The sequence below is a fragment of the Mobula birostris genome, chromosome 11, assembly GCF_030028105.1.
Source record: "Mobula birostris isolate sMobBir1 chromosome 11, sMobBir1.hap1, whole genome shotgun sequence".
NCBI lineage: Eukaryota > Metazoa > Chordata > Chondrichthyes > Myliobatiformes > Myliobatidae > Mobula > Mobula birostris.
Window position 1 is genome coordinate 74,086,316 of NC_092380.1, and position 72,089 is coordinate 74,158,404.

Sequence of the window (72,089 nt, forward strand, 5' to 3'; positions counted from 1 at the left end):
GTGGAAAGATAGAATTCCATTCGTTCCTGGAACTCAGTGCTTAGCGTATCTTCTGAACAAGGTATATACCAAAAACTCTGTAGAATTATATGGCATCATGAAGTTAAGACAAAGCAGAAGCAAATAAAGCATAACTGTTTACAGTTTTATTTGTAATGGGCTCCTTTAACTTTCATTTGTACAACCAACAGCATTTATCATTACCGACAACAGTTTTTTTTAAATCAGCAGCAATAAGCCTTAGAAGCCTGGAAGATGGAGAGGAAAAAATAATCTGCTGGAAGAACACAATGGGCCAAGCTGCATCTATGAAAGCAAAGTGTTGGTTGACATTTTGAGTTGAAACCCTGCATCAGGGTAAGATTGGGCAATGTCACCGCTCACTGCCCCCAACTTAGTCTCATCCTCCAGTTACCATAGCTACCTCCAAAAGACCACAAGGGTATCCATACAGAAAATTGAGTGGAGGGAGGAGAAGATGGCGGCACGACGCAGCACACGCGGCCGTTCCGAATGAATATCGTATGTGTTAACTAGGGGGCCGTGCACAATCCGGATTTGATGGAGATAGCCGTGAGAAGCACGGAGGAACACCTGGAGGAACTTCTGAAATGCCCGCTTCGCTGCCGCTGCTACTGTGCAATCGAGAATCTCCAGAGGGGAAGGCCCCAAATCCTCGGTGTTCCCTATTGCCTGTTGCCGGGGCCGGGGTCAAAGCGCTCGGCAGAGATGGTGCTCGGTGCTCAGTATCAGAGAGCTGATCGGAGGCTCAGAACTTTCGGACGGACTCGGAGTCAGACTGTGGTCGGATGTTTCCAGTATGCTGCATCGGCAAGTTTGCAGTGCTGGAGGTTTACCGTCTGCGTGAGATGATGGGCCTGTCGAGAGACTTTGAGACTTTTAACGTGCCATGGTCTGCTCTTATCAAATTATGGTATTGCTTTGCACTGTTGTAACCGTATGTTATAATTATGTGGTTTTTGTTAGTTCTTAAGTCAGTTTGTCATGTGTTTCTGTGATATCATTCTGGAAAAACATTGTATCATTTCTTAATGCATGCATTACTAAATGACAATAAAAGAGGACTGCGTGTCCTCATAATCTAATCTAATCTAGTATGTTAACAAAAACAGAAGATAATTCTGTTGAGAATTAACCCAACAAGTAGCTAGAAACTATTTGGCATATCATTGTGTACTTCAGAATTATATGATACAAAGTCAATGTAACTTGTGATGACTTGTCATCACCTTGAGATCACTGGACATCTCTACTGAGATGTAATGGAAACGACTGGAGATTCTTTCTTGACAAAACTGCAAAATGTCTGTTCAGCTTTGATCTGTCCTATTGAGTGTGGGTTCTAATAAAGATTTCAGATGGACATCAGGCTTGTCTTGCTAACCAGTTCAAATGGATTTACCAAGATATTCTCTTGTGCAAGTGAAGAATAATTCAGAAAATGTGCCTAATTATTGGCCTTTGTCTTGTTCATATTTGAGGGGAGACTAATGGAACTAAATAGTGTGTCCACTGTCACTTTGGTATCATGGCCAAGTTCAATGCAAATGCTAGTGAAATTATTAGTACGAGCTTCTTCAGTAGTTGCTCTGTTTGAACAGTAAGTTCGTGAACGGGCACTACAAATGTAGTATTTGGATAGCACATGCTATTATCATAACATCATCTAAAATCTACATTGGGTCAAGGTATACACAAACATACTTCACCCTGAATTGACAGGATCTCAAATGTGGATTTTCGGTATCAATTTAGGCCATGCCACGGTATTGGGTGCAATCCCTTTCGGGAACAATTGAATTGTACGTTCAAAGGGTAAATTAAATTCTGTCATTCTCGGCAGGATAAGGTCCTCAAGTAGGAATGCTACTGTTGATTCACATAAATTACTCCTCTCCTCTCTCAAAATAGACAGCTAATCATTCTGAGAAGTTAGATTTTAGTTTGCAGCTTTAATGACAGAACTTATTACAAGTGCAAAAACTGACAGATATCACTGGAGCTGATAACTTTTCCACTGGTGATAGTATATTACATGGTTAAAGAACTCAACTGATGCAACCAGATTAATTTATTGTTATATACACCAGTGGGCAATGACATTCCTTGCTTGCATGAAGTACACAGATTAAATACTATACATTAGATTCTGGTTAATTGAGACATTTTGACCCAATTAGGCAGCTACCCCAATTAGCTAAAGCTTCATGGAAATAGTTCAAAAAGAGAAACTGAGTAACTAATTATGTATTTAAATGAAATACAGAACAAATTAGAACACTACCAATACTACTACGATACTATAAAATTATGTATTAATTCCTAATACTTACAGATGGAGGAATTCCTCCGCGTCATATTCTTTTGACTGTGAATGAAGAAAATTAGTACAGACACCTAGTGCAGATAATGGACTGCCTTCATGCAATGCTTTTGACAATTGCATCCTCCAACTCTTCATTTTCATTATAACATTCAAGGTGATTGTCAATACCTTCAAATTCTTTGTAATCCCTGACCTGTTGAAGGAGTGAAATTGTTTCATTTTCACTCCTAGCCTTTTCTGGCATCTCTGAACCCGACTGCTTGAAACTGCAGTGAGCAACACAGTTCAGAATTTTCTTACTGCTTATTTCTCACTAAATATCAGTGACCACATTCACTGCTATTTGAAGATAAACAAATGAAACTGATGCTGTTTAGATATTGTTCACACGAAGCATGGTGTGGTGCCTAATGGCCACACATTGCATGTGACTGATGCTAATTAGAAACTGTTCAGCTACAGTCTCCTGCCCAATTAAGTGGCATTGAGTCCCAAATAAATGAAGGGGATCCTGGCTATTTTCTCGATTAGTTCTTGTTCTTTAAAAGTTGTCCCAAATAAATGGCTGCCTTGATTAACTGATGACCCAATTAACCGGAATCCACTGTATATGGTAACAATAAATACACCGATGAGTACAAAACAAAACAACGGTGCAAACTGAGGTAGTGTAAAAGGAAGTACTGAAGAGACAAGAACAGAAGAGGTACACAAAAGGTTTAAGAAGGTGGCAGTACCACCAGGAAATAGGTAGGTGTAAGAGTGGTAGTTATTTCAGAAGAAAGAAACTGTGCTTGAGTTTGATCATCTGGTTTTTAAGCGTTTGTATCGTGTCCTAAAATGCAGAAGGGATAAAAGGGAACGGCCAATGCGGCAGGAATCCGTAAGACCAAAAGATATAGGAGCAGAAGTAGGCCATTTGGCCCATTGTGCCTGCTCCGTCATTCAATCATGGGCTGATCCAATTCTTCCAGTCATCCCCACTCCCCTGCCTTCTCCCCATACCTCTTGATGCCCTGGCTAATCAAGAATCTATCTCTGCCTTAAAAGCACAGAGAAATTTGGCCTCCACAGCTGCTTGTGGCAACAAATTCCACAGATCCACCACCCTCTGACTAAAGTAATTTCTCCACATCTCTGTTCTAATCAATCCTGAAGTCGTGCCCTCTTGTCCTAGAGTCCCCTACCATGGTGCACCTAGACTGCACCCGACAGCTCCACTAGATTTGTTGCATTGAAAATTCTCTAGAGACCCCATGCTCTAAGACTTAAACAATTGAAATCAACAGATTTCTCCCATTGTATCCACCTTTGATGAGTTGTGACAACCAGGACATTGAACAGTAAGTTGTGACAGTGTTCCTAATTGCTCATATGTCACAGGTTAAGGGCTACCATCAGATATAACATTTCATGTGCCTACATTGGATGTTAGTTTATGCTAACAGAGGTTAAAAAGTACACACAACCGTTAGAATCCTTTGGTCAGGATGGGATATGGTCTTTTACAGGTTTTGTTTCTCACTGCCCTCATATGCATGCCTGTTATGAAAGAGGTCATGGGTCTACCAAATTCAACCAACCACAAAGGGTTATACAGTGTCTGGCATCCTTTCTTCCTTATAGGCAGTAATAATAGACAGCTCCACGTTGATACTTTCATCAAGCAGTGTCTGTAGATCTATGTCTCTGTTTCTAATGCAGCACAGACAGAAAGCATGGGTTCAACTTGCCCTTACTATGATTCTGGACAACAGTGCTCAGGTCATCCATAGGAATTATGTTATATCTTGATTGATATTAATGGTAGCAGTTTAAGAGATGTGAGCACTCTGGCACGGCATGGAAAGGGAGTGGCTGTTGATAGCGAAAAGATTGAAGGATGGCGCTTCCTTGAAAAAAATTAGCATCCTTACTGACTCTTGGGAATTCCTGGCTATTACTAGAGAAGGGGGATTTGGGACAGCATTGAGAACCTTTGGTCTATGCAGGGCACACAGAAGCCCTCTATAAATGGCAGAAAGGGTGCTCCAACCGTTTACACCGCCAACCACCTCTGCTCCATCTGTAGTAGTCTTCCGTTCCCACTTTCGGCTCATTAGTCACCTCGGACAGAAGTGGGCATCGTGCTTGACTGCTGAGAAGGAGGAAGACTCTGACAAACGGTCAACAGTCCTGGACTGCCCCACTGACTCCCAGGGCCACGCGGACCAAACTCCCGCAGAAAGCTCCCCGATGAGGAGAATCCAAATGAAAACCAACACACCGGCGAGGTGGATTGACAACAATTGTCGATCAATCAGAAAGACGCAGCCTTTGGGAATTTATCCAATGAAGGCGCGGAGGCGGGACTAGCGACAGATGAAGAGCGAAAGCAACATCTGTCTGGAGACGAGTTGCCTGCGGAACGCGCTTGAGTGATGTCGGCTCTGTGGCCGGGCTGCGCGCCCTCTTTTTCGGACGTCTGTTCCGTCCTGGGTACCTTGCTCTTGCTGCTGCTGAGTCTGTTGTTGATGCGCCATCTGCTGAAGCAGAAGAGACCCCAGGGTTTCCCGCCTGGACCCGCCGCCCTACCTCTTATAGGAAGCGTCTTCTCCCTCATCACCGAGCCGCATGTCTTCATGAAAAAACAGAGTGAAGTTCATGGGCAGGTACTGAAACAAATGAACTGTTTTGCAGGTGTGCTCGGTCACTGTAGGTTAATCATTCTAATTCATTTCTCGTTCCAAAATTGTTACCTTATTACTGCCGATTTCATCCTCTGTTGAGAACCGGTCCCATTGGTCCGATCGCAAGAGCGAACTTCGGAGAAAAATCTGGAAGGACCTTTGTACTTTATTTATCTTGCTGCCAAGTGATGATCAAGTCCATGGCATCCGTGTGATGTCGAGTCTCGTGTATTTTAGGGCCTTTAATGGGGAAAAAAAAGTCGTAGTTGAAACTTAAGTCACTGGTATAGGTTGGGTAGAGTTTTTAAAGGGGAATGGCGAAGAAAGGAAGGAAATTAGGTAGGGCAGAATAATCAGCAATGGAAGACCTGGAGGATTAAAGGTCCTCCTGAAAATTCAAGGCCTTGGAAGTGGAACACAAAAGAGATAAAGGCAACAAGAGTAGAATCTTTTAAAACACTTTGCAATGGAATGAATATGTTCTAGCCCAGGATACTTTTAAGTTTGCAATCTTTCATCAAAACTGCAAAGAGTGTGTCTGGAAATGTAGAGGAGGCTTGTCCCAAACGCAAAGTATTAGAGACAATTTGGCAGTAAATGATATTTTACTAATAAACTACAAAATAACAAGCCACAGAACAAGAGAGGACAGATACATAACACATCAAGGTAACTGAAAGCTAGGAGCAACTTATTGAGGTTGACTGATTCAATGGGTGAGAGCTGGGTTTAAATAGACTGCAGGTGATTCCTTTCAGCTGGGTGGAGACTGAGAGGTGACATAGAGCTGTGAATTAGTTTTTAGTAGGAGTGATGATAGTGAGAGATGCAGGGAACAAAGGGGCTATATGTGTAGCCTAGCAGCTTGAAATGTGTGGGATAAGAAAAACAGAGCCAATATAATACAAAATCATAAAATGAAAATAAAACTGGTAAAACTGAACAGGTCAGTTAGCATCTGTGGAAAGACAAACAGTTTAAGTTTCAGATGAGAGACTCTTATCAGACCTGAGAAGGAGAAACAAGTTGACGTCGTGATGAAATATGGCACAACCAAAGGAATTTCTCTGATTAACTTGGGCAGTTGGGACACTGTACCATGGTTAAGCAACGTGTTGGTGATGGAGTTCAGGCACACTGGGATGTGTTCAGAAGGTCAGGCTAGGCACGGAGTGCATAATAAAAACAAGTGGTAGGTGGTAAAAGTTTTTATATATAAGGAAGGACATGTTAACTAAAGTTATAATTCAATATTATCTGAAAGGCTGCAAAACAGTCTTTCAGTTGCCTGCCATTTTAATTCATCATCCAACTCCTATTCTGATCTCTCTGCCTGTAGCCTCCTGCTCTATTACATCAAGACTCAATGTAAGTTTAAGGAACAACAGAGAGTTGTCTGACAGACTGATCATGCAGTAGTCACACAAAATCATAATTTTCTACAACATCCAAAATTTTTTCCATGTCCATCTTTTCTGACAGGGAGTGGGAAGAGTGTGGATGTAAAGGGCACAGGCCCACCAGAGATATTGATACAGTAATATACATCAGAGAGAGATTGGATGTGGGAGCCCTCAATAGTTACTGAAACAATTAGGTCACAGTCCAACATGGAAACTTCACATGAATTACCATTTACTTCCTTCCCTGAAATGTTAGTTCAGTACTTCACCCTGCTGAACAACACCTTAAAGAAGCTTTAAGAGTAACAATGGAATTAAATGTCTGTCACTAAGAATGGTTTGTAACACAACCTTTGACAGAGTTGCCCAATCCCTAATGGTTATTACTGTCATGTAACAGGACCAAATCTGGTTCAGTGTGAAAGGGCTCAGCCGGAATAATAATATTGTACCTGAAAGCTAAGTGTTATTCTCCAGGATCTCCAATACATAACCATATAAAAGTTCAAAGCAGTATGCTATGGATGAAGTAATAATCACAATTAATGGATGAAATCAAGCTTTGTTGACCTAAACCAACTTGGATAATTAAATGGGTATCAGACTGAAAAGGTTGCTGTGAACATCACCTTCCACTGTAAGGCTGCAGCCTAGCATGTGTGTGCAAAATGCAAATTTTGAATATCTGACAGGCATCTTTAATCAATTTGGCCTCTTTTTTTTCCCAAACGAGAAACCTATCCAGCCAATTCAATTCACATCATGACTTTGAAATGAAGAAAGCAAATGGCAGTGCAAAGTCTTGAAGATTTGTGTTCCAAGCCTGGTTATTCTCCTCACAAAGTGATTCAGTTACACATACATGGAGCATTCTTTCCATGAAACTGTGACATTTCTGCACGTATGTAATTTGCTGCAAAAAATGTCAAAGTTGCTCTCATTTGGATTCTGTTCTTCTCCACATACTATGCATTTTGTAGCCTCCTCCAGCACAAATAAAGGAAATTACATGAATTGACTTGAACTCAAACTACTATGATTGCCATCTAGACTTGCTTTGAAAAATTGAAACCCTGTGCTTTGTAACATAAGAATAATGGAATTAGGAGCTGGAGTAGGTCATCTGGTCCATTGAACCTCCTCTGCCAGTCAATAAAGTCATGGCTGATCTGGCCATGGATTCATCTGCAGCTACCAACCTTTTCCCCATAACCTTTAATTCCCTACTATGCAAAAATCTATCCAACTATTAGGTTCAAATGAGTTTCTAAAGTTGCACAAAGCTATAATTCATGCTTAGCAAAATATATGGTCCTGAAAAAAATCAGTGTATTGTAATTTCTTAACATGATTGCTTCAGAAAATGAAGGATTCTGTGTAAAAACAAATAACACTTTGAGTAGAACTTGCTGCCAATACTACACATAGCACAACTTACTCTTTGCAAATCTGCAACTGTTAACTGGCAGAAGCAAACCTGTATAAATATCAAGTTACCGCCAGATCAAGCCTTGCACATCAATTTGCTCAACAGCTGGCTTTGTCATGCCTAGATAAACCAACCAAATGTTTCAGAATGTTCTGACATTGAAAAACCTTTTAAATAGAATCAAAACAAAAATATCTTCAAAATTATTGAACATATATAAAAATTAAAAGGTTAAATAACACCTCAAAGCATTTAAAAACTTTTAAGCAATGTGAAGAACTTTGCACTTCTTGCCTGCAGCCACAGCTGGTGTAAATCCTTTGAATGAGTTACCCACCATAAGTGTCTGCTGAGGAATTGCAACAAGTTCATGCTCTATTGCTCAACATTAGAGCATAGCCCAGAAATTATTAACAAAAGCTGGGCCAGCAAGTTCAGGACTGGCACCTGAACGTGGAAGTCCCAAACTTCCTTGCTTGTGAACAAGAAACTATCAAGTACTTTTTTCTCTCCCAAGCAACACACACAAAATGCTGGAGGAACTCAGCTGGCCAGGCAGCATCTAAACAGTTGATGTTTTGGATTGAGACTCTTCGTCAGGAATGGGGGAAAAAAAGATGAGAATTTAGAGCGGGGAGGTGGGGGGAGGAGAGGAAGAAGTACAAGGTGGTAGGTGATAGGTGAAACCGGGAGAGGGGAAGGGGTAGAGTAAAGAGCTGTGAAGTTGATTGGTGAAAGAGATAAGAGGCTGGAGAAGGGGGAACCTGATGGGCTCTACAATGGGTTGTCAAAACTGTCCAATGCTTCAGCGGCACCAGCCTACCCACCATCAAGAATGTGTATACTGAAAGGTGCCAGAAAGAAGGCCAGCTACATCCTAAAGGATCCCACCCAGCCTGCTCATAAACTCTTTATCCCACTCCTGTCAGGGAGGAGGCTACATAGCATCCACACTAGGACCACTAGCCTCAAGAACTGTTACATTCCCCAAGCAGTAAAACTGACCAACACTTCCACCCACTAACTCTCTCCACCACCACTACTTTATTATTTCCTGTCAGAGTCACCTTCTGTACAGACACTCCTGTGCCTAGTGTCACTTTATGGACATACCATCAATCTTATATAAGCTATCTGGTGTATTTATATTTATTGTGTTTTTATTATAGTGTTCTTTATTGAGTTTTCTGTGCTGCATCAAATCGAAAATAATAATTATTTAATTCTCCTTTACACTTGTGTACTGGAAATGACATTAAACAATCTTGAATCTTTTCTTTTATTCTTTCATTGCTGCTTCCAGATTCAGAGCCAATGGAGTCTAGTCCTGATGGCAGTCAAGCCATTTACAAAGGAGAGGTTGTGGTTGTTGAAGGTCAAACCTTTTGGCCTACCCAAAGTACCCTAGTGTAGTCCAACTGTCTTTAGTTGTTTCGTTAATGACTTTTGTTCCATCACAGTTTCAGTAAATGTGCTTAGATTCTGATTCACGGGTTGTACGACATGGAGACAGGCCCAGTGACCTAACTCATCCACGCTGGCCGTGTTGTCTTCCTGAGCTCATCTCCTTTGCTGCATTTGGCCTGTATTCCTCTGAACATTCCCTGTCCAAGTATCTTTTAAACATTGTAACTGCAGCTATATCTGCCACTTCCTCTGGTAGCTCAATACATGTTTAATTACATCTGCATCTGTTTATAAAAGGCAGTTGCTCAAGGCTTAATGCAGCAAGAAATAAACAATCTGAACTGAAGTGTGTGAATAAATGTGTGCAACCTAAGTGCAAAGCAGTGGCCTTCACCAAAGAGGAAGATTCTCACCTTTTTCTCATGACATTTAAATTCCATTACCAGTACAATTCTCTAGTATCTTTGTAGGATAATGTAATTAGAGGAATCGTACATAATTTTTAACCACCAACATTGAGATGGGGTTCACTTTAAGAGACTGGTCTGACATGATGACGTATTGCATGAAGTTCTGTTACTGTACTGTTGGTGTTCAGTATTTGGAGTACAATAAATGAGTTAACAGTTTTTCTTAAACATAAAATGCCTCATGTCATTTTATTTGTGAAATCCTACATCATATCCTGTGGACCAACATTAATCTGGTGTAACCGGATCAGATGTATAAACCCTATTGTTATGACAGAATGGGTATTCCTTGACACAGTACAGTAAAGCCTTTTGACTCTCCACAAGTATGATCACTGTACAGGGTAATGTGCCCTATGACCCTTTACTCCAAACATTGGCTATAAGATGTATTTTGTGGTGCCGTATGATACTACTTTCTTCAAAAGTCTATGGGCAGAATTTTCTGAACTGTTTACACAATAAATCAATCGGGTACAATTACTTGTATAAGTGAATGAAGAGTAAACACGAAATAATCCGCAGATGGTGTGATTAAAGCAACACTTTCAGTATGCTGGATGAAGTCAGCAGGTCGGGCAGCATCAGTTAGAAACGATGAGTCGACGTTTCGTCAGGGCTGAATGAATGAACAAACAACAGTATAACATACTGATACATTTATTTATTCTATTTTACACATGAAATAAAGATATTACACATTTTCTGATGTAAATGAAGATTTTAACTCTTCATGATTATTGTGATAAGAGCTGAGAGAAGCAGTTAAACTGAAATAGCCCAGTTTTCTGCTGATTCTCGATTTTTATTGAGGGAAAAGTTTTGTGTTAAGAATCCTGGGAGGCTTACTGTTTGAAAAGATAGATCAGATTTTCATAGTATACCCATTCATAAGCCCAGTAAAGGACCATCCAAAAACATTCTTCAGGGGCTTAGAGAGAGCGTGAGACCTCTGCCAGGCAAGGAGAGGAAATTCTGAGCTTTTGTGTCCCTGACACCACCACAAACACGACTCACAAATCCTCAACCTCCTCCCAATATTTGCACTCTTGAAATATGCTTCCTGCTTTATTATTCCACTCTGTCTGGATTATACATTTATGTAGCAACATCTGTTAGCTGCAAATATTGAAGATAGAGGCATATCTCACATTAGAAATTGATTCTGTTATATCAAGTCTTTGATCATAAATGGCTCCCTCATAGAGGGTAAGAGGCAATCAATTAGCATGCCTGCTATTCATTTAGAGATCTGAGCCACTCAGCAACCCCCTACCCTAATCATGGGACAAGTTACAATGACCAATTAACCTACTAATCAGAATGTCCTTGAACTGTGGAAGGAAACCGGAGTACCCAGAGAAAATGCGTGCATTCCACGGGAAGAACGTATAAACTTTACAGATCGTTGTAGATGACACTGGGATTGAACTCTGAACTCTGACGCCCCAAGCTGTAATAACGTCATATTAACTGCTACACCACCATGGCTATAGTTACGCAAAAGACGTACTGTATTATTCAAAATCATCATCTAGGCTTAAACATATTCTTTGATCTGGTGGCTCAGAAGGAGACACTCAAGCTATCTTGAATATCTTAAAAAAGGATACTGCTTCTCTCGTAATTAGATGATACAACGGTTCATAAATGGAAGACATAAGCAATGATGTCAAGGAAAGTAATGTTTTAATGCAATGTAATTATGCTAGATCGATTTATCAATTAATACATTAGAACACCACCCGTAGAATATTAGAGCACTGAGGAATATAATCGAGTACATATTGCTGCTTTTGTAGAGCTGTTCAATTAATTAATTAATTTCACTTCTCTGATACCCAACTAATTGCCTTTATCTGGAGAATTTGTATCATTGTTGAATCTGCTTCAGCCTGCCTTCCAGGTAGTGTATTTCAGTTCACAACCATTTATATCCTTTACCTTCCCTCTTACTCATTTTCTAATTATATTACAACTGTATCCTTTGATTAATGTAGAATATAGGATAGCACAGAAATGCCCAGCAACCTGCAATGTCTGTACAGACCATGCTAATTTTAACTAATCCCACCTACCTGCATATGACCGACTATATATCCATCCATTACCCATCTATTTAAATATCTCTTAAATGTTACTGTCCTAACTGCTTTCACTACCTCCCCAGGCAGCGTGTTCCAGGCACTACCATTCTCTATATATATATAAAAAGAACTTGCCTTTTACCCCTCTTAACTCAAAGTTATGCTTCTTATTTGATACTTCCCTCCTACTGGAAAAAATACTCTGAATATTTATTCTGTCTGTACCTCTCGTAATTTTACAAATTTCTGTCATGTCACTCCTTAGCCCCCAGTACTACAGAGAAAACAATCCAAATTGTCCTTTCAATTAATGCTCTCTAATCTAAGCTACATCCTGGTGCAAGTTTTTGTGCATCCTTTCCAAAGCTTCCACATCCAGCCTGTAATACAGCGACCAGAACTGCAAGCAATACTCCAAATGTGTCCCAACCAAAGTTTCCTACAACTGCAACATGACTTCTTGATTCATACTCAGCACCTTTACCAAAGAAGGCAAGTATGCTGTATGTCACCTTTATCACCCCAGCTGTTTGTGTTGCCACTTTGAGAGAGCTATAGAATTTCACCTAAGATCCTTCTGCATTTCAGTACCCAAAGGATAATTTCATTTACTCTACAATTTCTTCTTGCATTTGATCTCCTAAAGTCCAACACCTCATACAGGTCCAGATTAAACTCCATCTACCATTCTCTGAGCATACTTCCAACTGATCTATATCCTTTCCACATTATCCATATTTACAGTTTCATCCAAATTACTTGCATATCAAACAACAGAAGTCCCAGCATGGATCATTTTGAAACAACGCAAACACGAGGAATTCTGCAGATGCTGGAAATTCAAGCAACACACATCAAAGTTGCAGGTGAACACAGCAGGCCAGGCAGCATCTCTAGGAAGAGGTACAGTCGATGTTTCGGGCCGAGACCCTTCATCAGGACTAACTAAAAGAAGAGCTAGTAAAGAGATTTGAAAGTGGAAGGGGGAGGGGGACAGCCAAAATGATAGGAGAAGACAGGAGGGGGAGGGATGGAGCCAAGAGCTGGACAGGTGATTGGCAAAAGGGATATGAGAGGATCATGGGACAGGAGGCCCAGGGAGAAGGAAAAGGGGGAGGGGGGAAAAACCCAGAGGATGGGCAAGGGGTATAGTGAGAGGGACAGAGGGAGAAAAAGGAGAGAGAGAGAGAGAGAAAGAATGTGTGTATATAAATAAATAATGGATGGGGTACGAGGGGGAGGTGGGGCATTAGTGGAAGTTTGAGAAGTCAATGTTCATGCCATCAGGTTGGAGGCTACCCAGACGGAATATAAGGTGTTGTTCCTTCAACCTGAGTGTGGCTTTATCTTTACAGTAGAGGAGGCCGTGGATAGACATACCAGAATGGGAATGGGATGTGGAATTAAAATGTGTGGCCACTGGGAGATCCTGCTTTCTCTGGCGGACAGAGCGTAGGTGTTTAACAAAACGATCTCCCAGTCTGCGTCGGGTCTCGCCAATATATAGAAGGTCACATCGGGAGCACCGGACGCAGTATATCACCCCAGCCGACTCACAGGTGAAGTGTCGCCTCACTAGGAAGGACTGGCTGGTGCTCTGAATGCTGGTAAGGGAGGAAGTGTAAGGGCATGTGTAGCACTTGTTCTGCTTACAAGGATAAGTGCCAGGAGGGAGATCGGTGGGTGGGGAGATCAGTGTTGTTTTGAAACAACACTGGTTACAGACCTCCAGTCAGAATAACAATCCTCCATTACCCACTGTTTTCTATGGCCCAAACCAGTTTTGAATCCAATGTACCATTCTCCATGGATGCCACATGCTTTAAAATTCTGTATCAGCCCACTATAAGTGATCTTGTGAGACATTTAACTAAAGTCCATGTATACATTTGTTTGCTGGCATTTCTGCCTTGGGAAAGAGCTTTCTTACATACTACATATGACTTGGAAAAAACTGTATCAAATTGTTTCTTAAGGAAAATCCTGGAAATTCTCAGCACATCTGGCAGCATCTCTGGGAAGCTATGTTAGTATTTCTAGATGAAGACACTTTATTGGTAAACAAATTAGTTCTAAATTGCAGAGGATTTTGGAGAGGAAAGGGTCATACAGTATGAATATAGCAAAATTTAGTGGGAAGCTAGAGAATTGGGATGCTTCTTAAAAACCAACAGAAGGCAATGAAAACAATAAGGAGAGAAAAGTTATGAAGGTAAGCTAACCAATAATATCAAAGAGGATACCACAATTTTTTTCAGATATTATGAGTAAAGGAAGGGCAAGAATGGACAGTGGACCGTTGGAAAATGATGCTGGAGAGGTAGTAATGGGGGACAAACAAATGGCAGACATTCAATGAGTATTTTGCTCAGTTTTCACTATGGAAGACACTAGCTGTATGCCAGAAGTTTGAGAGTGTCAAGGGGCAGAAGTGAGTGTAGTTGCAATTACTAAGGAGAAGGTGCTTGGGAAGCTGAAAGGTCTGAAGATAGGTAAATCACCTGGACAAGATGGACTACGCCCCAGGGTTCTGAAAGAGGTTGCTGAAGAAATTGTGGAGGATTGGTGGTTACCTTTCAAGAATCATTAGATTCTGGTATGGTTCCAGATGAATGGAAAATTGCAAATGTCCCTCCATTCTTTTAAGAAGGGAGGGAGGCAAAAGACAGGAAACTATAGGCCAGTTAGCTTGACTTCAGTGGTTGGCAAGGGGTTAGAGTCCATTATTAAGGATGAGGATTTGGGGTACCTGGAGGCACACGATAAAATAGGCAAAGTCAGCATGATTTCCTTAATGGGAAATCTTGCCTGACAAATACTGTTGTAATTTTCTGAGGAAATTGCAGGCAGGATAGACAAGGGAGTCAGTGGATGTTGTTTACTTGGATATTCAGAAGGCCTTAGACAAGGTGCTGCACATTAAGCTGCTAAATAATATAAGAGCCTATGGTATTACAGGAACAATACTAGCATCGACATAGGATTGACTGACTGGCAGGAGGCAAAGTGTGAGACTAAAGGGACTGTCTTCTGGCTGTCTGCCAGTGAATACCGGTACTCTGCAGGGGTCTATGTTGGGACCACTTCTTTTCACATTATATTGTTCCTCCTTTACGTTCTTTTTTTATGATTGCAAGGCATTGCTGGATATTTATAACATCACATACTGCAGGTCTACCCCACTAGCGAGTTGCTTGATAGCGGTGGAGCTGGATTTGTGACGTACCATGTTGCTGCCTACTACAGCCAGCCAAGGAAGAAGGTGTCAGTGCTGATGCACGGTCCAATAAATAGTGTAAATGATTGCCTAGGACGTTTTTCTTATGATCGCAAGACCCTATTGGACATTGGTAATGTAGAATACTCAAGTCCAATTCACTAGTTCATTGGTAAGACCAACAGCGGGGGAGCTGCATGTCTTCAGTTGTTGCACAGACCATGCTGTCATCTCACGGCGTTACCTGTTGCATCTGCCCAAGAAAGGTCATGCCAGAGGTAGTGTGGCAGAGAGAGCAGAGGCGTCGCTGGATTCTGTGTGAGGTGGGGGCCGACCCCTGCTGTCAGTGAAGACAAGCTGGATTACATTCATCTACAGTTGCCCTAGCATGTGATCAGTACTGCTGTGGGCTTGGTCATTGAGAAACATGGCTCCAGGACAACATCCAATGCACCTTCAATCTACAGGCCATGACACTCGGGGACTTGGGCTATATTTTTTGGGGCTGTATGTTTTTCCACTATCATAATTATATGTGCTGTGTGTGACTGTTGGTACTGTTTTGCATCTTGGCTCTGGAGGAATGTTTTTTTTTTACTGTGTTCATGCGTATAGCTGAATGACAATGAAACTTGAACTATATTGTAAATGATTTGGATGATGGAATTGATAGATTTGAGGTGAAGTGTGCAGATATTACAAAGGTAGGTGAGGAAGCAGGGAGGCTGCAGAAGGATGGATTAGAAGAATGTGCAAAGAAGTGGCAGATGGAATACAGTGCAAGAAAGTGTATGGTCATTCAGTTTGACAGAAGGAATTAAGGCATAGACTATTTTCTAAGAAGGATTGAATTCAGAAATCAGGGATGCAAATGAACTTGGAAGACCTATTGCAGGATGCTGTAATGGTTAATTTGCAGGTTAAATTGGTATTAAGGAAGACAAATGCAATGTTAGCATTCATTTTGAGAGGACTCGAATATAAAAGCAAGGATGTAATGCTGAGGCTTCATTAGGCATTGGTCATACCACACTTGGAGTATTTTAGTATTTTAGGCTCCTTATCTTTGAAAGGTTGTGTTGGCAATGGAGAGGCTCCAGAGCAGTTTCATGAGAATTATCCTGGGAATGAAAAGGATTGATGTATAAGGACTGTCTGGTGGTTCTGGGCCTGTACTCACTGGAGTTTACCCATTAAAACCTTTTGACTATTGAAAGGTCTGGATATAGTGGATGTAGAGGGAATGTTTCCAATAGTGGGAGAGTCTAGGACCAGGTGACACAGACTCAGAGTACAAGGATGTCCCATTTGAACAGAGATGAGGAATTTCTTTAGTCAGAGTGTGATGAATCTGTGGAATTCGTTGCCGCAGTTGACTATGGAGGTCAAGTCGTTAGGTATACTTAAAGCAGAGGTTGACAGGTTCTTGACTAGCAAGGGCATCGAAGGTTACAGAGAGAAGGCAGGAGAACGGGATTGAGAGGGATAATAAATCAGGCATGATTGAAAGGGTGGAGCTAACTCGATGGTCTGAATAGCCTAATTCTGCTCCTATTTCTTATGGTCTTATAGATATATGGATTGGAAATATCTTATAGGGTGAGACCAGAGTTGTCATTATGCAAAACTGTTGTTCTAGTAATCTGGTTGATAGATAATGAGGGGAGAATGAGAACAAAAACCAAGATGAGAGCTGTGAATTGCAGGGACTTTGGAATTACCCAACAAGACAGTCCAGGTTAATGAAGAGAAGAAAAACTGATACAAAATGGCCAGTTATGATTTAAACAGTAAAATTGAGTTCCCTGAAGCTTTTGAATCCAATATTTGGTCCTAGGTTCTTTGGTATCCCCACAGAGAAGATGAAATGCTGATCCCCAAGCTTAAGTCCTTTTTACTGATTTGTGCAGAGATAGTCCTTATTTCATCCAAACTCACTCTGCCCTCTCAGTAACTTAAAACTAAGGTGTTCACTCTTTCCTAGTTCTGATGACTAGTCTTCAAAATGAAATGTTAAGTATGTTTCAATTTCATTAGATGATGCCTGACCTGTTGTCTATTTACAGCATATTCAGGTCTTGTTTTGAATTTCTTGCATCTTTTTAACCTGCTTTGTTCAAAGTACACCGACACCAGTATTTCAGTCTCTCCATATATTTCCAGTTCAACAGCCATGGTAGCATTTGAGTAGATCCCTTCTGCATCTCCTTAATTCTTCCAGCAGAGCACAGAATAAATACAATGACCCAGAACTTGCAGTCAGCTATAAATTGCCTTGCTGATTGGCAAACATACTACCTTGTCTATTCTGTCATTTCGTTGAATTTTTAAGTTTAGAAATTTTAAAGCAGGGTTGTATGTAGAAATTTGAAGTTGCCTTCATCCTTTACATTATGAGTCCAATGCATGCAGGTGTGTCCATCCTTTTTATGTTCAGATGGTGATTTTGCCGGAGTGGGGTGAGAAGGGTCATAGGTGCCAAAAATCTTTCTGGACTAAACTTATACATGTCTCCACCATATACATAAAGTAGGTTAATAAATATCAAAAGAAGGTCTTAATAAGACCTTGGTGAGGGGTCACTCCCTCCAACAAGGAATCAAGTCCTTGTCAAATGCAGCAGAAGAAAGCAGCAGTTGGATTTGGATTAAAAGGAAAGACAACAACTGGGCTGCAAGATGAAGACAAGAGGGTATGGAACTGAGGGGGGTGTATCTGGGACGCCAGGTAGCACCATTGAGCCCTCTGGAGATGTCATGGGGTTATCAACGAAACGTCAAAGAAGGAGAGTGCCCACCTGATGACCCTGATGACGTACCTACTCTCCCTCCTTGTCACCACTCCAAGCCCATTGCCAACATTGAAAGTGCCGACTTACCATAGGGATTGAAACATCAAGACCTAGTAGCTCTACTATGCACTGTGCATTGAACTTTCAGTCTGAAATGTAATCATTCATCACTACTGCTTCCATTGTTTAGTCAATTTTCTATCCACAATATCACTGTTTAATTCTATGAGATTTCATTTTGCTAATAAGTTTATTATGTGGAGTATTGTCAAGGGCCCTTTAAACTTGATTATCATATCAATCATTACAATGCTTTGCATAACTACTTTCCACCCCCATCAGTCTGCATCAAATCTCACAATCAAACCTGTCAGACAAGACTTGTATTTACTGAATTTGTACTAAACAATGACTATATTAGCTAATGTTTTTTCAAAGCCAGATTTTGTAGTGGGTTTCAGAACTTGCACCAGCAGGCAAGTGGGAGATAATGTAAAAAAAAGTGACATCAACTTGGTCGCTAATTAAACACATTACCTGATTTTTTTAATCTCCAGTGTGTCTACGTCCTCTCCAAAGGGTTGCTAAAAAATAGAAAGTGATTCACAATGAACTATTAATTTATACAGCTTAATATATTTGTGAAGACTTGAAACATCAAGGATGAATCCACATATTTATCCTTGATGTAGAAACCTACTGTTTCTAATTGTCATCAATTATTTAACCATGTGATTAGTGGTGGTAGTAGTAGTGCAATCACTGAAGTTCAGTATGATGTTCTTTGAAGGGGTTGTCATTTGGTGGCTGTACACACTCTGACACAGTGTGGGCAGGAGTACATGGTGCTGTAGTCAATGGTTAGGTCTTTTGGTTGTTCAGTCCTTCCATTCATAGCTGCCACTTGTTCTCTGCAGCACAGCAGATGTTGTTTGCATGTGATGGAGATTCCTCTTGAACAGATTTCCTCTAGGTGTATCTATTGTGTGCAAAGTCTTTCCAGTTTTTAGATGTCAACTTGAATTTCTTCAGGCTGATTTTTGATTTTATCTTTGAGGTGTTTCCTTTGCCTGCCAGGGGCTTGCTGACCCTCCTTCAACTTGGAGTAAACAGTCTGTTTGGAGAGATGTGATTTAGTCATCCAGATTACATGACCTATCCATTAGAGTTGGTGTTGCTTTATCATGGTGGAAATGCTGTTCATGTTGGTGTCAGTGTATCTGTCCTTCCAGCTGACCCTCAAAATCTTTCGTAAAGATCTTTGGTAGTTATTTTCCGGGGACTTCAGTGCTTATTGTAGGTGGTCCATGTACTGTAATGTTGGAAGGGCGACAGCTCTATAGACCTGAAGTTTTAGACCTGTAGGTCATGGTCTTCAAAGACTCTCTTCCTTAATCTTGCATAGGCTCCACTGGTACTACTCAGGCAGCGGATGATCTCTGAGTCGATGTCTGCTTTTAAGGAGAGGGTGCTGCCGAGGTAGGGAAGTGGTCTACATTTTCAAGGGTGATATTGTCAACTTTTATGGGGGGGTTGGATAAATGGCAGGTTGGGCAATGGGTGATAAAGGACCTTATTCCTAACACTGTCCAATTAATACCAAGTAACTGCAACTTGCCAAATAATCCTGAATATTTGTATTAATCTTATTTTCTACACCTTATCAATTCTCCAGTTTGATAAGAACAATACCATAAATCTATACTAATTATTCCCGATGCACTTTTGATTCCCCTAGTATTATTCCATCCTGTTTCACAATCTGTTAGTTTATCAACGGGAGAAATAAAATTTCTAGCCTTTCTTTGAAGGAGATTATGTTTAATATAATTCTAGACCCCGTGGCATTTTATGAAATTATGTACAGAGTTCTTGATGCTTTTCCCTTGGATTCACTCATCATCTCAAATATAAATCGTCAAGTCTTTTTTGATTCATATTTACATATTTAGTTTCTTTGTCATTGGAATCAGAGTTGTATCGAACAGGGCTGGATCGGACCTTCACTCCAAATACCTGCCTTTCCTGTAAAAACTATGAAGCATAACTTGAGGATTACAGTGCTTAGAACAAAGCATTCATTACTCAAATGTCAGATCCCTTGCCTTGATAACTATATCCTGTGCCAAATTACAATAAAAGTAAGCAAAAAGGACAAAGGTATGTGTTGCATCATTTTAATTTGTAAATGGGTCAACGCAGTGTCTTTGGTTTAAAGTATAGAATAATAAACCTTCCATTGTTGAGTGAAATTAAGAAATAAGTGATCAACTTGTGGAGAAATTCTAATTGCATTGAATGTAAATAAAAAGTAATATCAATTTCTCGCGGCCGCTCCGAAATGATATCGTATTAGTAAGTAGGTACCATGCACAATCCTGATTTGATGGAGACAGACGTGAGAAGCATGGAGGAACATCTGGAGAAACTTCTGAAATGCCCGCTTCGCTGCCGCTGCTACTGTACAATCGAGAATCTTCAGAGGGGAAGGCCCCAAATCCTCAGCTTTGCCTATTGCCTGTTGCCGGGGCCGGGGTCGAAGCACTCGGCAGGGATGGTGTTCGGTGCTTGGTGTCAGAGGGCTGGTCAGAGGCTCGAAGTTTTCGGACGGACTCAAGAGTTGGCTGTGGTCAGGTGCCTCCAGGGTGCTGCATCGGCAAGTTTGCAGCGCTGGAGGTTCACGGCAGGGAGAGTTTTCCTTCCTTCTACCGTCTGCGTGAGATGATGGGACTTTCGAGAGACTTTGAGACTTTTTTTTACCGTGCCCATGGTCTGTTCTTATCAAATTACGGTATTGCTTTGCACTGTTGTAGCTATATGTTATAATTATGTGATTTTTGTCAGTTTTTCAGTCTTTTTTGTCTTGTGTTTCTGTGAGATCATTCTGGAGGAACATTGCATCCATTAAGAAATGATACATTACCAAATGACAATAAAAGAGGACTGCGTGTCCTCATAATCTAATCTAATCTAAAATAATCTGCCTGTATATTTAAAATGGCAAGTGGTACCTTTCAGCATTATTTTGTGACTGAATGCTTAACTGATAACTTAATTTTAAAATGTCACTTTCTTGTTTAACAGATTTTCAGTCTTGACCTTGGTGGTATATCAACTGTTATCATCAATGGGTATGATGCAATCAAGGAATGCCTTGTTCATCAGAGTGATAATTTTGCAGATAGGCCATCTCTGCCTCTCTTCAAAAAATTGACAAACATGGGAGGTAAGCAGATGTAACAAATACCATTTGCCATTAATGTATAATTACTTGTAGTCTATCTTTATCTCATAGCTTATAAATCTAGCATTAAATTAGAGATGTATTTAAAAACAGTTTAGAAATGCAGATAAAAATAAGAACACAAAAGCTTGCAATGGTGGCAAATTAGTACTTTAAAATCTAGTCCAGCATACTGACTACAAGAAAAGAAGTTCGCATACTTTAGGAACTAAATTTGTTTTCAGACAATGCACTAGCTTCTGCATCTGAAATTCGGCCTTAAACAACCTTTCCCATTTTTTTTTATTTTGCACATTACTTGAAATGTATGAGTGTGAATGAGAACACAGCGGTGCAAAAAGAGTAGATGGAAAGTTGAGTAAAATGGGACTGAATAGTTTCCATGTTTGTTTTTCTTTGTTCTGAGACCACTTTAAGCTTTAAGATGCTGTTCATGCCTGTGCACATAATTCTGACTCAACATGACAAGAGAGCAAATTGGTAAATGAACAATTATCGACACACCTAACATCCACCAGAAATGTGCAAATCAGGAAGATTATAAAACAAGATAATCTGCAGATGCTGTAAAAGATCAAAGCAACACTTTCAGTACGCTGGATGAACTCAGCAGGTCGGGGAGTATCAGTCAGAAATGATGAGTCGACATTTCGGGCCGGAGCCCTTCGTCAGGACTGAAGAATGAAAGATGGGGAAGGATTTGAAGAATGCTTGTAGCGTCAGTTGAAAGACCAGTAATTTGAAAGACAAAGGGGTGGGGGAGGGGAAGCATTGACATCATAGCCCTGAAAACAATGGGTAGCAGAAGAAGGAGGCGGAACCATGAGGGGGCTGGGGGAGGGGGTAGAGTGAAATCGGGATAGAGGAAGGGAGGGGGAGGGAATTACCGAGGGTTGGAGAATTCTATGTTCATACCAAGGGGCTGGAGACAACCTAGATGGTATATGAGGTGTTGCTCCTCCAACCTGAGTTTAGCCTCATCATGGCACTAGAGGAGGCCATGTATGGACATATCTGAATGGGAATGGGAAGCAGAGTTGAAGTGGGTGGCTACCGGGAGATCCTGTCTGTTGTGGTGGACAGAGTGGAGGTGCTCAACGAAGCAGAGTTCCCCTTGTCCTTACCTACCACCCCACCAGCCTCCGGATCCAGCACATTATCCTCCGCAACTTCCGCCACCTTCAACAGGACCCCACCACTAAGCACATCTTTCCCTCTCCTCCCCTCTCTGCTTTCCGCAGGGATCGGTCCCTGCGCGACTCCCTTATCCACATGTCCATCCCCACTGATTTCCCACCTGGCACTTATCCCTGTAAGCGTAAGTGCTACACCTGCCCCTACACCTCCTCTCTTGCCACCATTCAGGGCCCCAAACAGTCCTTCCAAGTGAGGCAACACTTCACTTGTGAGTCTGTTGGGGTCATCTATTGCAGCTGGTGCTCCCGGTGCGGCCTCCTCTACATCGGTGAAACCCGACGCAGATTGGGGGACCACTTCGTCGAGCACCTCCACTCTGTCCGCCACAACAGACAGGATCTCCCGGTAGCCACCCACTTCAATTCTGCTTCCCATTCCCATTCCGATATGTCCATACATGGCCTCCTCTACTGCCATGATGAGGCTAAACTCAGGTTGGAGGAGCAACACCTCATATACCGTCTAGGTAGTCTCCAGCCCCTTGGTATGAACACAGAATTCTCCAACTTCCAGTAATTCTCTCCCCCTCCCTTCCTCTATCCCTGTTTCACTCTACCCCCTCCCCCAGCTCCCTCATGGTTCCGCCTCCTTCTTCTACCACCCATTGTTTTCAGGGCTATAACATCAATGCTTCCCCTCCCCCACCCCTTTATCTTTCAAATTACTGGTCTTTCAACTGACGCTACAAGCATTCTTCAAATCCTTCCCCATCTTTCATTCTTCAGTCCTGACAAAGGGTTCCGGCCCGAAACGTCAACTCATCGTTTCTGACTGATGCTGCCCGACCTGCTGAGTTCATCCAGCGTACTGAAAGATTATAAGACAGTCAAGTACTGATTTAACATTAAAATTTTTATTAAGGTGTTCCATCACCACATCTACCCTCTCGCGTTATTGATCATGTGCTCTACAGCATCAAGAACTGTGCCCCACCACCCTATCAGCAGAACCGACACAAATCTTGAGCTGCTTTCAGGGTTGTCACAGAATTACTTCTGGCTGTCATTGCAAATACTGGATTCGTAGACTGACAGCACAGGTGATGATTTCAAATTTGATTGGTTGAGCTTCCCCTCTGTGTGGTTGGTGACAATTTCCTCCACTGAACAATCTTCCTGGCAATTGAGGAATTTGGATATACTGTATATACTTATTAGCATTCTCCTGGAGCTTAGCCCCCTAAAGTCATCACTGTAGTGCTCTGCTGCTCCCTGCAGCATGCCCTCCCTCTCACATCCTCCTATCCCCATTATCCCTTCCATTCGATCCGTCCCATCCTGGCTGTAGTCCATTTGTCTTTGGTGTCTCAACTCATGGAAATCTCTTCTGTATTCTCGTGTCTGAAATGATGGTCATGCCTGTCCTTTCAGTTGTGTGTTGTCACTTCTATTCCAATCTTGCTCATCCTTTGCTGACTGGGCATGTGACAGATCTTGGGTATCTAAAATGAATTGTGGAAAGAATAGGTAATGACGTGCATAAGGGGGAAAGTAAGAAATATAAACTTCAGTCTATGTGATTAAAGGAGCGGAATAGGGGAATCTGGATATGCTCAAGGTTAGTGGCTGATGCTGATGGCTGTGTTTTTGGCAATGACTTTCTATGATCATCTGTACTGAAAAAAAATCTAGACACACCTACCCAGTTCCTGTTGCCTCCATTTGTGCTCGACTTTCTCCTTGAAAAAAGAGGGAAGACTGTCAGTAGAATGTTTTCTTTTGGAAGGTCAAGAGCAGATGTGGTGAATTAAGCAGTGTAGAGGCTTCCTAGTACAGTTAATTGAAAATATTCTCTAGCCTTAACTACTCGTGTAAGATGTTTAAATTTCTTCTGGTCCCTGAGATTGCATTGTCACTTAGTGTGAACCTCTGTATTTACCTGTTTCACCATCTACCAAAAAGGCAGGACAGCTCAGTAACTTAAAGGTGAAGGAGTCGGAGTATCCGTTATGATTAACTCATCATGGTGATTCTGTCTCAGCTCTATCCACCCGACCTGGAACATCTAGCATACAATTCTGATTGTCAAGTGTTGTCCATTTTATCTGTCAAGGAAGTGTATCATCATCGTCCTGGTAGCGGTATACACTCCACCCCTGACCAACATTGGGCAAGAACTGGAATTGCTGAGCACCATATCAGCAGGCACGAAACAGTCTTCCCTATCATTGTGGGGGATTTCAATCAGGCCAGCTTGAAGAAGTTTCTGAACAGCTACCTCCAACATATCAGCAGTGGAACCAGAGGAGCCAACTCATTTGACCACTGTTAAACAAACATGAAGAATACTTAACGTGTGATCCCATGCCTGCACTTCGGAAAGTCCGGTCACCTGGCTGTACTTCTATGCCCAGCGTAGAGGCAGAGACTAAAGGGCACAGCACCAGTGGTAAGGACCAAGGAGGTATGGTCAAGGGAGGTGAAGGAGTGGTTACGGGGCAGCTTTGAGTTGGTGGAGTGGACTATATTCAGGTAGTCACCTTTGAATCTGAACAAATATGCCACAATTGTCATTGACTTCATCCAGACATGTGGATGGGTGTGTTTTGTCTAAAACCAAAAGCCATGGATGAACCAGGAGTTTTGTAGTCTGCTGAGAGTTCGACTGATGGCATTCAAGACCAGAATTATACAAGAAGTCCAGGTACAACCTATGGAAGGCTATTTTAAGAGCAAAAAAAAAATTCTGTTTGGAACTAGAAAAAAAATAGACGTATGTCAGCTGTGGCACGGTGTGCAGGTCACAACTTACGACAAGGAAAAACATAACATTCTAAATATTGGTAGTAAAGATGTGGTCTACAATGGGAGTTAGAAAATGCATGCCAAAAGGGCAATGTTACAATAGTCATGGGGGATTTCAGTATGCAAATAGATTGGGAAAATCTGGTTGATGCTGGATTCCAAGAGGGGAAATTTCTAGAATGCCTATGAGATGGCTTTTTCGAGCAGCTCCTGATTGAGCTGACTAGGGGATCTGCTATTCTGGATTGGGTGTTGTGCAACGAACTAGAATTGATGAGAGAGCTTAAGGTAAAAGAACCCTTGGGGGAAAGTGATTACAATATGATAGAGCTGCATGCTGACCTGATATAGGTGTATAAGATGAAGAGAGGCATTGATTGTGTGGATAGCCAGAGGCTTTTTTCCCCCAGGGCTGAAATGGCTAAGACGAGGGGGCATAGTTTTAAGCTGCTTGGAAGCAGATACAAGGGAGATGTCAGAGGTCATTTCACACACAGAATGGTGGGTGCATGAAATGCAATGCTAGCAAAGGTGGTAGAGGTTGATATAATAGGGTCTTTTAAGAGACTCTTAGGTAGGTACATGGTGCTTAGAAAAATAGAGGGCTATGCAGTAGGGAAATTCTGAGCAGTTTCTAGAGTAGGTTACATAGTCAGCACAACATGGTGGGCTGAAGGGCCTGTAATGTGCTTCAGATTTCTATGTTTCTATGTCTATCTATATTTATGATCGAATTCACCCTGAAATTTGAGAAGGAGAAGCTAAAATCAGATGTATCAGTATTACAGTGAATTTTAGGGCATTATAGAGACACGAGAGAAGGTGGCCAGAATTGATTGGAAAAGAACACTGGCAGGAATGACAGCAGAGTAGCAATGGCTAAAATTTCTGGGAGGAATTCAGAAGGTACAGGATATATACATCCCAAAAAGGAAGAAGTATTCTAAAGGCAAGAAGACAACTGTGGCAGACAAGAGACGTCAAAGCCAACATAAAAGCCAAAGAGAGGGCATATAATAGAGCAAAAATTAGTGGGAAGTTAAAGGATTGGGAAGCTTTTAAAAACCAACAGAAGGCAACTGGAAAAAGTCATTAAGTGGTAAAGATGGAATATGAAAGTAAGCTAGCCAATAATATTAAAGGGGATACCAAAAGTTTTTTCGGATGCATAGTGTAAAAGAGAAGCGAGAGTGGATATCAGACCTGAGGCAAACGATGCTGGAGAGGTAGTAGTAGGGGACAAGGAAATGGCAACTGAACTGAATAAGTATTTTGCATGAGTTGTCACTGTGGAAGACACTAGCAGTATGGTGGAAATTCCAGATGTCAGGGGCCATGAAGTGTGTGAAGTTACTATTACCAGAAAAGGTTCTTGGGAAACTGAAAGGGCTGAAGGTAGATAAGTCACCTGGACCAGGATTCTGGATGAGGAGGCTTAAGAGATTGTGGAGGCAGTGGTAAAGATCTTTCAAGAATCACTAGATTCTGGAATCATTCCAGAAGACTGGAAAATTGCAAATGTCACTCCATTCTTCAAGAAGGGAGAGAGACAGAAGAAAAGGTACTTGGAGGCACATGATAAAATAGGCCTTAGTAAGCATAGTTTCCTCAGGGGAAAATATTGCCCGACAAATATATTGGAATGCTTTGAAGAAATAACAGGATAGATAAAAGAGAAATGATTGATGTTACGTACTTGGATTTTCATAAGACCTTTGACAAGTTGCCATACATGAAGCTACTTAACAGGCTACAAGCCCATGGTATTACAGGAAAAATTCTAACATGGATAAAGCAGTGGCTGATTGACAGGAGGCAAAGAGTGGGAATTAGGGAGACTTTTCTGGTCCGTTGCAAGTGACAAGTGGTGTCCCACAGGGGTCTGTGTTAAGACAGATTCTTTTTACATTACATGTCAATGATTTGGATGATGGAATTGATGGCTTTGTTACAAAATTTGCAGACAATATGAAGATAGGTGGAGGGACAGGTAGTTTTGAGGAAGTAGAGAGGCTACAGACAGACGGAGACAGATTCAGAGAATGGGCAAAGAAGCGGTAGATGGAATATACTGTCGGGAAGTGTATGGTCAGGCACTTTGGTGGAAGAAATGAAAGGGTTGACTATTTTCTAAATGAAGAGAAAATTTTAAAAACTGAGGTGCAAAGGGACTTGGGAGTTCTTGTGCAGGATTCCCTAAAGGTTGATTTGCAGGTTGAGTCCGTGGTGAGGAAGTCAAATGCAATGTTGCCATTAATTTCAAGAGGACTAGAATATAAAAGCAGGAATGTAATGCTAAGACTTTATAAACCACTAGTGAGGCCTCACCCAGAGTATTACGAGCCATTTTGGGCCCCTTAGAAAGGATGAGCTGAAACTGGAGAGGGTTCAAGAGAGATTCACAAAAATGGCTTATTGTATGAAGAGCATTTGATGGCTCTGGGCCTGTATTCACTAGAATTCAGAAGAGTGAACAGTGAGCTAATTGAAACCTATTGAATACTGAAAAGCCCTGACAGAGTGGATGTGGTAAGGATGTTTCCTATGGTGGGAGAGTCTAAGACCAGAGGACACAACCTGAGAATAGAGAGGCATCTTTTTAAAACAAAGATGAGGAGGAATGTCTTTATCCAGAGAGTGGGGAATCTTTGGAATTCTTCACCACAGGCAGCTGTGGAGGCCAATTCTTTATGTATATTTAGGCAGAAGTTGATGATTCTTTATTGGTCAGGGTATGAAGGGATATGGGAAGAAGGCAGGAGATTTTGGCTGAGAGGAAAATTGGATCAGCCATGATGAAATGGCAGCCAGTCTCAATGGGTCAAATGGCCTAATTCTGCTCCTATGTCTTATGGTATTATGAATGGTAGTGATGAATCGCTCTCAGTTGAGTTCAATACCTTTATGCACACTTTGAAAGAGAGAATTAAAGTACACCAGTGTGAATCCCTGCAGCCTCAGGTGACCCTGTGATCTCTGTGTGGGAGTCTGACATCAGAATATCATTCAAATGGATGAACGCTCACAAGGTGTCAGGCCATGATGGTGTACCTAATAGTGCTCTGTTAACTGTGCCAACCAACTCACAGGGGTGTTTAAGAACATCTTCAAACTCTCATTACTGCATTTGGAGTTTCCCACTTGCTTCAAAAGGGCGACAATCATACCAGTGCCTCAGAAGAGCAGAGTGAACTAACTCTATGGCTATCACCCAGGTGCACTCACATCATTGTGATGAAGCTGAAAGGCCTGAAGATACACAAGTTACCCAGATCAGATGAACTACACCCTAGGGTTCTAAATGAGGTCGCGGTAGAGATTGTGGAAGCATTAGTAATGATCTTTCAAGAATCATTGGACCATCATTGGCATGGTTCCAGAGGACTGGAAATTGCAAATATCACTCCACTCTTTAAGAAAGGAGGGAGGCAGCAGAAAGGAAATTATAAACCAGTTAGCCTGACCTCAGTGATTGGGAAGATGTTGGAGTCAATTGTTAAAGATGTGGTTAAGGAATACTTGGTGACACAGGACAAGAAAGGACAATGTCAGCATGGTTTCCTTAAAGGAAAATCTTGCCTGATGAACCTGTTGGAATTCTTTGAGGAGATTACACATAGGATAAATATAGGGGATGTTGTATATTTGGATTTTCAGAAGACTATTGACAAGGTGCCACACATGAGGCTGCTTACCAAGTTAAGAGCCCATGGTACTACAGGAAAGTTATTGGCATGGTTAGAGCATTGGCTAATTGGTAGGAGGCAGCAAATAGAAATAAAAGGATCCTTTTCTGGTTGGCTGTCAGTGACTACTGGTGTTCCACAGGCATCGGTGTTGGGACTGCTTTTGATGCTGCATATCAATGATTTACTTAATGGAATAGATAGCTTTGTTGCCAAGTTTGCAGATGACATGAAGATTGGAGGGGCAGATAGCGTTGAGGAAACAGGTAGGCTGCAGAAGGACTTAGATTAGGAGAATGGGCAAGAAAGTGGCAAATGAAGTACGGTGTTAGAAAATGCATAGTCATGTACTTTGATAGAAGAAATAAATGTGCAGACTATTTTCTAAATGGGGAGAAAATCCAAAAATCTGAGATGTGAAGGGACTTGGAAGTCCTTGTGCAGAACACCCTAAAGGTTAACTTGCAGAAGTCACCCTAAAGGTCAGTGGTGAGAAGGGCAAATGCAATGTTAGCATTCATTTCAAGTAGTTTAGAATATAAGAGCCGGGATGTGTTGCTGAGGCTTTAAAAGGCACTGGTGAGGCTTCACCTTCAGTATTATGAACAGTTTTGGTCTCCTCATCCAAGAAAAGGTTTGCTGGCATTGGAGAGGGTTCAGAGGAGGTTCACAAGGATGATTCTGGGAATGAAAGGATTATCATATGAGGAACGTTTGATGGCTCTGGGCCTGAACTCGCTGGAATTTAGAAGGATGAGTGGGGGATCTCATTGAAACCTTTCAAATGTTGAAAGGCCCAGACAAGGGTTTCTCAACCGGGGTTACTAGAACCCTAGCGTTCTGCTAGAGGTTGCTCGGGGCTCTGCGAGAGATCGTGATTTTAAGAAATTTTGTTTTTGAACTTCACGCAACGCTTGATTCTGGCACTCACAGTGGCTGGCATTGCGTTTGGGTAATAAGATCCTTCCTGCGTCTCCTCTTCTCAGTCAGTCGCCTCTTCAGCAGTTGCTCTTTTGGATTCCTCAAAATTCTTGGCTGCGCCGTGGATCTGCGTTCTCCACCAGTCTCTGTCACAAGCCAGGTCCTGCCACTTATTGGCCTCGATACTTGCCTGACAGCTGCTGCTTAAGTTGGTCTTTGTACCTTTTGCATGGTGCACCACAATCTCCCTTGCCCTGAGAGAGTTCTCCCTGGAGAACTGCTTTCGGTAACCTGCAGTTGTCCATGTGAGACACGTGGCCTGGCCAGCAAGAGCGGCCTGAGCGGCAAAGTGGCTTCAATGTTTGGAAGCTGAGCTTTCTCCAGGACCTCGTTGTTGCAAACATGATCCCACCAGCTGATACCCATGATGGGGTGGGGGCAGTGTTGATGGAAGCACTCAAGCGGATTTGCTTGCAGAACAAGACCCAGACTTCAGAGCCGTACAGCAGTGTTGTGACAATGGCATCCTTGTACACCTGGGTTTTTGTGGATAGGCACAGCTGGTGGTTCTTCCACACATGTTTCTGGAGCCGCCCAAAGGCACTGCTGGCTCTAACAATTCGATTGTCAACGATTCTTACTACTGTAGCATCACTGGAGATGATGCTCTCCAAGGAGGTGAACTGCTCAACAACGGTGAGAGGGTGATCATCAATGGTGATCCAAGGTGAATTGTAAACACCATGAGGGTCTTCTGATGGAACATCATTGTTATCTTCAGACGGACTGTTAGCCCAAAAGCCATTGCAGCCTTGGCAAACTGTGACTGCAGCCTGTAGTGCATCCTCTGTGTGCATGAGAAGAGCACAGTCATCCGCATATAGTAGCTCAAGGATGGGCTCTTGCATGGATTTTGTTCGTGCGAGAAGGCGGCTACTCTCAAACAGTATGATAAGACGACATACTGATGACATGTCACATGATGCTGAAGAGATTGTGTGTGATAAACTGAAAAACAACAGCTTCTCTATCCAAGTTGATGAGTCAACAGATTTCACCAATAAATATCATATTGTAGCATTTCAATGATTTGTAAATGATGGTGAAATTCAAGAAAACTTTTTCTGTTGCAAACAGCTGCCCGAAAAAAGCAAAGGCCAAGATACGTTTAATGTTCAGTCTTCAAATCTGGAAACAAAAGGTCTGTCTTGGAGGAACTGTGTTGTCATCAGTACTAATGGTGCCCCGTCAATGGTTGGCTCCATAAGAGGTTTTGTTTCTCCTGTTTAAAAAAAAGAAAATCCTGATGGTGTCACAACACACTGCTTTCTTCACAGAGAGGTGCTGATGTCGAAAACCCTTGGAGATGAAATAAAAAAAGAAGTTCTGGATGATGCTACAAAAATGGTTAACTTTATTAAACAAAGACCAGTTTACTCAAGAATGTTTATAAAAAAAAAATGAGAAAACCTGGACAAAGAGCACACCAATCTCCTGCTACATACAGAAATCCAGTGGCTTAGCAAAGAGTTCTCAATAGGGTGTTTGAGCTGAAAGGTGAATTGTGAGAGTACTTGCAAGAAAATAGTAGGCCAGATTTTGCTGAGTGCTTTGAAGATGAAGAATGACTACAGAAACTAGCCTACTTAGCAGACATTTTTTTTTACCATATTAACCAGTTGAACAAGTCTTTGCTAGGCCCTGGAGAAAATGTTTTGACTTCAAGTGACAAAATTCTTGGATTTAAAAGGAAACTGAATATTTGCAAAAATCGTGTTGCAAAAGGAAATCTTGAAATGTTTCCACTGCTGCTTGGGCTTCAGAGTGAAGAAGGATTAGAAAGTTTCAAGTCTTATTGAAAAGCACCTGGAAGAACTGCAGAACAAAACTGAACAGTACTTTTCCTCCCTTTCAACACAAGTGTATGACTGGGTGAGGGATCCTTTCTCTGAATCTTTGGCTTAGTCTAAGAACTTGACTTTGAGAGAAGAGGAAGAACTTTGAGATGCAGTTCAATCGTGCGCTCAAGATGAGATTTACTGACCTGCCTCTGGGCAAGTTCTAGATTTCTGTGAAAGAAGAGTATTCTGCCATTTATAGGAAAGCAATGAACACTTTGCTGCAGTTTTCAACTTCTTACATGTGTGAGTAAGCTTTTTCTTGTTTAAGAAGCATCAAGAACGATGGAGGTCATCTCATTTCAGTTGAAGGTGAAATCCGTGTGTGCTTATCTCAAAATAAGACCCAAATTTGAGTATTTGTGCAGCAAAAAGCAAGCACAGGTTTCACATGCGATGCCTATATTTGAGCCTGATCATGTCACTTAGTAAGAAAATGTTTTTTCAAAGTCTTGTGTAAAATTGTGTCTTGGGCTATATTTTCATTCAAATTGCTTTGGCTTACGGTTTTAGTAACTTTAACTATTCAACAATGTCAACAAATTTTCATGTTGTAAATGGCATTAATTAAAATTACAACCTTTATTTAAATTAAATCTTCCAAGCCTACCTTTAGAAAAATTAAAATCCATTTTGGTTTAAGCCAGTTATGTAACAGAAATGTATTATGTTTGCCTTATGAGTTTTAAAATTTATGAAAGGAAAAGAGAGATTAATTTCAAGAAAGGTAAGCTAAACTTTAACAACCTGTTTTTTTTCAAGAAAGGTTGGCTAAAAATTCATTTTCTACTCAAGAGTATTGAGTCGACAGTAGATGTAGAAAGGATGTTTTCCATGGTGGGGGAGTCTAGGAAAAGAGGGCACAGCCTCAGGATAGGGGGCGTCCATTTAAAACAGATGCAAAGAAATTTCTGTAGCCAGAGGGTGGTGAACTTGTGGAATTTGTTACTACAGGCATCTGTGGAGTCCAGGTTGTTGGGTGTATTTAAAGCAGAGATTGATCAGTTGTTGACTGGCCACAGCATCAAAGGATACTGGGAGAAGGCCAGGGAGTGGAGCTGAGAAGGGGAGAAAAGGATCAGCCATGATTGAATGGTGGAGCAGACTCGATGGGCCAATGGCCTAATTCTGCTCCTGTGTCTTATGATCTGTAAAGTGTTTTGAGAGATTGGTCATTGCCTGAATCAACTCCTGCTTAAGCAAGCACCCAGACCTGCTGCAACTTGCCTATCACCACAATGGATCTACAGCCTTGGATCACTAGGACAACAGCAATACTTACTGTATGTCAGGCTGCTATTTATTGATTGTAGCTTAGCATTCAACACAATTATACCCTCTGTTCTAATCAACAAGTTCCAAAACCTGGGCTTCTGTACCTCCCTCTGCAACTGGATACCTGACTTTCTCATCAGGAGACCACAGTCAGAGCAGATTGGAAATAACATCTCCTAGCTGATAATCAATACAAACACATGTCAAGAAAGCTTGCTTAGCCCACTGCTCTACTCTTTCTACACACATGACTATGCAGCTAAGCATGGCTCAAACACCAAATATAAACTTACCAATGACAAAACTATTATTGGCAGAATTTCAGATGATGACAAGGAGGCCTGTAGGAGCAAGATGGATCAGTTGGTTGAGTGGTGTCGCAACAACATCCTTGTACTCAATGTCAATGAAAACAAGGAATTGATTGTGAACTTCAGGAAGGGGAAGTCGAGGGAAAACACACCAATCTTCACCAACGGTTTAGCAGTGTAAAGGGTGAGCAGTGTCAAGTTCATGGGTGTCAGCACCTCTGAAGGTCTGTCCTGGCCCAACATTACATAGAAGGTACAACAGCAGCTATATTTGACTAGGACTCTGAGGATTCTTGGTATGTCACCAAGGACTCTCAAATGTCTACAGTTGTATCGGGGAGAGCATTCTAACTGGTTGCAGTACCATCTGGTATGGAGGGGCCACTGCACAGGATTGGAAAAAGCTGCAGAAAGTTGTAAACTCAGCCAGCTCTATCACGGGCACTTGCTTCCCCAGCATCCTGGACACCTTCAAAAGGCAATGTCTCAAAAAGGCAGTAAGTAAATATTAAGGACCCCCATTACCCAGAACATGCCCTTCCATCATCACTGAGGAGTTATCGGAGCCTGAGGACACATACTCAGTGTTTCAGGAACAGCTTCTTCCCCTCCGCCATCAGATTTCTTAATGGACAATGAACAATGTATGCAACCTCACTCTTTTGCTCTTGTACTACTTAATTAATTTAATGTTTTATGAATTTTTTTATCACATAGTTTTTTTATTATTATGTATTGGATTGTACTGCTGCTACATAGTAATAAATTTCTCAACATATGCTAGTAATATGCCTGAATCTGATACTGTTGTCTTGTCATCATGTTGCTGTTGGGTCACCTACTATCCTTAATAGAATGCAAGTCTCCTCCTTTCCAACACTCCACTAAGATCTTCCGTGTAGAATCTGAAGATATGTCGAGAATCTATAGATTCTTCTCTCTTCCCTAAGTGGGTTCAAATCTACCTACCACTTGTTATTACCAAAACACCTTTTGAGTATTCATACCCATTTTGGGCATCATGCAGTGTATATACTCTCATATTCTATCACACTATGGCATACCGTTTGTAGATATTGCAACACAATTTGCCAAAGAGATTACCATATTCTATAATAAATGTATGCACTGCTCAAGTATCAGTTTTCTTGCTTTGTAATTGTAACCATGTACATCTCTCAGGTAGTTTTCTTTTGTCAAGAATAGTTGGGGAAGGAAACTTTTGCTGCATCTATTTTGGGGAAAGCGATTTTATATATCGTAGAGAAACAGGATGCTAACAGGCCCTCTGACCCAAAGAGGCCACACTGCCCACTTACACCATGTAACCTACTAACCCATATGCCTTTAAAATGTGGGAGGAAACTGGGGTACGTGGAGGAAACCCGCGCAGTCATGGGAAGAATTGTACAAACTCCATACAGACAGTGGCAGAATTGAACCCGGGTCACTAGTACTGTAGTAGTATTATGCTAAACTCCTCACTACTGTGCCATCCCCAAAGATGAGAAAATGCTGCGAATAATTGGCAAGTCGGGCCACACCAGCACAAAAAGACACAGTTAACATTTTAGTTTAAATATCCTCTCCCATCACAGTCACAGCTGGGAGGGAGACAAAAGAAGCTTGTTAAGATGTAGGAAGGATGGGATGAGGTGAGGTGAAACTGGGGTAACTTTTTTTTTACTTCTTGGCCTTTTGGCTAAGATCAAATGTAGTTTCTGGGGTGACTGTGGTGGTAAGCTGTAAATGAGTGCATGGGAACAGTAAGAGAGCAAGAGTGTAGACGAAAAGCAGACAAAAGAATGTGGTAGTGGCAACATGCAGAGAAGGAAAACGTGCCCGGCAAGTTTGGCTGGACATGTCCTTCACTGCTCGAGGAATAAAACAAGAAAAGGGAGAGGGTAAATCTGAAGTGATGTCACATGTGGCAACTAATACAGACAGATAAGTCAAATTATCTGACATTGTACAGTACTGTGGAAAAATCTTGTAGCTAGGATGCCTAAGACATTTGCACAGTACTGTATTTGTCCGCATGGAGCAGAGAGCAAGTTTGTGAATCTGGCAGGAGCAAAGGCTGTTGGGAGTGGTGAGGGTAGAGTGCTACAGGAGAGATGTGGGACAGGTGGCAGAGAAGGAATACCAGGGTGGGGGCGAGTGGTGTGGGTGCAGACACATCCAGCCCAGAGACAACAGGCAAGGTCGTTGGATTGCAAACAATTGGCTTTTTGATCATTATAGAATGTCTGTGGTGCTTCCTGCTCCCTCCCCTCTTCCTTCCCCGTTTTTCCAACCAATATTCCATGATGTCATGATGTATTGAATACATATAATATACTAGGTTGGAAAGTGAGGAGCAGGGGAACTCCATCCTTCTGATCCAGTGGTGAGGGGCTGAGAACAGAGGCATTGGTAATGGAAGAGATACTGTCAAAGGCTTTGTTGACAATGTTGATGAAAAACCATTGTTCAGGAGGAGGAAGATACTGCAGAGGCAAATTCCATAAAGTGAATTCCTTTGAATATAGTTCCCTCCAGTGGTGCACTAGTAAAATTGCAACAATGTGCACCATTTGCTATAATTTTGAGCAACTGGTTTGTAAAATAGCCCCTGTACCCCAGAAACACACCTGAGTGGTGCGGCGGAGGTATGTGCTATGCATGACCTGATCTGAAAGCATCATATTGACTCATAACAGATCATGTTTATGGTGGAACAGCTTAGTCAAGGATGGGGTGATCAGCACAAATGGACAAATTATACCTCCACTACCCCTTAATAATTGCTAAAAATTAATCCCCTACCCTACCTAGGAGGCAGTATATTATAAAGTCTAATCACTTATAAAGTATATTCTCTTAAATCTATGCCTTCTGGTTATTGTTCATTAACATTTGGAACCATTTTCTTTTATAAATGATTTCAAACACTTATCAGATCTCTTAAACACTGTTCTGAGAAAAGCAACTCTAATATTTCTAGAATATATATGGAATTATAATCCATCATCCCTGGAATTATTGTAGTAAATCTCTTCTGAAGTTTTGGTTGCCCTCATATCCTTTCTAAATTATAATAACAAAAAATGAGAATGAAATTCAGCGTAATTTACTGCAACCTATACCCTATCTCCATTTATAAAGCTTGACATCCCATGTCCTTCGTTAACTCATCCGATGACCTCCTGCCACCTTCAAAAAAAAACTTGTTTTCATATACCTGATATTTCTCTGTTGCTGTATATTCTTTCTGGCTTTCAAATGTATAACATCACTTGACCTGTACTGAATCTTATCAACTATTGCTGAGAAATTAGATGATGTTTTCTACATGTTAATCATGCAAAAATGTAATAAATCCTGAGTATATCATACCAATGCTTTCTAGATAAAATTCTATCCATCTCAAAACTGGATCACACACTTGGAATCATGGACTACACTGGCCATTGTGGAGACGTACTTTAGTTGTAAAATAATCAAGGTGGGAATTAAATATTGCAGGATACAAAACCTTTAGATAGATAAGCAAAATGATAAAGAAGTTGGGTAGCACTAAGCAATAGGATGAAGGCAGCAGCTCAGAAAATAAATTAAAAACAGTTTAGGTGAAGCCGAGAAAAAGCAGGGGATGAAAACATTTGTGAAAGTTGTCAACGGGCCTCTGAAAAGTAATGATAATGCAGGGCATAATGTAAATTGAGAAATAAATGTATAAGTTTATCAGTAAGTGATAGATGGGTTTATGGAATGCATGAGAGCTGCTTTTCTTGAGCAATACTTTGACAAATCAACAAAGGATTTCTCTTCCTCTGCATTAAGTGTCCTTGTCTCCGTGGTAGTGTGTGTTGCTGCTGTTTGACTGCTGTGGCTGCCCTACGGGAGTATTTCCTCCTCATGCTCTTTGCTCCACTTGAAAATGTGGTGGCGAACTGCCACCCTGAACTTCTGCTATTCTTCATATGAAGGTGCTCCCACAGTACTGTTGGACTTAGACCCAGCAACAATAAAAGACCAGTTAACAATTTCCAAGTAAACAAGGTGCAAAACCATGTGCTGGTGGTGATGCTCCACATGCCTCCCTTGACTTTCGTGTTCGTAGAATTAGCAGGTTTGGGAGATACCATCAAAGTAGCCTGAATGAGTCCACTTAGGCCTCAAATAGTTACAGTCATGTCAAACAAGTGGACTAATTTGTCCTGGATGGTGATTAACTTGAATCTGCCCAAGTGAAGAATATTTCATCATACTCTTGACTTTTTCCATAACATCTATCACTTAACAAGAAATATATCTAAACGTAACCATAATTTTAATCAAAAATAGGAATTATACATCTGCATCATACTTCCCTTTGATCTGAATGCAGTAGCAGAGTTGTAAAGTAACCTCTGTGGGAATTAAACTCAAATAATCAAATAAATCTGTAATTAAAAGACCCCATGGTGACTATCAAACTATCAGATTGCTGGAAATAAACATCCAATTCATTTATATCCCAATATGGCATTATTAAATGGTCTGGTCTGTAACTCTAGAATATGCACCAGCATGGCTAACTCTTCATTGGTCCCCTTGCCAATCATGTCCACAAAGAATAAAATGTGGACATGACCCAACCATCCAGCAAACTGCCATTTGCTAATGCTCCCTTCCGACAAGTGCTACAGGGCGAGTGAAACAAAAATTTCATGCCACCTTGAAAGTTTCTTCCTGTAAGCAGTTAATCCAATCAACTATTCTAGTTGGCCCCAAGCCCATTTATTGATTACCTCAGTCACTGCACGGTACTATAAACACTTTAAGCCATTCTTTATAATGCTGTTTACATTGTAAATACATGCTGGTATTTATGTCTAACATTTTTAATGAATTCTTTTTTCTTTATAATTGTTGAATGTTGTTGTTTTTGTTGCATATTGTGCCAACACACCACAGCAAAATCATAATACATTTATATGGTGACTAAATTTAATCCTTAATATGATACAATTAAGTCCCTGAACTAAACTGAATCAACATGTTATTGTATGATTATGAAAACTGGAGTGAACCACAATATCATGGATTGGCACACATCTTCAATTGCTCAACCTACTGCTGCTGAGCAGGTCAGATCCAACTTCTACCTGCCTAAGTGAAAGCTTTGATAAAGAAATGTATCATTAGTGCTGGACGAAGATGCATTAAAGTATGTGAATGCTGTTAACTGTAAATATTCCCCTGCAAAAGGAACGATGGTTGCTATGATTTGTGGATGTTATTCATCAAAAGCTGTCAGTTATCCGGATTAGAGATCACGTTTTATGAGGAAGGGTTGAGCAAGCAAGGCTTTTCTTTTCGGAGCAAGGGAGAATGGGAAAAGACAATAGAGGTGTATAAGATGAATGAGTAGCCAGCCAGTGCCATTTTTTCCAGGGAAACAATGATCAGTATTCTGAGGGCATAATTTTAAGGTGGTTGAAAGAAAGTATGGGGCGGGGGAATAGGTTTTTTTTTAAACACGGAGAGTAGTATTTGCATAGAGTGCACTGTCTGGGGTGGTGGTGGAGGCGCATTAGGGACATTTAATAGACCCTTAGGTAGGCGCATGGATAAAGGAAAAATGGAGGGCTAGGTGGAAGGGAAGGGTTGGAGTAGGGCAAAAGATTGGCACAACATTGTGGACCAAAGGGCCTGTACTGTGCCGTACTATGTTCCATGTTCAATTCATTATCTTTTGCAGATGATCAACAACTGTGCCGGTAAGTTTTGATCTCTTCATGAACAGAGGAGAAAAGAAACACAGGGTTGCAATAAAGGGTGCTTTATACGAAAGCAGAAATATATGATGTGTTTTTGCTGAGAAAGAAGTTTAGAAATGATGAAAGATAGATGTTGCTGAACCAGAGTTACTTATCGGAACAAAAGCTAACATGTAGATTGGTGCAGTTTGTTTTTTCATTTTTCAGGATTACCAATGATTTGTATAGTGCCTATAAAAAGTATTCACCCCCCCCCCCGGAAGTTTTCATGTTTTATTGTTTTACAGCATTGAATCGCAGTGGATTTAAGTTGGCTTTATATTTGACACTGATCAACAGAAAAAGACTCATTTGTGTCTAAGTGAAAAACAAAGTGATCTAAATTAATTACAAATATAAAACACAAAATAATTGATTACACAAGTATTTTCCCCACCTTTAAAATGACATACCAAACCATCACTGGTGCAGCCAACTGGTTTTAGGTCACATAATTAGTTAAATGGAGAACAACCAGTATGCAGTCGAGGTGTTTCAATTGATTATAGTAATAATACATCTGTTTCTGGAAGGTCCAAATGCTAGTGAGTCAGTATCCTGGCAAAAACTACACCACAAAGACAAAAGAACACTCCAAGCAACTCTGCAAAAAGGTTATTGAAAAGCCTAAGTCAGGAGATAGATACAAAAAAAGTGCTAAGCCACAGAATAATTCGGAGTACAGTTAAGTCAATCATTAACGGAAAGAATATGGCACAGCTGTAAATCTGCTTAGAGCAGGCCATTCTCAAAAACTGAGTGACCGTGCAAGAAGGGACTAGTGAGGGAGGCCACCATGAGACCTATTACAACTCTAGAGGGATTATAAGCTTCAGTGGCTGAGATGCGAGAGACTGTACATATATCGGTTGCCCAAGTGCTTCACCAGTCATAGCTTTATGGGAGAATGGCAAAGAGAAAGCCATTGTTGGAAAAATTCTCACATGAAATCTTGGCTAGAGTTTGCCAGAAGGCATGTGGGAGGCTCTGAAGTCAGCTGAAAGAAGATTCTATAGTCTGATGAAACCAAAATTGAACCTTTTGGCCATCAGACTAAATTCTATGTTTGGCATAAGCCAAACACCGCACATCATCAAAGACACACCATCCCTTCTGTGAAGCATGATGGCAGCTGCATCATGCTGTGGGGATACTTTACTGCGGCAGGTCCTGCAAGGCATGTGAAGGTAGAGGGTAAAATGAATACAGCAAAAGCAGGGAAATCCTGGAGGAAAACCTGGTGCAGTCTGCAAGAGAACTGTAATATGGGAGATTTGTTTTCCAGCAAGACAGTGACCTCAAGCCTAAAGCCAAAGTTACACAAGAATGGCTTAAAAACAACAAAGTTAATGACCTGGAGTGGACAAGTCAGAGACCAGACCTCAATCCAATTGAGAATTTGTTGCTGGGTTTGCAATCTGACAGAGCTTGAGCAGTTTTGTAAAGATGAATGGGAAAAAATTGCAGTGTCCAGATGTGCGAATTTGATAGAGACCTAGCCACACAGATTCAAGGCTGTAATTACTACAAGGGTACATCTACTAAATACTGACTTCAAGGGTGTGAATACTTATGCAATCAATTATTTTGTGTTTTATATTTGTAATTAATTTCGATCACTTTGTAGCGATCTATTTTCACTTTGACACAGAGTCTTTTTCTGTTGATCAGAGTCAAAAGAGCCAAATTAAATCCACTGTGATTCAACGTTGTAAAACAATAAAATATGAAATGTTCCAAGGGAGGGTGAATACTTTTTATAGGCACTGTATATGGCAAGTACCAAGTAAGTTCCCAAGAGAGTTATTAAAAATATTGACAATGAAATTCATAAAGACCAATGAATAGATGATTGAAATTGTGGCTGGAGGAAGTACTGATGAACATCTTGAAAGAGGAATGAAGAGGCAAGAAATTTTGAAAGAAAATTATGGAATTTAGGAGCCTGACAGCGGAATGTACCCTTCACAATAAAGGAATGATTAAATTTGAGAATAAAGGGCCAGAATTGGAGAAGCATTTTATTTTTGGGTGAAGGATTTCCCACAGTGATGCTAGGCAGCGAGATTATAAAGATGAGGAGGGTGGGGATGAGAACAGAAGGATCTGAAAACAAATGGTGAGAATTTTAAAGTCCAGTTGGTTTTTAAAATCTGAAACCAAATGAGACACATGAGTGGATGAAGGTATATGTTAGGATAAGGACTTCAGAAGTTGAAAATGGTCTCTAGTTTATAGAGTTTAGAACAAGAGAAATCAGACCGGAATGCTGCTCGACACCCCAAGTCCCTCCAACATTTGTCTTTTGCTCAAGATTACAGCGTCCAATTAGGAGCCTGTTGAATGAATCAAGTTTAGGGCTAGTAAAAGCATGAACAAGCATTTCAACAGCAGAATAGCTGAAGCAATCTTGGAGGGCTGCAGTGTTATAGTCACGGAGATAAAAAATGAAGTGTGCTGAACTGTTTTTTGAACTGGACTAATAACCTAAAGCCTGTGACCAATGATTCCTTTAGGTATTCATGCTCAGAATGAGCATTACTGGCACAGACAGTTTTTGTTGCCCATTTTCAAAAGTCGTTGAGAAAATGATGGTAGGCTGCCAGCTTAACCCATTGCAGACCTTTTAGTGAAGGCTTTCCCCACAGTGATGCTGGGTCTGGAGTTAGACACAGTAACAACAAAGGACTGACAAATCAGAAGTGTGTGGAACTTGGAGGGGAATGCGAATTCACATCTCACTACAGTGAATATTCTGCAAATGAAATTGAAAAATCTAGTAATGAAAACAGGAAATGCTGGAAATACTTAGGCCAGGCTGCATCTCTGATTGAGCTACCTGTTTATGCTGTTGGAGACTTCAAACCTGTGAATGTCTGTAACATTCTAAAGAATTCAACGTAAATTTAATGATCAAAGTGCATATATATCACTATATACAACCCTGAGATTCTTTTTTCTGCAGGCATATTCAGCAAATCTATAGAATCGTAACTATAACAGGATCAATGAAAGATCAGAGTGCAGAAGGCAACAACTGTGCAAATGCAAATATAAATAATTAGCAATAAATAACGAGAACATGAGATAATGAGATAAAGAGTCCTTAAAGTGAGATTATTGGTTGTGACAACATTTCAATGCTGGGGCAAGTGAGTGTAGTTATCTCGTTTTATTAAGAGCCTGATGGTTAAGGGGTAGTAACTATTCTTGAAACTGATGCTGCAAGTCCTGAGGATCTTGTACCTTCTACCTGATGAAAGCAGCAAGAAGAGAGCATGACCTGGATGGTGGAGATCTCTGAATATTGATGCTGCTTTCCTGTGACAGTGTTTCATATAGATGTGCTCAATGGTTGGGAGGGCATTACCCATGATGTACTGAGCCAAATCCACTACATTTTTTGTAGGATTTTCTGTTCAAAGGCATTTGTGTTTCCATACCAGGCTGTGATGCAGCCAGTCAATATATTCTCCACTACACATATATAGAAATTTGTCAATGTTTTAGATTTTGTGCCAAATCTCTGCAGACTCCTAAGGAAGTAGAGGTGTTGCCATGCTTCCTTCACGTTGTATTTATGTGCTGTGTCCAGGATAGGTCCTCTGAAATAGTAACACCCAGGAACTTAAAGTTGCTAACCTTCCCTGCCTCTGAACTTCCAATGATTACTGACTCATAGATTTCTGGTTTCCCTGTCTTGAAGTCTACAATCAGTTCCTTGGTCTTGCTGACATTGAGTGAGAGGTTGTCATTATGACACCACTCAGCCAAATTTTCAGTCTCCCTCCTGCATGCTGATTCATCACCACCTTTGATTCGGCCCACAGCAGTGGTGAATTCAGCAAACTTAAATATGGTATTGGAGCTGTGCTTAGCCACACAATCATTGGTGTAAAGTGAGTAGAGCAGGGGGCTAGGCAGACAGCCCTGTGGTGCACCTGTACAGATGGAGATCGTTGAGAAGATGCTGGTACCAATCTGAACTCACAGGGTTCTACCAGTAAGGAAACCCAGGATTCAATTGCACAAACAGGAATTGAGGTCAAGGTCTTGGAGTTTATTGATTAATTTTGAAGGGATGATGGTATTGAATGTTGAGCTGTAGCCAATAAAGAGTATCTTGACATATGGTTTTTGCTGTCCAGGTGTTCCAGGATTGAGTGAAGAGCCAATGAGATGGCATCTGTTGTGACCCTATTGCTCCGGTGGGCAAATTGGAGTGAATCCATGTCGCCTCTCAGGCAGGAGCTGATTTCTTTCATCACTAACTTTCTCAAAACACTTCATCATTATGGATGTAAGTGCAACTGGGCCTTTGAGGCAGATCATCACATTCTGCTTGGGCACTAGTGTAATCGAAGCCTGCTTGAAGCAGGATGGTATCACACACTGCCGAAGCACGAGGTTAAATATCTCAGTGAACACTCCAGCCAGTTGGTCAGCACAGGTCTTTAGTACATGGCCAGGTACGCCATCCGGTCCGGATGCTTTCCGTGGATTCACACTCCTGAAGGCAGTCCGCATCATCAGTTTCAGAGACATAGGATCATGGGGGATGTGGGGGTTTGCAATTTTTTCTCCATATTCTAATGGTCAAAGAAACCATAAAAGGTATTGAGTTCACCTGGAAGCGAAGCCCTGCTGTCTCCCATGTTGTTTGATTTAACTTTGCAAGAAGTGATAGCATTCAAGCCCTGCCACAGCTGTTGAGCATCTCTCGTTGATTCAATGACCATTAAAAATTGTGAAGTATGTATAAAATTTTAAATTTGTAAAAATTAAATAAACTAAACTACTCATTAAAAAATCATTAAATTAGAATATTAGAAAGTGTTGATTACCGTGTATATGCCTTCTCACTCACAGTTACTCCTGTGTATTCTGATCCCATTCAAGTCTAATCTCGGAGGATTCAGTAGGTGAATTTCCCAGCAATAAATTCTGTATAGTTGCAGTATTTGTGTTTCATTACAGGAATTCAGTGTCACTGAAATTATTCGCAGAGCTTGACCAACAAGTTCACAATATCATTTTATGGGGAAGAACCAAATTATTTGACATTTACAGGGAAGTAAATACAGAACTGTTAACATTTCCCAGCAAGCTCATCCTCGTTGTGGACAAAACTAAGTGGACCACCAAGATGTATCAACATGGCTGAGCTAATGAGGTCATGGAGGATTATGTTGGTATTCTAGAGCATGCAGCTATCAGTGAGGAGGCAGTATGGGGATCTTCAAAAACATTAATATCCCCAGGGCCAGCTCCATCCCAGGTTATTGAGACAATCAAAGATGAGATTGCAGGGGCCTCAACAGATTTCTTTGTACCCTCTTTAGTCACAGGTGAGGTCCTGGAGAATAGCTAATGTTTCTCCATAAGAAAGACAGAAGTGAGAAACCAGGAAATTAAAAGCTGGTGAATTTTACATCAGAGGTGGGGAAATTATTGGAGACAATTCTTAGGGATAGGATCTACTAACATCTGGAAAAACATAATCAGCATGGCGTTTTGCTGAGGAGGTCATGTCCTACAAATTTGGTTGCATAATTTTTGAGTTATATATGGACTTTTAAAGCTTTTGACGAGGAGTGTTATTCAGACTGAAGTTCTGTGACCAGCAGTATTCCCTAGGGTTCAGTGCTGACACCTCTGTAGTTAGTGATTATATATAAATGATTTAAGTGAAAATGTAAGTGAGCTGATTAGTAAGTTTGCAGGTGTCATAAAAATGGGCTGAGTTGTGGAGAGCAAGGAAGGTGGTCAAAAGATTCAACGGGATGCAGAGCAATCGGAAAGTGTAGCAGAGAAATAGCAGAGGGAGTTTAATCCAGACACCTGTGAGTTCTGCACTTTAGGAAGCCAGTTATAAGAGGAAAATGTACTTTAAATGATATGACTCTTAGAAGCACTGACCTAGAGAATCAGAATCAGGTTTAATATCACTGGCATGTTGTGAAGTTTGTTGTTTTGTGACAGCAGTATAGTGCAATACATAAAATAAATTACTACAAACATACAAAAAATTAAATAAGTGGTGCAAAAAAAGTGAGGGAGTGTTCATGAATTCATTCACTGTCCATTCAGAAATCTGATGGGGGAGGGGAAGAAGCTCTTCCTAAAATGATGAGCATATGTCTTCAGGCTCCTGTACTTCCTCCCTGATGGTAGCAATGAGAAGAAGGCACATCCTGGGTGATAGGGGTTCTTAATGATGGGCACTGCATCTTTGCAGCATCACCTTTCGAAGATGTTTTTAAGCTGGGGAGACTACTGCCTACGATGGAGCTGGCTGAGTTTACAAGCTTATGCAGCTTATTCAAATTTTGTGCAGTAGCCCCTCCATACCAGATGGTGATGCAACCAGTGAGAATGCTTTCCATGGTTCATCTGTAGAAATTTGCTGGAGTCTTTGGTGACATAGAACATAGAATAATACAGCACAGCCACAAGCACTTCACCCACAATGTTGTGATGAACCAATCAAGTAATCAAATGGCCATCTAAACTCATCCATTCTGCCTGCATAATGTCTATATCCTTCCATTTACCTCACATTCGTGGGCCTATCCAAACATCTCTTAAAAACCTCTAATGTATCTGCCTCTAGCACCACCCCAGGTGATGCATTCCAGACACCCACTACTCTCTATTTTTAAAAAAAAACAACTTGCCCCTGACATCTCTTAAAATTAACCCTTCTCACCTTAAATGCATGCCCTCCAGTATTAGATCTTCAAACCCTGGGGAAAAAGATGCTGTTTGTCCATTCTACCTGTGCCTCATGTAACCTTATAAACCTCTGTCAGTGTCCCTTCAGCCTTCGCCACTCAAAAGAAAACAGCCCAAATTGTCCAACCTTTCATTATAACACGTGCCCTCTCATCCAGGCAGCTTCCTGGTAAACCTCTTCTGCACCCTGCCCAAAGCCTCAACAGCCTTCCCATAATGGGGCAACCAGAACTGTATGCATTACTCCAGATGTGGCCTAAATAGAGTTTTATGAAGCTACATCATAACTTCCTGACTTTTGAACTCATTGCCTCAACTAATAAAGCCAAGCATGTCATATACCTTTTTAATCACCCTCTCAACCTATGTAGCCAGTTCCAAGGAGTTATGAACTTAGACCCCAAGATCTTTGCTCATCAGCACTGTTAAGTGTCTTGCCCTTTACAGTATACTGTCTCTTTACTTTTGAAATATCAAATCTCCTCAAACTCCCAATCAAATATAGCCACTGTTGTGCCTTTGTAATTGCATCAATACGTTGAGCCCAGGTTAGATCTTCAGAGATGCTGGGATCTCTGCAATTTTCGGGGTGCATTGTGAAAAGCAGCATTAAATTATGAGAGATACTAATTGAGTAAATGAACTAATGAATTTCAGTGCGGGTAAACTCGGGTACTAAAATGGAAAATAACAGTCAAGAAGCTAAGAGTGGTGACCTAAATGTACTTAGAGTTTGATCCACTGTATTGTATGTAGAATATTAAAATGCCATGGATGGAAATAGAAAATAGTAAAAATGCCTAATGGAGTAGCACTCAAGTTCAACATCACAAATGGTTTTCACTCGTCAGGAGTGTGATGTCCAGTACAATAAAATAACAGTGATATAACAAACTGTATGAAGCCAGTGAATGAGATTTCAGTTGTGGGTAAGTGAACATTACTCACGTCATTCCCCAAAAAATTAACACCTTTGAAACTGTTTGATTGGAGAGGAAAAAAATAGTCTATGCAAATCAATATTACTAACTTGTATATTAATTTACGCATATTATGTTGTTAATTTTGGAAACTTCCTAGGGCTTTTGAACTCCAAATATGGTCGTGCTTGGACTGATCATCGTAAGGTCACTGTGAATTGCTTTCGCTGCTTTGGACCGGGTAAAAAGAGCTTTGAAAACAAAATTTCTGAGGAATGTATGATTTTTTTGGATGCTATTGACACCTACAAAGGAGAGCCATTTGATGCTAAGTGCCTTGTAACTAATGCAGTTTCCAACATCACAAACTTGATCATTTTTGGAGAGCGGTTCACATATGATGACACTGATTATCAGCATATGATTGAGATATTTAGTGAAAATATTGAATTGGCTGCCAGTGTTTGGGCATTTCTGTACAATGCTTTTCCTTGGATTGGGCTACTACCATTTGGAAAACATCAACGTTTGTTCAAAAATGCAGCTGAAGTTTACAACTTTTTGCTGAAGATAATACACCGTTTTTCCCAAAACAGAACCCCTCAAAAACCTCGGCATCTCATTGATTCATATCTGGATGAACTAGAAAAGAATATTAATGATCCTGAATCTTCCTTTTCAAAAGAAAACTTAATTTTTACTGTTGGAGAACTCATTATAGCTGGAACAGAGACTACAACTAATGCACTTAGATGGGCAATCTTGTACATGGCACTGTATCCAAACATTCAAGGTGAGAACACAGTATTCAAATAGATAACTCAGAGAAATTATAGGAAGTTGGACTATTTTGTTACTATTGTTGTGAACTTTAACTATTTTCTTCCCTCTGAGAAAGTTTTATCCCTATCGTATATTGGTAGAGCTAGCTACTGCCCTGTAGCACCAGAGACCCAGGTGCAATCCTGGCCTTGGGTGCCATCTGTGTGGAGAATGCTCATTCTCCTTGTGATTGTAAGGGATTTCCTGTGGTTTCCTCCCATATCCCAAAGTGGTACAGGTTGCTAGTCACATCTTGCAATGTGTAGATGATCAGCAGTATAGAGAGGAAGCTGGATTAGTTTAAATGGGTGGTTACTGTTTGGTGTGGATTTTGAGCTGAAGAGACTATGACTGTCAACCTAAATTCAAACCATTAAAATCCAAGGCTCACTTGATTTAATTTACTAGAAAACATCCGTACATTGTTAATTTTAACTCAAATTTCCTAGAAGTAAAAACAATCATTCATATCAGCACAGCATAAAAAATATAGATTTTGCATTGAAACAACACTTAAGCCTATGCAAACTTAGTTTATGACAGATATATAAAAGTCATTGTAAATTAAAAGCTGTATAATATTTATTCCTATCTGGTATAGGGAATCTTGAGTTCTCATTTTCATCATTGCCACAAGGGAATGAGGATAAAATATGACACCAAATCAGAAGTTGCCATCATTTATAGTAATATTAAATAACAGATGAATTGATGGAAAACAGGAAAGGGAAAATAGTTTATTTAAGGCTTAGACAATGGGGAAACATCTAATATACATTCTGACCATTGCTGCCTTATTTATTTCCACAGTCCCTAGTGTTTACGTAACAATTCTAAAGTGCTACCTGAACAAAAATAATTTCCAATTTAATTAATTGCTGAAACAAAATCCTTAAGATTCTTATTTCTTTTACTTTACAGAAAAAGTCCATCAGGAAATTGACATTATTGTGGGCAAAAACCAAATACCTTCCCTGGAAAACAAGTCACAGATGCCATACACAGAGGCAGTACTGCATGAAGTTCTGAGATACTGCAACATAGCACCACTTGGTATTTTCCGTGCAACTTCCAAGAATACTATTGTTCGAGGCTATTCCATTCCAAAGGGAACCACAGTTATAACGAATCTTTATTCTGTACATTTTGATGAAAAATATTGGAATTCTCCTCATCTGTTTTGTCCTGAAAGATTCCTAGACAAAAATGGGCAATTTGTGAAGAAAGAAGCATTTGTTCCATTTTCTATTGGTAAGTTGTGTGACATATTTAGCAATATTAAATTTTCTTGCTTCAACAAGAGACATCAATACAGACTGTTCCAAAATGCAGATTTTTTTCTGTCAGTTGAACTGACACTGTGATGGGAAAAAAATGCAGAAGATTCAGTCTGGAGTAAGAAACGTGTTAGGGTGTGCTTCAGGGGCACTCTACCATAGCCTAGAGGTCTTAGACATAACTAACTAGAATACTATAGCATATAGCTTGCAAGTAAAAATTCAGTCACTAATTACTTCTGGTCACTACCTCTTAGGTATTACTCCAAAGATTTGACTTTTACTTTTGAGCAACTTACTTAAACAGGAAAAAAATGAAAATCAAAAGTTAAAAGAGCAAGACACCTGACTTCATTTTCACTTAGAGATACAGCACAGAAAAGGCATGTTCAGCCCCTTGAGCTACGCCACCCTATCCCAGCAACCCCCGACAACCCTAGTTAATCATGATTTAACTCTAATCTAATCACAGGACAATTTAGAATGACTAAATAACCTACTTGGTACGCCTTCAGACTGTGGGAGGAATCGCAGATGTTCCATGAGGAGGACCTAAAAAGATTCTTTACAGAAGACATCAGAATTGAACTCTAAATTCAGATGCCCCGAGTGAAACAGCATCATGCTAATCGCTGCACTACCGTGGCGCCTCTTGTAAGAGTTAACTTGCAAGAGTTGATTTTCCATGCTGGAGAGATTATTTATTAATAACTAAGACTTACAATGCCATTAAAGGGCTGTTCTGTGGCAAGCTTAATCCATATCTATGATATCAGTAACATGTTACATTGTTCATTGTATTCAAATTGGTAGCAGAAAAATATGTAGCTTATGTTGCAGCAGTACATTTGTGGGATCAGCTGCTGAATGTGATTGTATGTTTTCTTAACAGAGGATGCTGCTAGATTAAAGCATAAATCATAGCAACCACTGTCATTACTTTCACAACAAAATCTGCCATGTAATGAACAAGGTTTTTCAAGATTTTAGTGGTATACGAGTAGAAGTAATTTTATAATATCTAATACTTTGGAGAAGAAGTAGTGTTAATACACAATTAACAAGTTTCACTTTTAAAAACAAAATTGGATAAATTGTCTTCAATTTTATATTTTATAGGTCGAAGACACTGTCTTGGAGAACAACTTGCAAGAATGGAGCTATTTCTGTTTTTCACCATGCTGTTACAAAGATTTCATATTCATTTTCCACCAGGAACTATTCCAAATCTGAAGCCTAAATTGGGAATGACATTACAACCTCATCCATATCTTATTTCAGCAGAAAGACGCTGATAAGAGAATACTAGGGTCATAGAAAAGTACAGCATAGAAACGGGCCCTTCGGCCCATTTAATTCATGCTGAACCATTTAAGCTACCTAGTCCCATTGACTCACACCCGGACCATAGCCCTTCATACCTCTGTCATCCATGTATCTATCCAAACTTATCTCAAATGTTGATATCGATTCACATGTATCACTTGTGCTGGCAGCTCGTTCCACACTCTCATGACCCTCTAAATGAAGTTCCTCCTCATGCTCACCTTAAGCTTTTCACCTTTCACTCTTAATCCATGACACCTAGTTGTAATCTCACTCAACCTCAGTGGAAAAAGATGGTTGCATTTACCCTGTCTATACCCCTCATAATTGTGTATACCTCTATCAATTCTCCCCTCATGTTCCAATGAATAATGTCCTAAACTATTCAATCTTTCCATATAACTCAGATCTTTCATTTCCAGCAACGTCCTTAGAAGTTTCCTCTGTATACTTTCTACCTTATTTACATCTTTCCTGTAGGTAGGTGACCAAAACTGCACACGATACTCCAAATTAGGCCTCACTAACGTCTTATATGACTTCAACTTAACATCCTATCTCGTATACTCAGTACTTTGATTTATGAAGGTCAATGTGGCAAAAGCTTTTTTAATTACCTTATCTACCTGTGCCACCATTTTCAATTAATTATGGACCTGTAATCTCAGATCCTGTTGTTCTACAGCACTCCTCAGTGCCCTACTGTTCACAGTACCCTGGTTGGTCCTAACAAAGTGCAACACTTCCATTTCTCTGAATTAAATTCATCTGCCATTTTAAGCACATTTTTCAAGCTGGTCCAGAACCTGCTGCAAGCTCCACTACACCTCCAGTTTTGGTGTCATTTGCAGATTTGCAACCCAGTTTACCGCATTATCATCCTGATGATAAAACATCAATAAACCCAGCATCAATCCCTGTGCACTCCACTACTCACAGGCCTCCAGTCAGAGAGGCAACTATCTACTACATCTTTCTGACTTCTCTCGCAAGGCCAGTATCTAATCTAATTTAACTGAACCTTCCTGACCAACCAACCTTGTCAAATACCTTACTCAAGTCCATGCCTTGCTTTCATCACCTTTCTTGGTAACTTCCTCAAAAATTCTATAAGATTGGTTAGACATGACCTACCACTCACAGAGCCATGCTGACTATCCCTAATCAGTCCCTGCCTATCCAAATACACATATATCCAGTTCCTTAGAATACTTTCCAATAACTTTCCCACTACTGATGTCAAGCTCACCAGCCTATAATTTGCTGGTTAGTTTTAGAGCCTTTCTTAAACAGTGGAACAACATTAATTCTTCCCCAATCATTTGGTACCTTGCCTGTTGCTAAGGATGATAGTAAAGTAGTTACTTATCAAATACATACTTTCATCATAGTGGAAAAGAAGAAACTCCCTAGAATCAGGAATATCCGAATTCTGTTTTGTACTGTACAATCTATGCCTTAATCTTATGACAAGCATGATATTATGAGTCTGCATGGAACAAGGAGGACTTAATGGGATTTCACAAGTTGAGTAAGTGTGCAAAGATGGGGAATACAAAATTATCCACCTCTGTCAGGAAAACAGAAACCCAGTAACTTAGCAACTAAAATACTAATGTGCAAGGGTCATGGGTGTACTGAAAGCAAATGTGCAAGTAATGCAAGCATCAAGAAAGGAAATCACAGACTTTCGTTTTGCAAGGTATTTTGAATACAGAAGTAAAGATGTCTTTATTACATTATCTTCATGAAACAATACCTGCACTATCAAGTGCACTTTCAGTCTCCTTATGCGAAGAAAGGTTATGCTTACCATAAATGGAGTATAGATAATGACAAGACAATTGTATAAGGAAAGATTTGAAAAACTAGGTCTGTATTAATGAGAAAGTTGATGGATGGGGTGGGATCTCATTGAATCATATAAAATTATGACAGGACAGTGTAACTGTAGGGTCTGGATCCAGAAATCACAGAATGTGGAGTAAGATAGCTTGGGCTGAGATGAAGTAATAAGTCATTGAATGGTGAATCTGTGGAACTCTATCATGGAAGGTGCTAAAAACCAAGCCACAGAGTACACACGAAGAAGGAGTTAGCTACATCTCTAGGCACAAAAGACATGAAGGATTGTGCGGAGAGAGTGGGGATGTGGGATTGACATGGAGGATCATCCAAGATTGTACTAAATGGCAGAGTAGTCTGGAAGGGCTGGAGCTGGAGATTTCCTTCTTAATATCTCTATATCTAATTCTTTTCAAGAAGTTAAGAATTCAATATGTTTTCACCAGTTGTTCAGGCATTCCATTACAACCACATTAAATAATTTCTCCCTCATTGCCCAATGGATTCCTTTGCCAATGATCTCTGATGTGTCTGGTTATCAATCATCCTTCAAGTAAAAACACTTCACTGTGGTTACTTGTCAAATATCCTCAAAATTATAAACATCTCTTTTAAATTTCCCTGAAACCTTTTCTGTCCAAGGCAAATGATCCTTCAGTCCTCTTCCTCCTAGCTATTGTCTCTCATCTCAAGCATCACAGTAGTAAAACTCCTTCACATTTTAATGCACAACATAGATTATAAATTTTAGTGCCCACATTTAGACATAATATTTTGACTAGATGATAATTTATATGGGATACCATTCTGTATGTTGTTATCCTGTGCTTGTATTTATAAACTAAGGATTCATGCACTTTCGTTTACAAATACTCAGTCAATTTTACTCTGTGAAGAAGCTAGTGATAACCTCATGGCTATAATGCTATATTGGATTTCTTTTGTATTAAACTTCCAAAAATATGTGCATTGCTGTTCCCCAGGTTATGACAGAGTTCCATTCCTCAGAATTGTTTGTAACCTGAAGTGTTCGTTAGTTGGAAATGAGTGGAATCGGTCTGCGGGAGAAGATTGCAGAAATGGCTGTGACAGGAGACGAGTAGGCATGGGAAGAGTGACTGCAAGCCAGTCTCACTGACTTGAGTAAATGAATGAATTTGCCCAGCAATTTTAGTTCTGCACCCAGTACCCGATTATTGAGGATCTGCTTGGAAGAGAAGACACCCAGAAACATCCCATTGCTACCATGCAGAAGATGGCTGCAGCAACTAGCAAATCCATCCCACCAGTCTCCCAAGTGCAAGTGTTTGTAAACCAGGGAGGACTTATAAAAGTACAATAAAATTCCAATAATCCATTATCGGATTGTTCAGAATCCCTGATGCTCCACATCTGGCTCCCTCATCAGTCCAGAATCTAAGTCAGGGACCTAGAGTATAAGTGTAATGTGCAGCAAGAAGCAAGGGTCTGGACTGGGCTGGAGGTAGGGTCAGGGTTGAGAATGCAAGACGGCAAAAGCGTAAGAAGGGTTCAAAGTCAAAGTATTATCAAAGTACAATGGAGCCAGAGTTCAGAGTGCTTGTATAGCACTAGGATCATTGGAAAATTTATTGTACATTTGTGTAGCATGTGAAAGAGTATAGAATGCAGTAATAGTAAGACTGATGTTCGATAGTCTAGAAAATCTGTAGGCCCAGCAATCTAGGTCCTGAGGGTGCTCTGCATCTGTCATTTGACACTCCCTTAAAAATTATACTACCATAGTTACATCACCTTCCCTTGATTTATCTTCTAAATAAAACACATTTTAAAATGCTTTAGCAAGACTGATAAAAAGTAGAATATTAAAATTAATAGTTTCATTGCTAAACTTAATGTTGACTCGAGGAAATTTGATATTTTTCTCTATTTAAACCTTCTGATTAACCCATATGATTAACTACCAAACTGCTGCCAGCTGTAGTCTCAATTGCTGAAGAAATTGCAAGGCCAGCCTAAAAATACTAAATATCCTTCCTGCCTTTATGAGAGGAAATAGGTTCTTTTGTTAACTTGGTAAAGGCAGGATACTAATCAAATATAGAAAAGCAAAGCATTCTTATTCACACTCACATTTCCAGTAAAAGTACTTAAAAGTTTTCTGGAACAATGTATCTGCTGTTGACTAGTAATTATTAAAGTGTTTATTGTGTAGTTCACTGCATTGTTTGAAACCATGTTGTTTAATAGGTAGGAGTAGAAACAAGGTTAAAAGAAACACTCCATGTTCACTTACAGTATGCAAAAATGTACTAATAAGAAATGCTTGCAACTGAGTTTTAAGCACTGGTGTTACACTCTTTGTTTTTCTACTCCATTAGTTTGCATCATTAATTGCAATTAGTAATCATTTTAATTTAGGAGATCCTGAAGCATATGTCTATGGTTTTAATTCTTGATATACAAGTATAGAGCTTCATTCTGCATAAGACATGAACTATTTCATTGGGTACTTTAGAACTTACCTTTCAAAAAACAATTGGATTATTTAAAATAAACCTAAACATCAGTAGCTCAGGTGTAAAATTATTTGTAGAGACAAAGGACATAGAGCATAGTAAGGTCACGCAATTCAGAGGTGCATTTAGTTTTGAGAACAAGTTGGTTGAAAGAAAGATAAAAATATGTATGCAAGTCAGATATGTGGGATTTAGACTAGTTCATGTAAAAGATAAACAGTAACACTAAGTTGAATATCTTTTGATATGTTGTAATCTTGCAAATTTAATTCAATAACAGCATGATTAAATGATCAAACCATCAAACCATTTATGTAACTTAGATATAAATATTCATAGACTTAAACATATAGTTTCAGTGGAAAAAAAGCTGGGAGGAACAAACATTTATGTTTTAATTACATCTTTTTAAAGGCCAGTGAATCAAAAATTCTGTGTTCGAAAAAGATCTAATTAAAACATATATATTCATGCTTCTACAGTGATGATAGTAGTTTCACAAATTAACATGTAATAACTGGAACTGTTTTTCATTTGGCCTACAATAACAGACTATTTGTTGAACATAGCTAAAATTTGCTCTGATTAATGACAATGCAGATCTATGTATTGGCTCCAAACTAGTATGTTTTAGGAATAATACTGTATCACTTATTCTGTGATAGCTGGGTATTGTAGCCAAATGATAGGATACCTAGAAGCATATTAACATTTTTTTTTACCTTGATTGCCTTTCTGATTAGAATGAGAGAAGCTATCTCAGAATTAATATGATGCTCAAGCACTGTGGTACTAAGTTGTGGATACAAGTGTTTTAATGGCATCATTTATGTAATGCTGGTCATTTCTATAAATATGTTCAGTGGCCTTTATTAATCTTGTATTTACATATTTTAAGGAACATCCAGTCAGTGGACTGACTTAGTTATTCAGCCAAACAGCACAGAAGCAGACCTTTTGGTTAAACTGGTCCCTGCTGACCAAGATACTCATACAAGTTCATCCCAATTTATGTGTATTTGGCTCCAATCCTTCTAAACATTTCCTGTTCAACTATCTTTCCAGATACATGCCACCCCCTGTGTAAAGAAAAGTTATCCCTCAAGTTCCTATACATTTTCCCCCTCTGTCTCTCTCCAGTCCTTGATTTCCCAATCCTGTGAGTACCCTATCTACCTCTACAAAAGTACCTCTCAGTCTCTTATTCTCCAAGAAAAAAGTGCTAGCCTGCCTAATATTTCCCTACAACTCAGGCCCTCGAGTCCTGGCAACATCCTTTATTAACACACACAAAATGCTGGGGGAGCTCTGTAGGCCAGGCAGCAGCAATGGAAAAGGGTAAACAGTTGATATTTCAGGCTGAGACCCTTCATCCGGACTGGAAAAAAAAGATGAGGTCAGAGCAAGAAGGTGGGGGGAGGGAAGGAAGTACAGGGTGATAGGTGAAACTGGGAAGGTGGGGTGAAGTAAAGAGCTGGGAAGTCGATTGGTGAAAGAGATAAAGGGCTGAAGGAGGGACAATCTAATATGAGAGGGCAGAAAACCATGGAAAGAAGGGAAGGGGAAAAACAACACAGGAAGGAGATGGGCAGGTAAGAGAGGGAAACAGAAATCGTGATGGGGGAGGGTGCAATTACTGAAAGTTCAAGAAATCGATATTTATGCCATCAGCTTAGAGGCTATCCAGATGGAATACAAGGTGCTGCTCTTCCAACCTGAATGTGGCCTCATCACAGCTATAGAACACTGACATTCAGATAGGGAATGGGAAGTAGAAATGAAATAGGTGGCCACTGGGAGGCGCCACTTTTTCTGGCAGAAGGAGTATATGTGCTTGGTGAAGCGGGCTCCCAATCTACGTTGGGTCTTGCCGATATACAGGAGGCCACACCGGAGCACTGGATAAAGTAGATGACCCCAACAGACTCACAAGTGAAGTGTAGCCTCACATGGAAGGACTGTTTGGGGCCCTGAATGGTAGTGAGGGAGGAGGTTTAGGGGCAGGAGTGGCACTTGTTCCACCAAGGATAAGTACAAGGAGGGACGAATGGGCAAGGGAGTCACATGGTGGGATCCCATTGGAAATGGCAGAAGTTATGGGGAGTTATGCACTGGAGCTTTCAATTACCCTGCTATTAATTGGAATATTAGAGCAAATGGGAAAGGAAGAAAATATTTTCTGAAATGTATTTGAAAGAATAACCTTAATAAATTGATTTTTAGCTCTGCATAGGAAGCATCCTTGGATCTGTTTCTGGTGGATGAGCGAAGGATAAATCTAAAACATCCTAATTGAAAGAGGACTAAATTCAGCGAGATGAGAAACAGTATGGCAAAGATAAAGTAGGTCTAAATAATGTATTGAACCGTGTGTGACACTTAAGGTGCAGGTGTTTCAGGTTAATGCAATCCCATATTAGGAAATGGGAAAGGAATCAGAGGCAGAACCCCTCGAATGACAAAGAAATAATGACAAACATGAGGTTATTTGCTTCATGCCAGGTGACTGACCAATGAGAGAGGAAGTGAAGAGATAATTCAAGCAAGGAAGAATGTGGGGTAACATAAAGTTAATTCAGGTGCTTTCTATAACCATATAAATAATTAGAGGGTAATAAGAACATAGGAGCTTTTAATGAAGGGTCAAGGTATTGCTGGGGTTCTAAATGAGTACTTCATATCAGTCTTAAGCAAGGAATAGTATATTGTTGTAATTTCAGTACCAGGGTGATAGAAATAATGAACAGAATGAGAACTGGTGATGCAACAGTCACCTTGGAGCTAACTTAGCAATCCAGTTACCACTAGATGGCAGCCAAATAGGAATTCCACGGTGTAATGTTAGCCAAGCCATCAATGAAAATCAAACAAGAAGTTAGGATGGTAAGTAGATCATTTTCTTTGTTTTAGTAAATTTCCTTTGTGGAAAAAATGCTGTTACATTACAATGAAAAATACTGTTACATTTATGCAGATAATGCTGACCGCAATATTGAACATGATCTGCATTAATTGTTTCTTACCCTGCTACCTGGGGTGGAGTCTTGGTCTAGCCAGCCATACACTATGGCCAAGAAAGCACACCAACAACTCTACTTCCTCAGAAGGCTGAGGAAATTCTCAATGTCACTGTTGGTGCTTACCAATCTTCATAGACATATCATGGAAAATATTGTCTAAATGTATCACAGCTTCATCTGGCAACTTCTCCGCTCAGGACTGCAAGAAACTGAATTATAAATGCAGCCCAGTCTATTTTCATCTCCCAATCTACCTTGTGGCCCTTTTCCCTTTGACAATCTGCACTGCATTTTTTCTGCAATTGCCCATTGTTTTCTGTGTTTTACTACCTTGTTTTCCTTTACTACCTTGATGTAAATTATGTCTGGTATCTATCTGGATGCCATGCATAACAAAAGCTTTCACTGTATCCCAGTACATGCAACAGTAATAAACCAGTGCAAATACACAAGCTACTTAAATGGAGTCTGGCATCAGAGAGTAATCAACACTGCCTGCGATTTATTATCATCATCATGTTCCATGTTGTATGACATAGAAATCGTGGGCTTCAATCTGTCTTTAATTCTCCTGTGGGGAAGAATCCCTTCACACTGTTGTTCTTACTCTTCTCTATCTATGACCATGATTATTCTCGGCGAATTTTTCTACAAAAGTGGGCACCATTGCTGCCTTCTGGGCAGTGTCTTTACAAGAGGGGTGACCCCAGCCATTATCAATATTCTTCCGAGATTGCCTGGTGTCAGTGGTCACATAACCAAAACTTATGATACGTACCAGCTGCTCCCATGGCTTCACGTGACCCTAACTGGGGGGCTAAGCAGGTACCACACCTCACTCAGGCTTGTGGAGGCAAGGAGCGCCTTACACCTCCTTTGGCAGAGATGTATCTCCACCCTGCCATCAGACTCCCTAAAACCAGGAAGTTTTAATTTTAAAAAGTGTTACATTTATTGTTGTTTTGCAGGAATACAGTGCAATACATTTAAAAAACTATAAATTGCAATAAGAAATATATATAGATAAATTTAGTAAGTGGTGCAAAAAAAGAGCAAATATAGCGTGCTAGTGTTCATGGATTGATTCATTATCCATTCAGAAATCTGCTGACGGAGGGGAAGACGCTGTTACTAAAATGTTGAGTGTATGTCTTCATATTCCTCCCCCTCCTCCTCTCTGATAGTAGTAGTAAGGGAGTATGTCCTAGGTGATGGGGGTCCCTGATGATGAATGCCACCTTTCTAAGGCGTCGCCTTTTGAAGATGACCTCAGTGCTGGAGAGGCTAATGCCCATGATGGAGGGTCAACTGACTAGGTGGCCTATAATCTGCTCCTGCTTTCTTGAGTTCTTACTACAGATTTATAACCAAACAAGTACATACCAACCCAGAACTTTGCTTCTTTCTTGAGCAGAAGCACACTGAATCACTCTGCACCACCATTCTTACAGAATCATACAGCACAGAAACAGTCCCTTTTGGCCCACCTCATCCATGCTGACCATGATGCCTATCTATACTAATCCTATTAACCTGCACCAGACCCTTATCTTTGTATGTCTTGTCTATCCAAGTAGCCATCACTTTTGTTTGGTGTAAGTTATTGTCACATGGAACAACTTGTTTATCTCCACACTTAATCATTTTTTTTAGAAAAAGAGTAGCTACAGTATGTCAAACCACTTGTCCAAACTCCACCTCTCTTTTTAGGAGATAAATCACAGTGCTCTTTCAGTCCTGCTCAGGCTTTCACTCTTCCCTCTTTTATCAGTTGGCCAATGGCTGTATTGTGCTGTGCCTTGTCCAAATACTCTACTTTGAAGTTTCGTTACTTTGTAGCCATTCTTTATCCTGTTAATAATTTTTTTTATATATTGAGCTACAGCGTGTAGTGGGCTCATCCGGCCCTTCAAACCGCACCACCCATCAACCCCCAATTTAACCCTAGCTTAATCATGGAACAATTTACAATGACCATTTAACCTTCCAATCTGTATCTTCCGATTGTGGGAGAAAATCAAAGCACTTCGAGAAAGTCCACAGTCACAGGGAGAACGTACAAACTCCTTACTGACAGCAGCAGGAATATGGTGCATTTTCCATTCATTCTTCAGATTTAGCTATGAATATCCATAACAATCTCAAGGACTTGCACAGCTGCCTTGTGTTTTACTCAGCCTGTTTCCTCTAAGAGCTTCTATGGATAAAAAAAAGTATAGGAGTAGCCAGGTAAAAGTAGGTCCACTGCAGAGCCATGGGTGAATTTAGAATAGGGAATACAGAAATTGTAGACTACTTTATCTCCTCCTTCATGGAAGACAGCAAATGCCTGTCCAAAATACTAGAGATCCAAGAGTTTAAGGAAAACAAGACATTAAATGATGTAATAAAAGAAAAAAAATAACAGGTCAGAAATTGGAGAGGTTAAGAAGATAGTTTTGTTTATCAAAGAATTTTCAAAGGGTTAGCTATAGCAATAGTATACACTCTGGTTATAATCTTCCAAAAATTTTATATCATGGAATTGTTCCTGTGGACTGAAATAGCACAAATAGAAACCATAAACCATAGAAACTACAGCACAGAAACAGGCCCTTTGGCCCTTCTTGGCTGCGCTGAACCATTTTCTGCCTAGTCCCACTGACCTGCACACGGACCATATCCCTCCATACACCTCCCCATCCATGTATTTGTCCAATTTATTCTTAAGTGTTAAAAAAGAACCCACATTTACCACCTTGTCTGGCAGCTCATTCCATACTCCCACCACTCTCTGTGTGAAGAAGCCCCCCCAATGTTCCCTTTAAACTTTTCCCCCCTCACCCTTAACCCATGTCCTCTGGTTTTTTTCTCCCCTTGCCTCAGTGGAAAAAGCCTGCTTGCATTCACTCTATCTATACCCATCATAATTTTATATACCTCTATCAAATCTCCCCTCATTCTTCTACGCTCCAGGGAATAAAGTCCTAACCTATTCAACCTTTCTCTGTAACTGAGTTTCTCAAGTCCTGGCAACATCCTTGTAAAACCTTCTCTGCACTCTTTCAACCTTATTTATATCCTTCCTGTAATTTGGTGACCAAAACTGAACACAATACTCCAGATTCGGCCTCACCAATGCCTTATACAACCTCATCATAACATTCCAGCTCTGATTAATAAAGGCCAATGTACCAAAAGCTCTCTTTACGACCCTATCTACCTGTGACGACACTTTTAGGGAATTTTGTATCTGTATTCCCAGATCCCTCTGTTCCACTGCACTCCTCAGTGCCTTACCATTAACCCTGTATGTTCCACGTTGGCTTGTCCTTCCAACGTGCAATACCTCACACTTGTCAGTATTAAACTCCATCTGCCATTTTTCAGCCCATTTTTCCAGCTGGTCCAAGTCCCTCTGCAGGCTCTGAAAACCTTCCTCACTGTCTACTACACCTCCAATCTTTGTATCATCAGCAAACTTGCTGATCCAATTTACCACATTATCATCCAGATCATTGATATAGATGACAAATAACAATGGACCCAGCACTGATCCCTGTGGCACACCACTAGTCACAGGCCTCCACTCAGAGAAGCAATTCTCTACCACCACTCTCTGGCTTCTTCCATCGAGCCAATGTCTAATCCAATTTACCACCTCTCCATGTATACCTAGCGACTGAATTTTCCTAACTAACCTCCCATGCGGGACCTTGTCAAAAGCCTTACTGAAGTCCATGTAGACAATACCCACTGCCTTCCCTTCATCCACTTTCCTGGTAACCTCCTCGAAAAACTCCAACAGATTGGTCAAACATGACCTACCACGCACAAAACCATGTTGACTCTCCCTAATAAGCCCCTGTCTATCTAAATGCTTGTAGATTCTGTCTCTTAGTACTCCCTCCAATAACTTACCTACTACTGACGTTAAACTCACCGGCCTATAATTTCCCGGATTACTTTTCGATCCTTTTTTAAACAATGGAACAACATGAGCCACTCTCCAATCCTCCGGCACTTCACCCGTAGACAGCGACATTTTAAATATTTCTGCCAGGGCCCCCGCAATTTCAACACTAGTCTCCTTCAAGGTCCGAGGGAACACTCTGTCAGGTCCCGGGGATTTATCCACTTTAATTTTCCTCAAGACAGCAAGCACCTCCTCCTTTTCAATCTGTACAGTTTCCATGGTCTCACTACTTGATTCCCTCAATTTCATAGATTTCATGCCAGCTTCCTTAGTAAATACAGACGCAAAAAACCTATTTAAGATTTCCCCCATTTCCTTTGGTTCCGCACAAAGCCGACCACTCTGATCTTCAAGAGGACCAATTTTATCCCTTACAATCCTTTTGCTCTTAATAGTAAAAGCTCTTTGGATTATCCTTCACTTTGACTGCCAAGGCAACCTCATGTCTTCTTTTTGCCCTCCTGATTTCTTTAAGTATTTTCTTGCACTTCTTATACTCCTCAAGCACCTGATTTACCCCGTTTCCTGTACATTTCATACAACTCCCTCTTCTTCTTTATCAGAGTTGCAATATCCCTTGAGAACCAAGGTTCTTTATTCCTATTCAATTTGCCTTTAATCCTGACAGGAACATACAAACTCTGCACTCTCAAAATTTCCCCTTTGAAGGCTTCCCACCTACCAATCACATCTTTGCCAGAGAACAACCTGTCCCAATCCACGCTTTTTAGATCCTTTCTCATTTCTTCAAATTTGGCCTTCTTCCAGTTCAAAACCTCAACCCTAGGACCAGATCTATCCTTGTGATCTCAGTATTTAATGGAGGAATAAATAAATAATAGGGCAACTACAGTTCCTTGAAAAAGTATTCAACCCCCACAATATTTTCACAATTTAATCTCATTTTCTAAATTTAAAATATATTGAAGTAGGATTTTTGAGCTATTCCACAAAAATGTGAAAGGTGCAAGACAGATATATTCCAAAAAAGAAGAAATTTTCGAATGGAAAAAGGATGCAACCGTGGCTGACAAGAGAAGTCAAAGCCAAAGTTAAAGCAAAGGAGAGGGCATACAAGGAAGCAAAAATTAGTGGGGAGACAGAGGATTGGGAAGTTTTTAAAAGCTTACAAAAGGAAACTAAGAAGGTCATTAAGAGGGAAAAGATGAACTATGAAAGGAAGCTAGCAAATAATATCAAAGAGGATACTAAAAGCTTTTTCAAGTGTATAAAGAGTAAAAGACAGGTGAGAGCAGATATAGGACCGATAGAAAATGATGCTGGAGAAATTGTAATGGGAGATAAGGAGATGGCAGAGGAAATCAACGTGTATTTTGCATCAGTCTTCACTGAGGAAGTCATCAGCAGTATACCGGACACTCAAGGGTGGCAGGGAAGAGAAGTGTGCGCAGTCACAATTACGACAGAGAAAGTACTCAAGAAGCTGAATAGTCTAAGGGTAGATAAATCTCCTGGACCAGATGGTGCACCCTGGTGTTCTGAAGGAAGTAGCTGTGGAGATTGCGGAGACATTAACAAGGATCTTTCAAAAGTCGATAGATTCTGGCATGGTTCCGGAGGACTGGAAGATTGCAAATGTCACTCCACTATTTAAGAAGGGGGCAAGGAAGCAAAAAGGAAATTATAGACCTGTTAGCTTGACATTGGTGGTTGGGAAGTTGTTGGATTTGATTGTCAAGGATGAGGTTACAGAATACCTGGAAGCATATGACAGGATAGGTAGAACTCAGCATGGTTTCCTTAAAGGAAAATCCTGCCTGACAAACCGATTAGAATTTTCTGAGGAAATTACAAGTAGGCTAGACAAGGGAGATGCAGTGGATGTTGTATATTTGGATTTTCAGAAGGCCTTTGACAAGGTGCCACACGAGGCTGCTTAACAAGATAAGAGCCCATGGAATTACAGGAAAGTTACATACATGGATATGGCATTGGCTGATTGGCAGGAAACAGAGAGTGGGAATAAAGGGGTCTTATTCTGGTTGGCTGCCGGTTACCAGTGGTGTTCCACAGGGGTCTGTATTGGGGCCGCTTCCTTTTACGTTGCACATCAATGATTTGAATTATGGAATACATAGCGTTGTGGCTAAGTTCGTTGATGATACAATGATAGGTGGAGGGGCCGGTAGTGCTGAGGAAACAGAGAGTCTATAGAGAGACTTGGATAGATTGGAAGAATGGGTAAAGAAGTGGCAAATGAAATACGATGTTGGAAAGTGTATGGTTATGCACTTTGGCAGACTATTATTTAAATGGGGAGAGAATTCAAAGTTCTGAGATGCAACAGGACTTGGGAGTCCTCGTGCAGGATACCCTTAAGGCTAACCTCCAGGTTGAGTTGGTGGTCTAGAAGGCGAATGCAATGTTGGCATTCATTTCTAGAGGAACAGAGTATAGGAGCAGGGATGTGATGCTGAAGCTCTATAAGGCGCTGGTAGGACCTCACTTGGGAGTACTGTGGGCAGTTTTGGGCTCCTTATATAAGAAAGGATGTGCAGACGTTGGAGAGGGTATAGAGAAGATTCAATAGAAAGATTCCAGGAATGAGACAGTTAACATATGAGGAATGTTTGTCCGCTCTTGGACTGTATTCCTTGGCATTTAGAAGAATGAGGGGGGACCTCATAGAAACATTTCGAATGTTGAAAGGCATGGACAGAGTGGATGTGGCAAAGTTGTTTCCCATGGTGGGGGAGTCTAGTATGAGAGGGCATGACTTAAGGATTGAAGGGCGCCCATTCAGAACAGAGATGCAAAGAAATTTTTTAGCCAGAGCGTGGTGGATCTATGGAATTTGTTGCCACGGGTGGCAGTGGAGGCCACGTCATTGGGTGTATTTAAGGCAGAGATTGATAGGTATCTGAGTAGCCAGGGCATCAAAGGTTATGGTGAGAAGGTGGGGGAGTGGGACTAAATGGGAAAATAGCTCAGCTCATGATAAAATGGCGGAGAAGACTCGATGGGCTGAATGGCCGACTTCTGCTCCTTTGTCTTATGGTCTTAAAACACTGTGCTTCATGTCAAATGAAAAGAAAAATTCCAAACCCTGTAAACAACAGGAATTCTGCAGATGCTGGAAATTCAAGCAATGCACATCAAAGTTGCTGGTGAACACAGCAGGCCAGGCAGCATCTCTAGGAGGAGGTGCAGTCGACGTTTCAGGCCGAGACCCTTCGTCGGCCTGAAACGTCGACTGCACCTCTTCCTAGAGATGCTGCCAAACCCTGTAAACAGTTTGCTAAAAATTTAAAAAAACAAAATTGTGAGGCTGAAAAAGTATTCATCCCCTTTGTAATCACCATGCCAACTTTCCTCAGGTGCAATATTGTATATTACCTTACTAACTCACCCAATTTGTTGATATATATAAAATTTTTGGATCGCCTGAATAAACACCCCCTCTCTCTGTAAGGTCCGACAGTATGGTAGATTTTCAACTGACTAAACCAAAATAAAGACAAAAGAGCATTCAAAGTAAACCAGGGAAATGATAGTAGAGAAGCATAAATCTGGGAAAGGGTACAAAATCATCTCAAAGGCACTGAATGTACCTCAGAGCTCACTGCAGTCCATCATGAAAAAGTGGAAAAAATAAGAAACCACAGCCACACTAGCTAGGTCAGATTGTCTAGTTGCTGGAGAAGAATGACACTTTTAAGAGAAGCTACTGTGACACCAACAGTCACACTGAGTGAGCTGCAGAGGTCAGTGGCTACAACTGGAGAATTCATGGCTCCACAATCTCTAAGGCTTTGCACAAAAAGAATATTCGTGGAAGAATGGCAAGGAAGATTAGAAAAGAAGAAAGTATATCCTTGCTCATTAAGACTTCGTAAAGCCTCATTTAGAAGATACTGTAAAGATGTTGAAGGTTTTGTGGTTGGATGAGACTGAAGTGGAACTTTTTGGTCTCAACACTAAGTGATACATGTGGCACAAATCAAATACCATGCATCAGCCAGGTAACACCATCCCTACTGTAAGGTATGGTGTCGTGCTATGGGGATGCTTTTCAGGAGCAAGGACTGGAAATCTGATTAGGATTGATGGGAAGATGAATGCTGCTAAATATAAAGAGACCCTAAATAAAAGCTGCTAGCCTCTGCCAGAAAGCTTAAAGTGAGGAGGAAGTTCATCTTGCAGAACAATGACCCAAAGCACACTGCCAGAGAAACCATGGAGTGGCTTCAAATTAAGAAAATTGATGTCCTTGAGTGGCCCAGTCACAGTCCTAACCTTAACCCAATTGAACATCTCTGGCAAGACCTCAAGATTGCTGTCCACTGTTGCTCCCTAACTAACCTGGTACAGCTTGATCTATTTTGCAAGGAGGAATAAGCAAATCTTCTTCCATCATGTTGTGTGGAGCTAACAAAGACTTATCCAACAAAGATTACTGGCAGTAACAGCTGTGAGAGGTGGCTCAACTAAGTACAGAGTGAAGGGAATGAATCCTTCTGAATTCCTGATATTTCACTTTTTGTATTTTTAGTTTTTCATGCTTTAAAATTTCCCCCGTTTTCTGGACTCTACTGTGGGGAAAAAGGAGCATGTGCTTCAGAAATGAAATTATCTGTTAAATTGATCAAAATCCCTGGTTTTAATACTCATTTAGGTGAACAAAGGGTTCATAGTTCAAAGTAAATGTATTACCAAAGTAATCACATATGTCACCATAAACCCAGAGATTCATTTTCTTGCCGGCATACTCAATAAATTCATAATAGAACAATAACTATAATATAATCACTTAAAGACCACACTATCTTGGGCATTCAACCACTGTGCAAATAAAAAAAGAAATAATCATAAACAAATAAGCAATAAATATTGAGAACACGAGATGAAAAGTCCTTGAAAGTGAGTCCATAGGTTCTGGGAACATTTCAACGATGAGACAAGTGAAGTTGAGTGAAGTTATCCCCTTTGGTTCAAGAGCCTGATGGTCAGGAGTAATAATTATTCCTGCACCTGCTGGTGTGAGTCCTAAGGCTCCTGTACCTTCTTCCTGATGGCAGCAGTGAGAAGAGAGCATGTCCTTGGGAAGAGGGTCCCTGATGATTGATGCTGTCTTCCTGCGACAATGCTTCATGTAGGTGTGCTCAATGGTGGGGAGAGCTTTATCTGTGATGGACTGAACTGTATCCACTACTTTTTGTAGCATTTCCCGTTCAAGGGCATTGGTGTTTCCATACCAGGCTGTGATGCAGCCAGTCAATATATTTTACACCACACATCTATAGAAATTTATCAAACTTTTAGATGTCATGTCAAATCTTCATAAATTTCTAAGGAAGTAGAGGAGCTGCTATACTCCCTTCATAATTGCACTTATGTGCTGAGCCCAGGACAGATCCTCTGAAATAATAGCACCAAAGAATTTAAAGTTGCTGACTCTCTCCACTTCAGATCCTCTGATGAACACTGGCTCATGAAGCTCTGGTTTCCTCCTCCTGAAGTCAATATTCAGCTTCTTGGATCTTGCTGCCATTGAGTGAGAGTAGCTGTTTTGAAAACCACTCAGCCGGGTTTTCAATCTCCTTCCTATATGTTGATTCACCACCACCTTTGATTTGTCCTATATCAGCAAACTTGAATATGGCACTGGAGCTGTGCTTAGCCACACAGTCATAACAGTGAAGCAAGAAAGCAGGGGGCAAACCACATCGTTTTGTGGTACACCTGTGCTGGTGGAGAATGTGGAGGAGATGTTATTGCCAATCCGAACACAATAGAGTCTGCAAGTGAAGAAATCGAGGAGGTATTGAGGCCAAAGTCTTAATTAGTTTTGAGATGATGAAATTGAATGCCAAGCTGTAGCCGATAAAGAGCATCTTAAAGTATGCAAACAAGATAAAACCTGCAGATGCTGGAAATCTGAGCAACACACAAAATGCTGAAGAAACTCAGCAGACCAGGCAGCATCTATGGAAAAAAGTACAGTCAATGTTACGGCCCAAAATGTCGACTGTACTTTTTTCTATAGAAGCTGCCTGGCCTGCTGAGTATCTCTAGCATTTTGTGTGTATTGCTCTTAAAGTATGCATCACTTATGCCCAGATGTTCCCTGGTTAAGTGAGGAGACAATGAGACGGCTTCTGCTGTGGATCTTTTGTTCTAGTAGGCAAATTGGAGGAGATGCAAGTTGCTTCTCAGGCAGGAGTTGATACGCTTCATCACCAATCTCTCAAAACACTTCATTACTGTGGATGTAAATGCTACTGAATGATAGTCATGGAGGCAGATTACCACATTCTTCTTAGGCACCAGGATAATTGAAAACTGCTTGAAGCAGGTAGGTACCTCAGACTGCTGAAGTGGAAGGTTGAAGATCTCAGTGAATATTCTTACCAGTTGATCAGCACAGATCTTTAGTACTTGGGCAGGAGCCCCGTCTGGGCCAGATGCTTTTCATGGGCTTGTATCCTTGAAGGTTGCTCACATATTGTCCTCAGAGACTGAAATCACAAGATCATCGGGGGCTGTGGGAGCTAATGATAGTTCCCTCATGTTTTGACGGTCAAAGCAAGCATAGAAGCCATTGAGCTCATCTATGTCACTTGATTTAAGGTGACAGTATTCAAGCCTTGCCATAACTGTCAAGCATCTTTCATTGATTCAGGTTTAGTCCAGAATTGCCACCTTGCCTGTGAGGTGGCTTTCCAGAGATTGTACATGGACATCTTGTAACCTTCTTGGTCACCAGACTTGTTTGCCTCTGATAAGGCTCTCAGCAGATTGCCGATCTCATGGTTCATCCAGGGCTTCCAGTTGGGGAAGACTCCGGTTAACTTTGTTGACACACACTTGACTACAACTGTTTTAATAAAGTCTGTGACCACTATGGTATACTCATTCAGATCCATAGATGAATTCTTGAACACGGCCCAGTCCACTGACTTGAAGCAATCCCGTAACTGCTCCACTTCACTTGACCACCCTTGTTATTCTAATCCCCCTGGAGGTTTGATCTTTAGCCTCTGCCTGTATGCAGGTAGGGCAGACAAGTAATTAGATTTATTGGAATGCCCTGTTAGACAATCCTTATCTTAATATAACACAGGTCTCATGTGTTGGGACCACTGGTACTACAGGTTATATGCTGATGGTAATTGGGCAGAGTTTTCTTCACATAAGCCATATTGAAGTCTTCTATTATGATTTGAAATGTGTCAGGATGGACTGTTTCTTATTTGGAGAAAACTTTTTGTAGAATTTCAAATATTTGATTGCAGTCGGCCGCTGGTGGTATGTAAACTGCAGTCAGGAATTTAGAAAACTCCCTAGGTAAATAGCATTTGACCATTAGATGTTCAAAGTCAAGTGAACACAAGTTCCACAAAACTGCCACATCAGAGCACTACCAAGAGCTTATCATGAAGCACATACCTCCATTTTTTGCTTTTTTCTAAATCAGCATTTTGGTTCATTCTGTTAATCAAGAACCCTCGAGTCTGGTATTCTCGGAGTAAGCCATGTCTCATCCAAACGTAGAACACAACAATCTCTCATTTCCTTCCGATACAGCAATCTTTCCTTCAGGTCCTCAATTTTGTTCTCCAGCGACAGCACATTTTTCTAACAGTGTGCTGGGTAAAGGGGCCCTCATCCCTCTGTGTTTCAGCCTGCCTTGGAATACCGTTTCTCCACTGCCTCACTTCCAACTATGGCGATGAACCTTCATCTACTTAAAGGCACCGTAAATACTTGCTTGAGAACTAAGTCCACCAAGTCATTCATAAAATCGTGTAATCTGTAGGTTGTTAAGTTGATTTAAAAGTACACTGTTTTGAAGAGAAATTGCACGTAGCAGATTGCAGTGAGAGTAATTTAATAAAAGTGTATTTTGAAGTATTTTACTTAGCCTGCAGAACATTGCCATGGTTCACCAGCACCATTTTGGCTGGTTTGGGGGTCAGGGTGGGCTGAAAACTTCTTCAAGGCACTGTATAAACCTACTAACCTAACATCACTGGTGAGGGAGATTTTGGAGTCTATTGTGAAGAATTAGCAAAACTAGTTTGAAAGTAATAGGATTGAGAAAAGCTTCCTTGGATATATGAAAAATAAACCTTAAATGAAACAATGAACACTTATTCCTTCATTATTATGCCAATTTATAGTAATTTTATGAACAAATTTCCTATCAGAAATCAGATAATAAATCTGATTCAGAAAAAATGATTTGACTCCAATAGATTGAGAGGAGGGGCAGGGGAGGAACTGGTGAACAACATGTATTTGAGTTTTTAAAAGAACTTTTAATAGGGTCCCACTAAGACTGAAGTAAAAAAAGGTTTGAGCAAACAAAGCAACAGTTAATAAAAGATATGACTACAGAATTGGTGATCTGACCAAAAGCAGAGTAAGAATACACTTATCTTTCTCAGGCTATCAAGCTATGATCAGAAGGGTACAGCAGGGAAACGTGCTTGAGACACAGCCATCCGTAAAATTGATTTGGCTTATGGACCAAAAGTTGATGATGAAAAACTAGGTGAGACTGTGACTTGAAAAAAGTAGCAGACGCAATACGAGGCAGCAAGGTAGCGTAGTGGTTAGCATAATGTTATTACAGGGCCAGTGACCCAGGTTCAATTCCACTGCTGTCTGAAAGGGGTTTGACAGAGTGTTTCCTGCAGGTGGTCTGATTTCCTCCCACATTTCAAACACATATAGCCTGGTAGATTAATTGGTCACATGCGAGTAACTGGATGGTGAGGGTTTACCAAGCTGTATCTCAAAAAATTATACACATCTATAAAGTGAGAAAATGCAAAGTTTCCTCCTTTCATGTAGAGAACTGAAATGCAAAGTATCTTATAACTGATGGGCAATTCAGTAATACTCATCTTCAAGGCAACCTAAATGTCTTTGTACACGGGTCACTGAAAGCTAACATGCAGGTGTAGCAAGCAACTGGAAAGCCAAACAGTACAGTGACATTTTCCTCAAGTGCAAGGTCAAAACAGAAATGACTTTGCAAGATTGCTTTGGAGATACTTTGTGGATCAGTGGTCAAATTCCTCTGCATTAGTTAATAAAAGTAAATATATTCCAATTCCACAAGGCATAAACATTAAACTAATGCTTAATGCTCCAGTGAGAAAGGTCATATTTCAGAAAAGGTAAAAGTCAAGGTTCAATTGAACTTGTTGGATAGACATATTAAATTGACTGGTATTTAACCAAAACTTATCCAGCAATCTGACAAGTCTCTTAATCAACATAAGTATAACAATTAATTATGTTTTTAATCTCTTTGTGCTAACTGGTTACCACATTTTCCCAAAACAACGATAATACTTTAAAAAACACCGTCAGCTGTCAGGTCTTTATTTTTATCTTGTCAAATACCAAGTAATTTTACAATAAATTTGATTAAATCCATAGGCTCAGAATGTAAAGCTATAGGAAATAAAATACTATAAATGTTTTGCCGGAATGAGGCCCTCTGCTGGTCTGTGTCAACTATGGACTTTGCATATTGGTTATCAATAGGTAAGCCAGTACGCAAACCGGGGCAGTACAATATGAAGAGCAAGCTATTGCTCATGCAGCACACTTCCCTTCTCCACACAGCTAATGAATCCAAAGGAGCAGCAGAGACTAATATAAATTGGTATCAGTGGCGTCACAAGAGTTGCCAGTCAGTGTTGAACTCAACGTAGGACTGCATTAGGGACTCCGGTTCCAGATATTTCCTCGGGGTACTCCCGAAGCCTTCCATGTGGGTTATAGCTGCAAGACAGCGGAGGTTTAAGATCAGGGTTTCCATTCTCCTGGACGAGCTGCCAACCACGACTGATGAGCCCCATCTGCTTGAAGCAACTGGTTTTAACCCACTTTTGCCCCTTTTCCTGACAGCAGAAATGGTTCCAATGGGCTTAGTAGGTAAGCATACATGAAGGCCAGGAGCTGGACTTGGTTGTCAAGGGGCTACCTGAAATGCATGCCATTGAGAGAATTTAATAGTGGGAGTTTATACCCACTACCCTCCCCCTACCAGCCATGACAACCCTAAGGAAACAATGCTTAGCAGGACAGCCAATACATCAGGCAGACGACCTTGTATGAGAACTGAAGTAAGATATTAATTCTGCTTCATTCTTCATAGAAGCTGCTTTATTTGTTAAGTGTTTATAGCATTTTCGGTTTGTGTTTCAAATTTCCAGAATCTGCACTTTTTCAACTAAAACTGAAAAATTGTGTCCAATAAACATGAAATGTTACAGTTGCTACTTCAGCTAATCAGTGTTAAAGTTAAGCCCAAAACAACCTCTGCTGGACAATTCTAAAACAAATCACTGATAAAGACTCAAAATAAGCAATGTTAAAAGTAGATCTAATTCACTTGTTGATTCAACTTTTTTCTTGCAGTTCAGTAAGTTGCAAACAAAGTTAACCAGTTTGATTTTGCAGTTCTCACCTCTGCATTCTGAGAGCAGTAAGGTCAAACATCGCTGTTCTGTAGTCTTCAAATTTTATTGAGTCTATTTCCTGTTCATAAAGAAACGCCAATATATCTTTATTTCATAGGAAACTGCAATGATCCACAAGGATTAGGAATAAAAAAATCACTATTATATCACTTTGGCTTTGAAAATATTGATTTTCAAACCCTCTACTGCTTTCTTACACATTAACTCTCACACAAGATGAGAAATGTGTTTATGCTGGAAAATTTCAAAGTGATAGTTCAGTTGCAGAAGGTTTCATTCATTCTTGGGATCTGAATCTATCCATCCTTTTTACTGTCCAGAAGTTGAAGCTAAACTGAAATTTTAA

The 72,089-nt window shown here is 40.5% G+C and overlaps 1 protein-coding gene across 1 annotated transcript; it reads left to right on the forward strand.

Moving 5' to 3' along the window:
- The first annotated feature begins 4,767 nt into the window (after positions 1-4,767).
- Positions 4,768-49,931, forward strand: cyp2r1 (cytochrome P450, family 2, subfamily R, polypeptide 1). Its single transcript, XM_072271374.1, has 5 exons — positions 4,768-4,998; positions 20,905-21,046; positions 46,698-47,330; positions 48,281-48,610; positions 49,756-49,931. The coding sequence occupies exons 1-5, from the start codon at positions 4,768-4,770 to the stop codon at positions 49,929-49,931; spliced, it is 1,512 nt and encodes a 503-aa protein (XP_072127475.1).
- Positions 49,932-72,089: the final 22,158 nt, after the last annotated feature.

Bases quoted from the DNA above. Each gene is read 5' to 3' on its own strand.
- cyp2r1 (XM_072271374.1), top strand. From the start codon at position 4,768: ATGTCGGCTCTGTGGCCGGGCTGCGCGCCCTCTTTTTCGGACGTCTGT. The intron at 4,999-20,904 runs GTACTGAAACAA...CTTGTTTAACAG, and splicing joins AGAGTGAAGTTCATGGGCAG to ATTTTCAGTCTTGACCTTGG. The intron at 21,047-46,697 runs GTAAGCAGATGT...GAAACTTCCTAG, and splicing joins AAAATTGACAAACATGGGAG to GGCTTTTGAACTCCAAATAT.